A 71,744-nucleotide genomic window follows, 5' to 3' on the forward strand; every position below is an offset into this window, starting at 1 on the left:
GTAAAATAAATATTTTGTGAGAGTATACATGCAAATAGCAATTTTACGAGAGTATTCATGCACTTTCGTATATTTTGGAGAGTATACATGAAAAAAAACCCAATAATCATTTCTATCAAATTGCCACACTATGTCCATCAGTACCATCCAAATCACTACCACGAAAGCATTCTTCTCTAAAATGCTATTTCAAAAACATATTTCTTGAAGTTGAAATTTCTTTATTTGTTTAAAAAAATATATTTTAACCCTTTCAAAGTTTGAATGATTCTCACGCACTCTCTCATCTATAAAAAAAATTAAAGTAGTCTTTCAAGTTGGCCAAGTTATCCAAAATAGTCCTATCGTGCATCTCCGTTAATTGAGAGATAGCACGCGATCATCATATGATAGCATAAAATTATTATAGAACTAAATGCCCTTGAAATCTTTTTGTTTGGGGTAAAAATCTTAACTTTTTCATGGGAGCCTTGGAGAAGAAAGGATGATGGAGCTGAGGATGGGGGAGGAAAGGGAGGATGCCTAGGAATATGCAATGGTCACCATCGATGGTATTGAAATCGAAGGCGTAGAGATTGGAGGGGGGCGAGGGGAAGGCAGAGGCCGTGAGAAATAGGTAGGGGTGATAGTGAGGAGATGGGCAAAGTTGGGGATCAAGTTGCAATGAAAGGGTGAGGAGGCAGGTGGAATGGTGGCGGCGAGACAAGAGAGATTGGAAAGGGGCCTACGATGGAGGGGAGAGGAGGTGGGTCGAAGAAGATGGGGAGGGGGTTGCAGTAGAGGGGAGAGGAGACGAATGGGATGGTGATAGGGAGATAATAAAGGATAGGGAGGGAGGAAGGGAGTGTCTCTATCTCCACCATCATCAAACACAACCCAAGTTATTATTCAATAATTTTTGAGTTTTGATTTTTTATAAAACAAATTGATTTTATTTTTTATGAAAACTGAAAAATGATATTTATCCGTGCTTATTCGAAATATCAATAAATATTTTGGTCATTTGAGATGGTGGGCTAATGATGTTGGCTGGTTTGGCAAGTCGGAGACCACTCGGAAAAATTTGGATAGGGATGGCAGTCGGATAGATTTTTTCGCATAATCTACCCGTCCCAAATCCTAATAGAATTTGGTTAACAAAATTCAATAGGGTATAGGAAGAGTTTGTAATTTAAAATTAAAATCTTTAAAAATTTGGAATAAGTTTAGAATTCGACCATCGGATACTTGCTACCCGAACCCAATTATATATATATATATAGTATTATAACAATTTATAATATACAAGAGAGGGGTGAAGGGACTTGAACTCTAAACCTAAAAAACATCTAAACTATGCCATATATTATTGAATTTAGTTAAATGTATTATTAGTTATATTCTTGATTTAAACTTGATATTGTTATATTCAAGTTATTATGCAAAAGTTTTCTCTCTATCTCTCCCCTCTTCCTTTTTAATTTTTTTATTTTTTTCTTGTAACTTCTAGTTGGATATCCGATCCAGCTCGAATAATCCGATCTGGATAAAAGTTAATCAGGAGGTTCGGAGATCGACAGATTTATCATTTTTTGATGGAATGGGTTTAAAATTTTTTGGCAAATTTTTAATTGAATTTGGGATATGCTTAGGTAGTAAAATTTTAAAATGGGTTCAAAAATATGGAGGATAAATTTTACATTCCTGTCCGTCGTTTTCTCTTCCCAGTTCACACACCTGTTAAGATTGCCTTCCTCCGCTATCCTTTCGAGTAGGGCTAGCCCAATTCTTAGGCGATTGAGGCGGTCGCTTAAGGTCCCGGCTCAAAGAAAGTCCACCGTAAAAAAAACCTCAAAGATAAAATTTAAAAAAGAAAGAAAAATTATTGCATCAAAATAAAACGGCCAGTCTCTAGATACATTGGGCCGCTCCTGTTTCGAGCAGTGCAGCCACCCCCTCCCTTTCCCCCCTTCCCTCGCCTCTAGGGCTGGAAGTGAGCTCGGGCCGGCCCGAAGCCCATCGGGTCGGGCCGCCCGCGGGCCGGGCTATGGGCTAGGCCCAATGCATTTCAGGCCTGGCTCGGACTAAATAATTAAGCCCATTCCTATTTCGGGCCGGGCTCGGGTATCTCATTAGCCCGGCCCGGGCCCAGCCCAAGCCCGAGCCCACTTCCAGCCCAAATGGGTTTTATTTTTTAAACCCAGTTGTTGCCCGAGGGCCGATGCTGGTTGGGATTTGCAAAGGCGCAGAGTGGTGGAGGCATGGAGCTAGGGTTTCTCCGCTTCTCCTTGTTGGCTCATCGCCGGTCGCCAGTCGTCGTCGTCGACCGTCCAAGCTTGGCAAAGTGGTGAAGAGGAGTCCCGACCACCCTATCGTCGTGAAGCGGAGCACTCGGTGAAGTTGTGAAGAGCAGAAAAGGTTTTGAGGTACGAATGAACTTTCCCTCCTCACCTTTCTTCCCTTTTCTTGTAGGAATCTTCTTTCCACTTCTTGTCTGGTTGTTCCCGAACGAAAGAGACCATTCCATTTGGTCCATTTCTCCGATGCCCCAACGAAAGAGACCTTTCGAACCAACGACTAGAGACAACAAATCTCCGTTGATTCTAGTGAGAGAAACTAGTGAGAGAAACTCTGGGGAAGCTTTTCCCTCAGAGGTGCTTAACGGCTAGTTACGCCGGTGTTTCTTCCGGCGAGGTCGCCACCGGTCCAGTCCGACAACCCGGAGGGGGGGGAGGCTATCGTCCTCGGTCTTCCTCGCAGGCGGATCCTGCGGGCCTTCGCCTTCGGCCCTCTTCACAGGCGGATCTCGGCTCTCACCTCTGCGGTTTGTTTCCAGCTAACCCCCCCTTTTTTCTCGCAGGCGGATTTCGCAGGACGCCCTTCATGGATCGGAAGGGGAAGGGGAAGGCGCCGGCGGGGACGGAAGCGGGAGGTACGGCGAGAGGCTCAGGTAAGCCCAAAACCTCTGGTGGAGCATCCAATGGCGGTCGGGGGGAGTACTCCGGTGCCTGGTCGAGGCCGGGGCCGTGGGTGACTCAGTGGCCCACGGCCGCGGAGATTGAGCGGCTGAGCCGCCGTTTCCCGGAGGTCGTGACGCTCCGGGAGGAACCCATTGCGGCGGCTCGCTTGGAGTGGGACGGGAGGGCTGTCGTGGTACGCAGCCTGGGACGCCGTGTTCCGGCCGAGTGGGTAGCCAAGGATGTGGCTACCCGGGCCAAGCTCCAGGATGTGGTGGCCGTCCCTCTTGCGGACGGCTACCTGGTTCTGCGATTCCGATCATCGGCGGACCGAGAGCGCGCCCTTAATCTGGGACCCTGGGTAGTGGGGGGGCAACTCCTTGCTATGACTCCCTGGGTCCCTGATTTTGAGCCAGGAGAGGAGGCGGTGTCGCTGGTGGAGGTGTGGCTACGTCTTCCCCGCTTGCCACCGGAATATTGGACACCGTCGACCATCCTAGACATAGCAAGCAGGGCTGGCCGACCGATCGCCGTGGACGCTGTCACCGAGCAGCGACGGGCGATGGCGTTCGCCCGGGTGAAGGTTGCAGTCGACGCATCCACGCCCCTTAAACCTGGAATCCGGATCCAGGGGAAGACGAAGGTGCGGTGGCAGCCCTTCGTCTTCGAAAACATACCTTTCCTCTGCCCCCGGTGCGGGCGGATGGGCCATTTGGAGGCGGCCTGCCGGTTTCCGATGGCTCCTGGGTGGGTGGAGGATCCGCCACCAGTGGCGGTGGACCCTGGTGGCGGGTCAGTTTCGGCGCCCCCCGATGACGGGGAGGAGAACCCAGAGCTGGTGTTTGGCCCCTGGATTGTGGCGACGCGGCGGAGGCCTCCACCGCGGGAGTCTCGACCACCACGGCCGAAGGAGACCCAACCAGTGCCTGGATCGGCCCTGTCCCGGCCGCCTTCTCCGGTAGCTAGACCGGAGACGTCTGTGCCTGACCCGAGGCCTGAGTCGCCCTTCGCCCGCCCGCCATCGCCAGTTGCCCTACCGGTGTCCCCTGTGGACACCGATGGCTGGCAAAAGCCGACGAAAGTCGCCAGGCGACGATCGCCGGCAGGTGGGGGGGAGGGCTCACACCGGGATACTTCGATCCCGCTCTGGGTCGACTCGGTCGATGACCTCGACGAGGCCGACCGAGTGGCTGACACAGCCCTGGTTGTCTCTGGGCCCAGCGAGCCGAGTCGGGGCTACGCAAAGCGGGCCAGGGCCCCGGCGGGCCCTGGTCCGCCAAGGGGCCCAGGCAAGCAGGCCCAGTCGATTAGGCTGGGCCGCCGAGCCCGAGCCTTCAGAGCCCGGCGCGGGGCCCACGGCGCGTCCCGCGCCGATGGCGCGCCCCGCGCCGGTGGCGGGTCGTGCGACACTGGCGGGTCGCGCGCGGGCAGCAAGCCACGTCCGTTGGCTTCGCGACGGGCGGGGGGTGTGCGGGCCCAGCTGGGTGCACGGGCGGTGACAGGCCACAGAGCTCTCTCGCGGGCTCTCCGTGGGCTAGGGGGGTTTGCCGACCTGGGCCACGGCTGATAAGTGCTAAATAATGCATAAATTAATATCTTATTCATAGCACTTATTATTATTTTAATTCATATATTTAGTGAATTTAACATAAGAAAATGTGTTCCCCTTCATCATGGCATTATTAAAAATAATTCGAGTTTGCTTGATTTTATTGGTCAATTCTAATATGTGCAGATCGAGTCGAACTAATTGGGATGATGTCTGAACTAATTTGTGCAGGTCGCTGAACCCATGTCCACGCCACCCTTTTAGTGCTTAGAAATTAAGCTTCTACATCACTTTCACTCCCATGTTCAAAGAATGGAACCAAGCCATCCTTTTCTTCTAGCTTAAACTCACAGCATCCTTATCTCTTCTTCGGAATAAATCCCAGCTTCTCCCCTGTTTCAACCTCCATGTTCTTCCCAACGTCCTTGTTCCAACAACCGGTTCAAGCTTATCCTATAGAATCATCCCACGATTTGGCTTCATCCCATTCGAACCAACATCCAAACTTCCCCTTGCATCTGTGTCATCTTCCCATCGCTTCTTCATCACAGCGAACGTCCCAGCTCACCATATCTGTGATTCATCTTCATCTCGTGGCCAGTCAAATCCCAAGCTTCACAGGTTGCTTTCCCATTCGGATCAAACAACTAAATGCATAGCATCCATCGAATCTCCCAATGTCCCTCGGAGTCACATCCACGTTGATCTAACTTCATCCCGCATCTTTCTCCCAACCGTGATCTTCTCCCGTTCGGATCAGCACCCCATTTCTTCCGAACGCCCATGGATAAGCTCAGCCCCAGCTCATCTCCCCTCCTCTTCGCCCGTGGGATAAACTCAAATCCCAGCCGTATCCTTCTTCCGAACCAAGTCCAGAGCCCGTCCCAACTCCTCTGTTCACACTTCCAGCCGTTCGACCAACGCCTTCCCATTTTTTCTCCCAGCCGCATTTAGCCATCGGCAGAATCCTCAAACTCCCAAACATGGATCTCAGCCCTCCTTCTATCTCAGTTCATCCTTATCTTCCCATCACGTATCCTCCGGCATCTTCCTTCACCCGAGAACATCATCCCTTGTTCCACGACATTCAACCAATTCACCTTCATCCCCTGCTACCAGCTCATCACAAATCAAGCCAAGCCATATCCCAGCGTTCATCCTTAGAGTACATCCTCTCCCCACTCCAAGAATCAGCATCCCACGGTCAGCCATCGTTCGGATAAATCCAAACCTCCACGTCCTTCCCGAGCTTATCCTCCCAAAATCAAGTCCTCTGTTTCTCCTCATCATCTTCTCCAGACCACACCAGTGAATATCCGAATCACCCGCGAGCGAGTTCATCTTCCCAACGTCTCTCTCAAACTTCTCTTCATCGCACGAACCCAACGTCCTCCGAGATCCTCTCAACAGACCCTGCTTCGGAACAGGGGTTCAGATTTCACAGATGGATTCTTTCCTCCCAATCTCCTCCCATTCCGGATCAACTCCATCTTCATCCCACGTACATGATTCTCTTCTGCCGAATTCCTCCCACGCATCTCGGCATGCCAACGGGATAAGTTTCAATCTCAGCATCCCATGCGATCGTTCCTAGCAAATCTAAGCCGCCGCATGCACCCCAGATTCCACGGAAATCAGCTCCCAGTTCCGTTCCCAACAACCATCAACATCCTCTGTTTCCGGATCACCTTCTCCCAGCTATCTTATCTTCAGTTTCCGGATCCGCGCCCTCCTCCTAGCGGAACAGCCTTGCATCCAAGCTTGATCCGAGTTCCTCCCAGATTTCCTATCCTCTCGGAACAAATCTCATCCCAACGGCAGCACAACCAAACTCCCAGCGTCCAAGGATCAAGGAACAGAGCCGGGATCTTCTCAACCGCATCTCGCTTCATTTCATCCTTATCCCCTGTGTGATAACAGAGGCTGTGAAGGCTATAAAAGGGAATCAATGCATGCAGGCTAGAGGCATTCCTCCTCTTCCCCACGAGGGGAGGGGGCTGATCCCATTCCTTCTTCCCCCACCGGGGGGGGGAGGCTATTCCTAGCTCTCGGAGGCAAGTCCCACGGGAGAAGAAGAAATAAAAAATAGAGGGAGAGAGAAACATTTTGGGCATTTCGGGAATGAATTTCCATAGAAGTTCAAGAGGGAGAGTAAGCCGGCGAAAGGAAGAGATGGAAGCCCGCTGCTGTGCTGCTGCTGCCGTCTCCAACTCTATGCAGGGCTGATCTCCTCTCTAGGGCTGGATGCAGCCCTAACACAGGGACATGGTTTTTATATTTTATTTTATGTTCTTGGAGTTGTATGAACTTATTGTTTTTAATGGAATCTTCTTTTGAATCATATTTAATTTCTGTGATTTTAAGTATGATGTTCGTACAACTATTCTTCATGATCACTAGGTAAATATAAGATAGTCCATGCTTAGGGAAGATGCGATGTGCTACCACCTTAGATTAGGGTAGACATTTCATGCCAACCGAAGATGGATTATGCCCAAATTACTTTTGTGAATTTTTATTAAATGCTTATTAGGCTTGTAGCCAATTTGCATGTTTATCCAAGAATAAATTAAAATATAAATAACCCTTGTTCCGATGTTAGTGGTGAATTCCTTGCCCTAGGTTCTCCCAAATTGATATCATTTTAATTGCATTTTTTTATTCAATTGCTTAGTTAATAGTCTTCACAAATTCATCATTTTAAATATTTTTATTTTTAAGAAAAATAACTATACCCCAATCCCTGTGGATCGATACCCGTAATCACTATCCTACTAGATACGTGCTATTGCGTGGTCTTTAAAGTTGACTATCAACGGCCCCTGCTGCAGGGACGGGGCCCGCTAGCTCTATTAGGGGGGGACCCTAGTGGACCATCAGTGGGGGGCCTACAAGCCCAGTCAGCTGAGTGTTTGGGGCTCGGGGCTGCGCAGGACTCTCAGGACTTGCAGGTCCAGGATGATCTGACCTTGGATCTCGGGGAGCCAGCTGGCCCTTTCCAGTATAGGTCTTCAGGTCGGGGACCTGTCTCAGTGCAGGGGACCCACCTGCTTGTTGGTCAGACCCCTCCTGGGCGGGACCCTTGGGATTCACTTGAGGGCCCTGGGAGAGGGCCTGATGGTGTCTACCGGTTTGGCACCCCGACCCAAGCTTTGGGCGAGCAGCACGTGGCTAGCCCAGGGATGCCACTGGAGGTAGGTCTGGTAGAGCCTCTGACGCCACGTGATGAGGCGACAGGGGTGCCGCTCGGAGAGGCGCCACATGAGGGTCTCCCGGATGCAGATGCCAGTGGTGACTGCTCCACGGGTTTAGCTACGGCAGAGGGGGACCACCCAGCTGTCGTGCGACTCATCAGGGCGGCAGTCATGTGCGAGGTATCTGGTGAGGTTGAGCAGCTGGGGGATTTAGGCCGCCAGCCTGAGCTAGCTCCCGAAGCCCAGGGGGAGGATGTACTTGAGGCCGACCGAGCAGTTGTTGATCCATGAGGATTCTAGCCTGGAATTGTAGGGGGGCGGCCAAGCCGGCCTTCATGTCCTCCTTTAAACGGCTAGTACAGCTTCACTGTCCTGAGATTTGTTTTCTCTGCGAGACACGTTTGTCTGGTGATGGGCTTGGTCGACTAAGGCGACGCCTGGGGAGGGACTGGGAGACCTATGCAGTCGAGTCCCAGGGGCTGTCTGGTGGCCTTTTGATCCTGTGGAGGCGGGGGGTGGCGAGGATTGATGTCTTCCACAACTGTTCTCAACAGGTAGTAATGGTTGTATCGGAACCTGAGGCGGACCCTTGGGTGCTGTGCGGTGTGTATGCGAGCACGGATTACAGGGTCAGGAGAACCCTCTGGCAAGAGATTACCAACCTGCTTGCCCAGGGTATCCCAACGGTGGCGGTTGGTGATTTTAATTGCATCCAAAGTGCGGATGAAAAGAGGGGAGGTGCGCCTTTCACTGATAGGATTGATAGGAGGGAGTTTCGCGACTTTGTGCAGCTAAATGGCTTGGTGGACTTAGGCTTTTCGGGACCACGGTTCACCTGGTGCAACAATCAACCCGGCGGTGCTAGGGTTTGGGAGCGGCTAGATAGGGCCTTTGCTTCCCCAGACTGGATCCTTCGCTTCCCTACCTACCGAGTTAGCCACTTACCCCGGATTGCATCAGATCATTGCCCCTTGTTGATTTCGACCTCATCGGTATCGGGTCATCATAGTCCTTTTCGCTTCGAGAAGATTTGGCTTTTGTACCCCCAGTCTTGGGACATCGTTCGCGATGCGTGGCGTGTTCCGGTGCGGGGGGACGCGATGCGGCGAGTCTCACGCAAACTCGAGTTGACCAAACGGCGGCTTCGCCATTGGAATCACAAGGTAGTGGGCGATATTTTCCGGAGATTGGAAGGGGTGGAGGAGGAGATTACGGCACTACAGAGGAGAGAAGACCTACGGGGTGCACTCCCGGAGAATGACATGACTCATCTTCGGGAGCTTCTTGTGACGCACCACTCACTGCTACGGCAGCATGAGATTTTCTGGCGACAGAAATCTCGGGTCCAATGGGTAAACGAGGGTGATCGCAACACTAGGTTCTTTCATCGGACGACTGTTATTCGGCGCCAGCGGAGTATGATCCACTCACTGCGTGATGGGTCCGGTCGCCGAGTGGAGGGTGAGCCTGCCGTTGGACAGGTTCTACTTGACTTTTTCCGCGCCAGATGGACTGAGGATGGAGGCCCTGGTGCTGATGACCACTTTCCGAGGGTTGATGTAGGTATTGCAAATGACGAGAATACGACCCTGGTTCGGCCGGTGTCGGCGGAGGAGGTGCAGGAGGCAGTCTGGGCTCTGGCAGCGGACAAAGCTCCAGGACCAGATGGGTTCTTCCCTTTCTTTTTTCGTAGATATTGGGGTATCATTCGGGGAGCTGTGATTGAGGCTGTTCAGTGTTTCTTCACTCAGGCAGCCATGCCTGAGGATTGGAAGGCCACCTTCATTACGCTCATTCCGAAGCGCCAAGAGGCGGTAGAGCCGGGTCACTTTAGGCCCATCAGTTTGTGCACAACCTTGTACAAGGTTGTGGCGAGGATTATGGTGGGCAGGGTAAAGCCCCTACTGCCGAGCATCATCAGCCAAGAGCAGGGGGCATTCATTGCGGGAAGGAACATTTCCCACAATGTTATGCTGGCTCAGGAGATGATGTGGGATCTCCAGCGAGCATCGAAGCGGGGCAGTTTGATGGCAATCAAGCTGGATATGGAGAGGGCTTATGACAGGATCAGATGGAGCTTTCTCCGGAGCGCACTGGAGGCTTATGGCTTCCACAGGCGATGGATTGGATGGGTCCTAGGGTGTGTCCAGGGGCCAAAGTTCTCTATCTTGGTCAACGGCACACCTTCGGTGTTTTTTGAGTCTACTATGGGGCTGCGGCAGGGATGTTCCTTATCCCCTTACTTATTTATCATTTGTTCTGATATATTGTCCCGTGCCCTCTAGAGGGCGTGTGCAAGCCGGGAGCTGGAGTCCTATGTTCCAGCACCGGGGGCGGGACCTGTCTCTCACCTACTTTTTGCTGACGATTGTCTTCTCTTGTTCAGGGCGCGGGTTTCTGAGGCACATGTACTTCGCAGAGTGTTGGCAGATTACTGTGCGGCATCCGGACAGAGAATAAACTTCACAAAGTCAGCCATCCAGTTCAGCCCTAGCACAGAGAGCAGAGTCAGACAGGAGATCAGGAGTATTTTGCAGATGCCCGAGCAGGAGGGGACTCTGGTTTACCTGGGAGTTCCCATCACAGGCCGGAGGCTACGAGTGGCGGAGTGCTCGGGGTTGGTGCAGCGGGTCGAGAGTAGGCTGGAGGGATGGAGGGCATCATCTCTATCCATGATGGGGAGGCTGACACTTGTCAGATCGGTGCTTGGGTCCATGCCGGTATATCTCATGGCCAACACTGTGGTCTCTAAGACGACTCTGTCGAAGATTGAACGTCTTCTCTGGAGCTTCCTCTGGGGGTCCCATGGTGGGGGTCGTGGGGTACATTTGGTGGCCTGGGAGCGGGTATGCCGGCCCACCAGTGAGGGTGGTCTGGGAGTTCAGTCCCTTCTGGAGCGGCGTGAGACACTCATTGCACGGCATGCAGCTCGCTTTTTGTTGGAGCCACATGGGCTTTGGAGTCGGGTGATGGCAGCTAGATATGGCCGAGGGAGCCTTGAGGTGGCACGGCGTGGTCGCCGCACCTCTTTCATGTGGCGTGAGATTGGGAGGTACCTGCCGACCGTGTTAGCTCATACCAGGTGGCTGATGGGCGATGGCTGGACCATTGTTGTGACTGATGATCCGTGGGTAGATACCATTCCCTTGAGATATTGGCCGACGACGGTGGATTTCGAGGCAGCAGTGGGGCTCCGGGTGTGCGACCTCTTAGCACCAGGGAGGGCAGAGTGGGACGTGGACAGACTCCATCAGTTGTTCGGGGCACATCTAGCCGAGAGGATCCTTTCTCTTCCAGTACCAGGATGCGAGGGCCCAGATGTCAGGGTTTGGAGCACTTCATGCAGGGCCAGTGTTAGGCTGGGTGATCTGGCCCGGGTGATTCAGCGCGAGCATGAGAGTGGATGGGACGGTGCCTGGATTTGGAGGTCTAGGCTCCATCCGAGAGCAGCACTTTTTCTATGGAAGGTGATGTGTGACCGCCTTCCGACGAGAGCTGTGCTGAGCCGACGTGGTTTGGGGATCCCTGCGGAGTGTGGGGCCTGCGGTGCGGATGAGTCAGTTGACCATGTACTATTTGGATGCTTTTGGGCGAGGTTGACATGGCAGTGGACGGGTATCCCAGAGGAGGTTTGGCGGGAGAGGAGACAGTTCCTACAGATGATACGTCAGTGGCTGGCTAGTCCCCGGACATGTCAGGAGGCTATCCGAGCGACTTGCACCGCCCACCAGATCTGGTTGGCAAGGAACGCTCGCACCTTTGGCGAGCGTAGGATGTCGCCGAGGTTTGTTGCGGAGTCTGCTCGAGTACTGGCGATGGAGTCCAGACCTACCAGCCCTTCAGATACGACCTTGATAGCTCGGGACACCTGGGGTTCTTTCTCTGCTCAGGCAGTTCTTTGGACGGTGTTCTTCACCTAGGAGCCCCCACCCCCGAGTTTCCTCAAGGTCAATTTTGATGGTTCAGTACTAGACAGTGGTACACGAGGCGGTGCCGGCTTCGTCATACGAGACCCTCATTCTAGGGTAGTGGCAGCGGGCGGTTGCCGGCTATTCGACATATCAGTGCCAGAGGCGGAGTTGCGAGCTGCCTGGGCCGGCCTTTGCCATGCGCGGCGGGTACTGCGGGCTAGCTCGATCATCTTGGAGGGCGACTCATCCACTGTCATTGGGTGGATTCGGCGGGAGAGCACTGGCCATCCTTTGATCCGGGATATTAGGATGATGGTGAGGGATGGTGTAGCCTTTGAGGCTAAGCATGTATTCAGGGAGGCCAACGGGGCGGCTGACTGGGTTGCTGCATATGCAGCACACCACTCGGGATACGCCCTGTGGGCAGGAGAGTGGGAGCTGCCATCGGCACTACGCGAGATTTTGTATTTTGATGTTCTTGGGTGTATTCGGACACGCTTTGTTTGAAGAACCCGTTTTAAGCCAAAAAAAAAAAAGAAAAAAAAAGAAAAAAAAAGAGAGACCACCTTTCTGTTTGGTCCATTTCTCTGATGCCCCAATGAAAGGTACCTTTCTGTTTAGCCCATTTTTCCGATGCCCCAAAGAGACCTTTCTGTTTGAGGGCCAAAATCTTCTTAGTAGTACCCCCACAAGTCACAATCGGGATCATGTTTTTGGTTTGGGAAAACGAGAAGAATAGAGCACCGCTGCACCAAACACATGAAAACAGAGCACTGCTGCACCAAACAAAAATATGGCAGATGTTTTTTTTTTTTTTTTGACAATTTTATATGCAGGTTGTTGTGAAAAGGCTGGAACAGTGGAATCCAAAAATTGAAATTGTACCTGCAATTGCATGGGAATTCATTCCTTTGTTTTATATTTTTTACAAGTATCTTAAATGAAAATCCTCTGTAAAATGAAACTTTTGTAAGTGCTTCCATATCATCTCATAGTTATAAAAAGGTTTGGAATAACTTTCATGCTGATGCTATAGGTTAAATTTGTGATATTTATGTGGTTATTTGAGTAGATTATTTTTACTAATGTCTCATTCTAAAATGGGAGAAAATGAGATTGTTGAAGATTTACGGAATGAGGATGATAGAAATGAAGATACTGTTGAAAATGATTGTGACAAATCTTCTAGAAAAAAAATCTTGGATATGGAATCACTTTATCGATGAAAAAAATTCTGAAGGATCAATAGCTAAGTACAAATATTGTAAAAAAGTTTTAAGTGTGAGCACTAAAGGAGGAACGAGTTATTTAAAACGCCATCTTGAAAATATTTGGCTGCATCTCCCACCTCGGACCCAGACGCCCAAGAAGTATCGAAAGAATCCGACTAATCAGTTATTCTTAGTACCAAGTTCAAAAGATCCGATAAAGTCTTTCAAATTCAATCAAGAAGAGAGTAGAAAAGTTCTTACAAAATTTATCATATGTGCTGAGCTTCCATTTCGTATTGTTGAGCACACTGTTTTTCTTGATTTTATGAGATCTCTTCAGCCATTATTCAAAATTATGGGTCGTAAGACTGTAAAACATGATTGTATGGCTTTGTATCAAGAAGAGAGGAAAAAATTGCATGATGTATTCAAGAACCTAAGTTCTCGGGTTAGTTTTACTACTGATATTTGGACATCAAATTAGAAAATTGGTTACATTTCTTTCACAGCACATTATATTGATTCTGATTTTACTCTGCATAAGAAGATTATTAGTTTCAAGAAACTTCCATACCCTCACACCAGCTTTGCAATTGAAGATGCTGTAAAAAAATGTCTTGTTGAATGGGAATTGGATTGTAAAATATGTGCTATTACTTTGGATAATTGCAGCACAAATGATGCTGTAATGAGAAGGCTCCGAGATCACTTTTGTTATGCAATGTTGTTTAGTGGGGAGTACAGGCATATTAGATGTTGTGCACATATATTAAATATTATGGTTCAGGATGGAATGAAAATCATTCATGAAGTTATTGAATGTATAAGAGAAATTGTTAGATATGTCTCTGCATCCCCATCTCGAATGCAAGCATTTAATGAAATTGTATAATATATGAGACTTCCTGCTAGAAAAGGACTCACTTTGGATGTTCCTACAAGGTGGAATTCTACTTATGAAATGTTACATGATGCACTTGGTTATAAAGATGCTCTTATTAGATATGCAACTGAGCATTCATGTGTATGCCCCACCAATGATGAATGGAAAAAGGCTTCTATAATTCTTAAATTCTTAGAAGCCTTTCTTGATGCCACTAAAGTATTTTCTAGTTGTAAGTATCCCACATCCAATTTATACCTAAAAGAAGTATGGGGAATTAGGGCTTTGTTGATGGATGAAAGTATCGATACTGATGAAACAGTGAAGCAATTAACAAATGAGATGCTAAAGAAGTTTAACAAATATTAGTCTTAGTGCAATAATTTTTTGGTAATTGCTTCTATTTTGGATCTCAAATCAAAGTTGATATTTGTAGAGTTTTGTTATCAAAAGGCATTTGAGTAGGAGGAGTGCAAGAAAAAGATTGATGATATTTATGCTTGTCTTTTTAAATTGTATAATGAGTATGTAGATGCAACAAGAATGCAGCCCTCTATGAGTTCAAGTGAGCGAACATCTAATTTTGGTGGACAAGGTGACATAAGTTCAGTTTCTTCCAAAAAAAATTTGGTATGAATTTTGCTCAATTTAGAAGTCAGAGTTCTTCAAAACGCCCAAAGAGATCCGAGCTAGATAATTATTTGGATGATGATGTGCTTCCTGATTTAGAGAATAAGGAGTTTGACATCTTGTCTTGGCGGAAGAGCAATGCAGCAGTCTATCCTATACCATCAAGAATGGCTCGAGATGTTTTAGCTATTCCAGTCTCCACTGTTTCATCTGAGTCGGCATTCAGCACTGGTGGTAGAGTTGTGAATCAGTATCGAAGCTCTTTGAGCCCATCTATTGTAGAAGTCTTAGTTTGTACCCAAAATTGGCTTCGTGAACAATATGATGAAGGTATATAAATCTTTTAAATTTATCTAATATTTTTTATTTGCTTATTGTACTTATAATTTAAACATTTATGATTGATTTGTGTGTTAACAGTTACAAATTGCTCGAGTTCTGTAACGTTGAATGTAGATGACGACACCCTGGAGTGGGCAAACCAGCAAAGCAATGAATATGGAACATGGGTATTTAGTAATAATCTTTATTATTTTTTATCTATATCAAGTTACAAGTTTTCATATTTAATGTTGTTCATGTTCTAATTATTACTTTATTTAAAATATAGGTATTCACGGCAATGGATGAATGAAGATGGAAGAAACTATTTGCTGAAAATATTTTGTTTAGTTATTGCATTTCTACTAGCTTATAGTATTTCCAATGTTTGTTGTGAATAAAAATGTTATTATATTCTTGAAAAATCTATGCCATCTTAACATGGCTGCGTGCTTAATTAGGCTAAATCGATATGAAGAAGCCATCAGACAATGTAGTATTGTATGTTTATTGGTTAAGTTGATTTATATTTACTTGCTTGCTACTTATTTTCTTATATTGATCATTGCTTGATAATGTAATAGAGACCTGATAAATAGATGATTCTTATATGCACGTCAAATTGGAAGCTGCATGTCATATTTGAAGCTATTTTTTCTTTTTTTCCTTTTAGATAATATCATGTAGTTTGTCTTTCCTTTTCAAGCTATTAAAATCCACTCGCTATCTCTTTCCTAAAACAAGAGTTCTTCTCCACTCCCAGTCTCCTATGGAGCAGTGGCATAAAATAATTTTATTTTCAAGCATTTTGTACAAATTATAGAGGGTTGACAGCATGTTGGAAGCTTGTTGTAAATTGTTCTCAAAATTCAAAAAAGTATGCCATGAACCAATAGGTTGACCATATGTAAATGAGACAAAATTTATTTTTTGATGATAAACTAAATGTTTTATGGAAATCAAATGGGCTCGGGCCGGGCTCGTAATCGGGCTAGGCTCGTGATCGGGCCGGGCTAGCCCAATTGGGCTCGGGCTCGGACCAAGCTCAGGCTGAGTTTTTATAAAACTGTTCAGGCCTAGGCCGGCCTGAAGCCCGGAAAATAATTTCGGGCCAGGCTTGGGTAGGGGTGTGGCCCGGCCCGGCCCACTTCCAGCCCTACTCGTCTCCCCGAAACCGCTTCAAAACCCGAATCTTTAGAGGACTTCGCTGAATCCGGAACCATCAACGTTTCTGCGGTTTGTTGGTAGAATTCGCGCCAGAGGCACGTCGATTGGAGAGGCGGAAGCTTTGATACGGCCTCTGACGAAGCTCCAATCGGCAAGGATTCTGCGGTCAGAACTATTGTGAGTTGCCTCATTGCTCTTATTTTATTTTCATAATCATGTGAACTACTGTAGTTGCTTGTTTTAAGAAAAAAGAAACACTTTACCTGGGATCCCTCTCTAGATTTGTCAATTCTATTAACCTTTGTTGTTTCTGATTTATAACCAGGATAGTTGTCTTTTAGGTTTACTTCATCATTCACCGATATGATGGTACTCAGCTGTGGCAGGTCCAGAACATCTCTGGAACCCATGAGCTTGTGTGGGCTTCATCCTTCATTTCCTTCTTTCTCTTTCCTTCCACCTTTAATCTGTTAGAGGTTGCAGTTGTTGATAAGCCAATGCATCTATGTGAAACTGGAATACTGAGAATCACCAGTCTGTTTATCGAAGATTTGTTATATAGACATGATACAGAGAAAATCTTTCATTAGTTTGACTTGAATTAGATGGCACAAGCCTTGTTGGTTGCTTGCTGTAATATAGATACTTTCCACCAAGGATGCTAATGTAAGCCTTGTTCCTTCGCATGGTCCTTCACCCAGTCTGCGACCCCGTTGGCCTCTATAGTAGAATCCTTTTTCAGCAATGCTTGATGGATGTCAAAAGTTGCCCAAAGATTAGTACAAGGAATTTATTCGATTACCCTATTTAACAATTACAGCCTCGATGTTTGGTGCATACTTTGCACATCCACTAATGCAGTCATCCAGCTTTCAACTTCAGTGATAGCATGCCTTCTGCTGATATTATATACAGACTACATTTCTCTATTCAACAAGTATGTGATATCAAGATATCAATGATAAAAAAATTTGCAGGAGGGCGTTGTTTCACACTTCTGAGCTTCTTAAATTGTTGATAAATAAAAGAGAAGAAACAACAAAATATACAGATCCAGATGTAATTTGTGAGTCCTTGATCCAGAGAAGGCTGCTGATGGGGTCAGAGCATGATCTTGTGATGGTAGCTGAGCTGGTGATGGTGGCTGAGCTGGTGATGGTGCCTGTTCAAAGCCATTTTCATCCTCATCATATGGAGAATCATGATTGCGGAGCCATACTTCTGAAGCTGTATTAATTATCAGGTCAGCACCCAAATAGAGAAGAAAAGGTAAGGAATCTCTTCTTGGTAGGAATTAAATTAATACTCACCTTGTTTGGATACTGTATAATTTGAATCATCAAAACTGATTGGCCAGAGGAAATAGCCAAGCAACCTTTTCTGCAGAGCAAACTCTATCTTCACCTCCACCACTTCTATACTGTCAAAGCTGACCCACAGATCTCCAGAATGGAAATATGCAGATACTGTCTGATTGTCATATACAAAGACAATGTTGGGATCCTTCAAGGTCTCTTTGATCTCGGAGTAGGCCATCAGCCCGGTCTGGTTGCTCACCTTTTGCCTAGGTCCCATGGCCACGACTGGTGCACCTAGCTCGTTCTTCATTTTGTTCTTGAGAATCCAAGATCTTCCATATAAAGGGACACCCATTACCAGCTTGCATGCAGGGATTCCTGCAACCAGCCATGAAGTAATGCCATAACTTGTAGAGAAGTGGGAGGCCTTGTCATAGAGTGGAGCATCAAGAGCTGTGAGATCACTGTTCTTGTGGTAACCAAAGCAGAGAACATTGGCCCAATCGAGATTGTCTGAGATGGAATCTATCGGGTAGTCAAGGTTGTCCACAGGCCCATCGAACAGGTGGTTTGAGAAGTACGCTGTGGCCGTCAGCAGGAGAGTGGAAGATGAATTCTTTGCTTCCTCATTTATGCGGGCTCTCCATTCAGCAAGCAATATCCCAAGGCTGGTCATGTCAGAAGATGAGGATGGAAACTGCCATGCCAAGTCCAACCCATCAAATGCATGGTTCCTGGCTAATTCTATGGCGGAATTGATGAACGACATTCGGAGAGTTTGATTTCCTACCATGGAGGAGAAAGCAGCACTGGAGACATTGGTTTGGTGGCGATCGTCTGTGGAAATGGACAAAATCGTCTTGAGGGATGGGTTTTGAGCCTTAAGGGTGGCGGAGAAAGTGGCTAAGAGGGGAAGTTGGTCATTGGGTGGGAGTGCAACCTGAGAATGGACGTCATCAAGAGAAAGGGAGTAGTAGTAGAGGTGAGTGTAGAAGGAGGTGTTAATGTTGTAAACCGGTGAGTAGCGGTTGGTGTGGGAGAACCAGTAGCCAGCTCTGACCTGGTGAGGAACTGTGTTAAGGTTTGAGCATTCTTGATGTGCTGTTGTATGATAGACGGGAAGTGTTACAAGCAGGGAGATGAGGATCAAGGAGAAAGGTATTTGGCCCATTTTTCGGAAGCTTGGGGGTGAGAGAGAGGATGGTGGGCATACTGTGAGTTGAAAGATGAGGAGGAAACACAGAGGTGGAGAGAATCTCAAAAGAATGCAAGGGTGGCTGTGACTTTGAACACTGAGGCCATGTAGAAAGGGGAAGGTGTTTGGTTATGATCTGCCAGTGGTGGCCTCCTAAAAGGTAATTGTCAAATGAATTCACCTTCGAGGAAAATCTTCCCATTAGCTGGCCCTGCAGGTCTCTGGATCTGAAAATATTATAGGAAGCCTGGATTAGGTATTCTGATACTGAGATTTTCTTCTGAGTCTTTCTAAATAAATTCCTGGCTGTCTACAAATGGTGCATGTTCTGACTAACTGTCTGCAAGTATGTCTAAAAACCATTATGATATGTCTGCTTGACATGTCAGTGAGTGGTTGTGAAAGAGCTCAGCCTGAACTGTTAAAGAACTAATATGTGGTTTCAGGCCCTGTTATATTAGATTTAGAAGGCCATTTCTTACTGGTGGTATCAGTGACTTTGATCATTTCACTGATGTGGGTGGCGACTTGTTTGATACTGTTTATAATTAAATAACAATTACTGCCTCCTTATGGTTTCTTTTGACTGCGAGTGACCCACATCCCATGTGTCCTAGCTATAACTTGATGGCAAAATTTAAATGGATAGGTGTCTTTTGTGGAGAGAACTGTTTGGTAAAACACCTCTGATACCAGACAATGAAGCTGTAAAGATGCTGAGTGAAAGATGCATTGCTTTTGATATCTTTCATGGCTTTTTCCCTATGATTTGCATGCATTTGTTAGTTTCTTCAGCTGGAGGGAAAGCTCCTATTGCTGGACTTGGTGAAGTTTAGATGTCCTATGACTGTGAACTTTAAGCTACTCATGTCATTGGCAGGAGATGTGGAAAGAGGAAGAATGTTAGGATGTTTCTATGTGAATAAAGATGTCAGTCAGATGAATGAGGTAACAGAGAATAGGTAATCACTGTCTAGGCTAGAAATTCAAAAAATTAAAAAGAAATCAAGCCTAAGGCTGAGAATTTGTTTTTGATGAAAATCCAACCCTTCGCCTTGATATAAGTGCACATTCCCTAGAACACTTTCAGATCCTTGAACCAATTAATCTCCTAATCTTTCCAAATGGTATGGCTTCTCTCCTTCACATGTTGGAATGAGTCCTTTTGTTAAGATCCTTTCTAGAAAAACTTGGGCATTTAGATGGATAGCTTAAGAATTTATAAGCACTACAAGAGTCTCTAATACTTTCTGATCTTTATTAGGTAGATAAATGGTATAGAATGTTGTGACCCTCAACTCTTAGCTGAAGATTTTGATTCTCAGGACTAGTTTAATAAATACACCAACCAGTGAAAGGTGTAATCCTTTTTATTTATACTGAGGAAGGAACTTGACCAAACAAAAAATATATACTATAGGCAGCAATTGTTGCAGCACTGCAGTGGGGAATATCACTGTAGATAATTGACTGAAAACTCATAAATGGACAGCAACTTGAAAAATCGGGTTTAATATTAGAATATATATAGGCATCGTATGTTTCCAGCTAACTGATATTATCCGGTTAGCATCAGATGTTTCTCAGTAATATTATTTAGCTATTATTTTATGATAACAACTGTCACATAATGTCAAAAAAAAAATCTTGGAAGTTGATCAGTTTCTTGGAAATCTAAGTTTCTTGGTATTCTAAGTTAACAGATGGCCAACTTCAATCGATCAGTTTCTTGGAGAAATAATCTGGGTCAAGCTGGAGCCGACAGCGACAAAAATGTCAAACTTTCCTTTGAGCAATCATTTATCAACCTCTAATTCATAGAACACAAAAGTATGGTGTAATTCTGACAGCTATATGACACAAAGATTTCTATACTTTTATAATTTTTTTCAAATCTAGCATATCATTTTAATTTTTATAATTAAAAGTAAATATTTTATTAATTATTATAATATTAGTCTGCTGTCGAATGGTATCCAATGCCTCGCATCCAGGGGCACCGCTCGAACTCGCCGTGGAGAGATCCCGTCCGCTTCGGCGGCTCCGGGGAGAAGTCCCGGGCGTCGAAGAAGCTCCTCCGCTGGAGTGGCGGAAGGGGAGTTCTCGGCGGCGCGTCGAGCTTCGCCTCTCGAGGCCAAAACTCCTTGAAATCCGGCCGGAAGAACTCCTTGCCGGAGATCGCGGAGTCCGGTGGCCCTCTTGGGAGATCGCCCCAACTCCGACACCCCGCCGCCGCCTCCGGCGTCCGGAAGCACCTCTAGCCCCATTAGTCGGGCGACGATTCTCGGGGAACGGCACTGCCTCTCGTCGGATCTCTCCGAAGGCGACGTTGATCAGGTAACCTTTCTTCATTCACCAATGCACATATTACTCTTTTCCTCTCCGTTTTTATTCCTTCTATCTCCTCCCCTACTGAACTTAGAATGAGATAACATTCCTGACAAAAATTAAAACTTCAAATTATAAGAAGGAAAAGGAAGGATGGAGACCATGAAGCTGGGCTCCATGGCTGAAATCTTCTTCCATATCCAGCCCTTAATAGAATTTCTGATTCATGCAATAGAGTTGCAACATTCTTCTCTGCTTAGTATTAGGAATGTACGTTTTACTCCTTGAATACAATACTCTTTTTTTTTTTTTTTGGAGAAAGGAATTAGGGCAAGCGTAACCCAGTTCTTGAATACAGTCCTTCATTTGTGCATTTCTTTTACAGCAAGATACTTGCAATTCTAAGGATTTTTTGATGATGGTCACATCTCTAAATGAATGCATTACTACATTATGAGGTTAGAAGGGCATTCTCCTAGCAGCATTTTTGCCACAGGGAAAATTTAGGGTGTTTTTGAACTAATGTTTAAGGTCATCTGACAGAAGGCTAGAGAATTAGGGGAATGGAGAGTCCGCTATAAATTTCCAAGGAGGATTAGAGGATAAACAGAGATAGAGCAAATATTCTTGCACAGTTTTGACAAACATTCAATTGGATCAGTCTCAAGTTAAAGGACAAGCATTCAATTGGGTCTTCTTAAATAAATTCACGGGAATTGAGGTTGCACTTTAATTCGGGAATTATTCTAGGTATATAATCGTACTCAAAATAAGACTTGACAATAAGAAAATATGTTGGAGTTATTCTGCTACAGACGTGGAAATCTAGCTAATATTCAATATTGTCCGCAATGAAAAATTCATAAAAAAAGTCTATTCTGTTTGCTCATATGATCCACTCATAGAATAGAAATAAATCAAATATTTGCTTATTGAGGTTTTTGCCTATGAATCCACTGGTTCGTGTGATGCTTGATATAATCTAGTTGGTCATGGTACCTATTGGCTATACCCTAATATTGTGCCAGTTTTAGTGACGACATAATATATCGTCATTAAAGACAAACTTTTAATGATCACTCAATAAACTCGTTATTACTGGTATATATCCATCATAACAATTTTAAAATGTCGCCACTAAAGATATACTTTCAAGTGGTGAATCATAAAATCATCATTAGTGTACTAGCCAACATCAATTTTGGTGCAAAAAATTATGACAATATACTATATTGTTGCTAAAGATAGATTTTAATGACTACTTTATCAGCTCGTCATTAAGAGTTATATACCTATGGTGATCATTTTAAAATATTATCACTAAAAACATAATTTTTTTAAAAATAAAGCATAAAATCATCGATAGTACGTTGACCAACATTGATTTGGAACCAAAATTGTGAAAATATAATGTATCGTTACTAGAGACAGATTTTTAATAACCACTTTATAAGTTTTCCATTAAAAGATAGAGACCATTTTAAAATATCATTACTAAAAATATAAGTTTTAATGATGAAGTATAAAATCATTGTTAGTGAGTTGACTAAAATCATTTTAGCGCCAAGATTATAATTCCATCTAGTGACAATTTCTTTGTAACAAATTGGAAAATAGTCACAAATGATCAACATTTTGTGACGATATCTCATTTCATCATTAACGATATTGACCAAAATGATTTAGTAGACTACTCATTTTCATTGCTAAATATGAAGCTTCTAGTGATCAGACTTACATTTCGTCACTAAAAGTTTGCCACTAAAAATCTGAATTTCTATAATATGTTTATAAGTGAGGTAATCTAACACAACACATTGCCAACTCAATTTTATATACTGGTGTATATGGGCCAGGTCGGACCGAGCTATGAGTGACACCGACCCAATTCGGTTCCTTATTCAGGTTCTAATGTTGGACTTAAACCCAACCAAATAAAAGATCGGGTCGAATTGGGTCTGGTTCACGACTAAAATTTCTAACCTAGCGGATCGTTCGGGTCAGGTCGGGTCTATGTATAACCTGATCCTAACCCAAAAATTTTAAATCTAGGTCGAGTCCGGGTTAGGTCTGGGTTTGGGTCGGATCCCTGTATTTATCATTCCCTATCCTTAGTTTTTTTTGAAAGTCAGTGAACCACAGAAAACAGGTTATGCAAGGCCATACAAATGAAAGTACCTAAGCATCAAGGATTGATGCCATTAAAAACTAACCTAAAAATGATAAGCCCAACCTTATTAGCTACAAAAAAAAATTCTGTTCATGTATGCAATACTTTGTTTTTGAGTAGAAAAGAATTGCATCTATACTAATCCTTTTTACTTAGCAGTGATATCTCCTAAATTTGTTGGAATATATTTACTAGTATTTTTTCTAAATATACTATTAGAAAAGCATGCATGGGCCAAGATGAGGAATATAGTTTTAATGATGATACATGACAAGGTTTAATAGCTACAAAGGACTCATCATGAACCCATCTTCTTCTACATGAAAAATTTATACTTTATTTTGCCTTTATTAGTCTAAACTTTCTTCTTAGAGAAACATTGTTCTTATTTAATATAACCAACCTAAATCTTAATATAAAATCTATGCCATTCGGCAGCAGTCTCTTCCATTCCTCTCATCCTCAAACACAAAAAAAGATTAGAGGAATAGAGAGTTAGAATCCTTAAGCACCCCTGCAGGCCCTAATTGTGTATCGGGTTTGGGTCGGGTTGTAGGGTAGATAATTCAAAATTGCTCAAAAAATCAAATGGGTCGGGTCGGGTCGGGTCGGGTCAGAATTTAGTAATTCCAGATCCGATCCGAAAAATGGAATGGATTTAATTTTAGAATCCAACCCGGCCCTGTGGGTCTTTTAAATCAGGTCGGATTGGGTCTAAAGAGTTAGGTCGGAATGCGTAACGGATCAATTAGACCCATTTGCAATCTTAATTTTATAGTTTGTTGAAAAGTATAATTTTTGTCAAGTTGGAGATTGATGGGTCCACTAAAAATGTTGGCCTTTGATTGAATAACTGTTGGTCAATCTCTAATTTCAGAATGGAAAAGCAAGATATATATAGAAGAAAGTAAAGTTATGCCTCAACGTTTCTTTATTTTTATGTGTAACAGCATCTCCACCTAAGATATATATAAAAGAAAGTTATGCCCAACTTTTTTTTTTTTAGATGTGTAACGGCATCTCTCCGCCTTTACGATTCCCAACAGTCGCCATTATTGATTAGTTATGCTTGAAGCCCCTTCTATGGAAGGAGAATCAGCCTTGGTGTCCGGCAAACCTGCCACCGCCGGAGAAGTATCACCCTACCCCGTTCCCCGAGTTCTCTCGGAGACAAACTCCACCTCCCCTCCTCTGGGCTTCGAAGGCTACCACCTTGCCGTCGCCCTGAGCCTCGCCGCTGCCCACCGGTGGACTCCTTGCGACTCCTTCATGTCTGTTCGTCAGGACTAGAGTTGATCATGGATTTTGCTTCGGGCCTAGACTCTATTCATTTTTAATCGGGCTGCGGGCTGGGCTTATATAAAATTTGATATTTTCTATACCCAAGCCCGATCCATGATCAGCTATGTTTGGGACCTTATGCATTTCAACTTCCTAAGAGTCCATGTTGCGCTCGTTCGCATGGCAATCGCTGAGCTCTCTGACTCGACATCATGTGCCCTTCGTCACCTGCCACCGGTTCCTGAACGACGGGATCTATGTCTGCATCGACCAGGTGGTGGTGAGCTTTCTGGTGCTAAGATTGAGCGAGGCACTGGTGATGCATTGGAAAAATGGGAAGGAATAGTAAGATGCCATTCGAGATACAATGAATGTGGCCATGAGAGACGATGTCACCTCGCCGCCGGTGATGTGTGATCGGAACATTTTCAAGTCAGTGTTCCAGTTGCAGGATAGGGTGAGTGAATGGAGAAGGTCTTGGAGTTGTTCTGCTAAGTGGAGGATTCCTCTATGCCTTCTTTTTTTTCCATTTTCTTTGCTGGTGATATATTGTATTTTCGGTAGTCGTGTTGCAGCTTTTGCTCGTCTTGGGTAATGGAGAATCTTACATCAAACTTTTCCTTTTTCACATATCTGAGTATGATATCAGCAATTCGTTGCTAATAATTCAGCAATAACAGAACAAGATCTAGGTAAAAATAATCACCTCCAAACAAAAAACGCAAATAAAATTCTATGCTAACATAAAAAGAAATTTCGTATATACAAAATCTAGTTTCGCACAATCTTTTACATTCTCACTCGGTTGCACTTACCTCTAAAGCAAATGATCCGGAACTAATGTTGGCAAATATTTACCAACTTATCGGTGATCTTATATAGCTTGCTTATAGTTTCAAATTTTGGCTAGGTGTTGACCAAAAGAATTTTTAATAGTTCGGACTGCTGCAACTTTTTTGGTGTGGCTTCCATGTTATCTCGGTTAATGGATTCCAAAGGCTCTATGATATTTATTTCGACCGTTATCTCATGATAAGCCGAAATTTCCAACTTGGGTTCATAGACCCAAGCGCCTCCATGCGCGGGTTGATAAACCTATTTGTCCATCACAAAGATGAGTTTGATCATCTTCGCTACAGGACTTGCTGGAACGTATTGTGGCTTGACACGTCGGCTCTCGATCACGGAGACAAGTTTATTTGCCTATTCCAGCATTGAAGTCAGGGTAGCTGTAATTGCTCCAATTGTAGTCTTAACACAACGACTATTTTTCTGCAGCTGTTTTCTTGATTTTTTTTCAAATGATCTGATGGTGGCTATGTGGTTATCCCATTGCTTCCATCGGAAGCAATGCAACGATGATTACACCATATCCCACAAGACGTGCTACAAAAGACATGTTGGCACTTTTTCATTCCGTTCGGATGAGTACCAGGAATCTTGAGATCCCAAAAAACTCGGTTGGCTGGCAGAGAACGGGACCAAGTCTTCAACAGCAATGAGGTTGGTGTGCAGGGATGTGCCATCGATGTCTGATCAGCCTAAAAGATAATAACAGGGATTGAAGGAAGGATAAAAAGTAGTGTGGGCCTAAGTGTCTTAAACTTCAAGAAGATTTTTCACCATCACATGATCAGTCAAAGGTAGACAAAAAGTGTAGCCCTGAGATAAAGTAGAAAGATATAACGCCGAACTATGACAAGGGTACAGCTAAGATTCGTCGTCTCGGTACCGGGCCGTATACCGGTGCCACACTAGCACTGCATTGGTACAATACAATATGGAATCTTTTCGGCATACTGAATGTCAGTATGCCTCCCATATTGGGTATGGTACTAAACCGGTATGGTACCATACGTTCCATACCATCTGATTCGGGTCGGTACGACAAACCATAGGTATACTGGGCTATAATAAGGGTGGAGCACTGCGCTATGGTAGAAAGCTAAGTTGCATCTAGTCATAGGATAGAAAGTAGAGTCAAACTAAGATAAGATACATGTTCATTCAATCGATTGTCGAAGAATTTTTTGCAAGGTACAATTTTTACTTATTTATACTACTAGATAATAATTATATACTTTAACGGTTGCTCCTATGTTTGGCCTCCACTTTTGATGGTTTTGGTAACCGCCGCTTGTGCTCTACTGTATGGTTTGTGAGTATGGTTGCTTTGCAACAATTAAGTCGATAATCATATCTTTTCAGCTTAAGAGACTTCAGTCACCTTAGTTATTTTCACGTATTGTAGTTGATCATGGCTAAATCTATGCTTCTGGCCTGCCTATGACTAGGCTCTCCTCCTTCGATCTACACCTCCACTTAGTAGAATTTGTTATGGTTGAATTTTTTCTAGTTGTTGACCCAAAGGTTTGATTTTGATAAATACAAAGGATTTGAGTACAAGCCTATTAATCGTGTGCTTTTGGAATACTTAAAGATATGTGCACAAGGCAAAAACAATCCCTAAATAACTTTGTCAGTTGAAGAAGCAATTAACTTAATTTGCCCAAGTTGGAGAGGATTTCACAAGTTTTATTGAAATTATGGAGTAGAGGAGTTGACCCTAAGATAGGTGGAATCGACTCCTGAATGACCATAGGTTTGCACAAAAAACCATATTTTTGAAAGATTTCAGGAGTCAACCCTAACACCACTTGAGTCAACCTCGACACACTGGAGAAGACTGGCATGTTTCCATGAGCCAATCCCGTAACTCAAGGGTCGATCCTAAAGCAGTCTTAGATTGAAGCAAAAAGCAGTTAAAAATAATCATTTCTCAAGTTGACCCAAGCAACACAAGAGCCGACTCTTGTCGATTAGGAGTCGAACCCAAGATCAGCCGAGTCGACCCTAAAATAGTCTCAGGTGAAAAACAAAATACAGTAAAAATGATCATTTCTTGAGTCGATCCTAGTAGTAGAAGAGTTGACCTGAGTGTTTCATGATGATGCGATCAGATAGAATTTGATCCGTATCCCAAGATTCTTGACTCTTCTTGATTTCTGGAAGGGTGGTTCCGACCTGATTGTAGACACGATTTTTGAAGATCCGTCCATCAGATCGATCTCAATTTTGGATATGTTGTAGGTCTCCGCGTTAGCTTTCCAGCGGTAGATCGTGGGTCTAGAGAGGACATCGGGATCTTGAGATATCAGCTTCCGACTGATGATTGCGCAGGGAAGGACGGGCTGATAATCCGACAGGATGGAGTTGTTTGTAGAGGCTGGAAGGGATCAAGGAGGAGAGGAAGAAGAGGGAGAAGGTGGCTGGCCTCTCGGGACAGAGGTGGTGCAGCCGGATGAAGGAGGGGGCAGCGGCCTTGGACGGCGGCCTAGGGAGAGGGGGAAGGCGTCGCAAGAAGAGAAGAGAGAAGGAAAGAGAGCTAGGGCAAAAGCCTTTCAATTAATTTTTGCATGCTGAAATAGGTGCTCACCACATCTATTTATGGTGGCTACCTGACCCCTTAACTTGACTTGATCTAATTGAATTCAAGAAACAACTAAACCCAAAGCGACTCTAATAAAGGCTAAGTCGGCTAGCTCGAGCAAGGCTATGCTAAAATAAAATTAACATCAAGGACTCAAAAGCAAAAATAACTAAATGATTCAGTCTGAGGCGGTCTAGTGGATCCAACCGCATCACTCCACCACGCTTCCCTTAACCTTGTCCTCAAGGTCGGAAGTCAGGAAAACGATCAAGTATCTCAATCTCAAACTCCCATGTGGTCTGGTCTGCTGCTCTCCCCAGCCACTCCACTAGTATCTGGGTTTCCAGTCGTCCTTCTACTCGTATTCTGCGTTTCGCCAGCACTCGAACTGGCTCCACTACCTCGTCCTCCGGTGGCTCATGTATGATTGGGCCGACAGATGTCTTGGGTCCAAGCCGGGCCCTCAGAAGCGATACGTGGAATACCGGATGAACTCTCGATGTAGTCGGCAAGTTCAAGCGATACACCACGGGTCCAATGTGCTCCAATATCTGAAAGGGCCCGTAGAAGCGATGAGAGAGCTTCTGGTTCGCCATAGGCCGCAGTGTCAACTGTCGATAAGGCTGCACCTTGACATATACCCAGTCGCCCACCTCGTATACTGGACTTTGTGCTTCCGATCATGTAGCTGCTTCATCCTGTTCTGCGCAGTCGTTATGTGGAACTTTAACCGCCGTAAGGTAGCATCGCGGTCTAAGAGCTCAAAATCTGCCTCTGTCCGGTCCGCATGTGACAGTGGATCATAGACTCGCAGCGTCGGTGGTACTCGTCCATACACCGCCTCAAAGGGTGTCATCCCTATGGCTGAGTGGAAAGCGGTGTTGTACGAATATTCGGCCCAAGGTAAATAAGAAAGCCACTCTCGGGGCCGATCACCAATCATACAGCGCAAGTACTGCTCGATGCAGCGGTTTACCACCTCCGTCTGCCCATCGGTCTGAGGGTGGTAAGCCGAGCTCATGGCAAGCTTCGTCCCTTGCTGTTTGAAGTAAGCCTGCCAGAATGCGCTAACAAAAATGCGGTCACAATCAGAAACCATAGTCCGAGGCATACCATGTAATCGAGCAATGTCCCGTATGTAGACCTCTGCCACCCGTCGAGCAGAAAATGGATGTGCGAGCACCGAAAAGTGGGCATACTTGCTGAGGCGGTCCACAACGACCATGATCACTGAGTACCCTCAAACTAATGGCAACCCCTCAATGAAGTCCATCGACACATCCTTCCAAACCTGATCAAAAATCGGTAAAGGCTGAAGTAGACTCGCAGGTCGCATTGAATCCGCCTTCGCCCTTTGGCACACATCGCATTGCTGTACATAAGCTCTGACCGCTACCTTCATGCCTACCCACGTACGGCTCTGGCTCAGCCTCTTGTAAGTCCTGAAAAATCCCTTGTGTCCAGCAAAAGGAGTATCATGGAAGTGCTGGATCAATACCTGCCGCAAGGCTGAATCGGTGGGCACACAGATCAACCCATGGTCCAGAATCAACCCATCTCGGTCCTCCATCTCGGGATGACTGCTCGGGTCTGCTGCCAACTCCCTCTGGATCTGTACTAGGTCCGGATCCCGGCATGTGGCGGTCCTCAAGTCTGAAATAAAAGAAAAAACCGGTGTAGTCAAAGCCGCCAATTCGCCGAACTCGGGTTGACGCGATAGTGCATCCGCCACTCGATTTTCTGCGCCCTTTTTGTACACCATCTCATAGTCGTAGCCGAGAAGCTTCAACACCCACCTCTGCTGGGCTGGAGTATGTATGCGCTGCTCAAGAAAAAATGGAAGGCTCTGCTGATCAGTTCGAACGATGAATCGGCGGCCAATAAGGTACGGCCTCCACTTTGTGACTGCATGGATGACTGCCATCATTTCCCTCTCATATGTGGACAGCGAGCGGGTCCTAGGGGACAACGCCTTGCTTATGAAAGCAATTGGCCGTCCCTCCTGCATCAAAACAGCACCAATGCCGTCACCGGAAGCATCGCACTCGACTACAAACAGTTTGGCGAAATCGGGTAGCGCCAAAATCGGGGCCGTCGTCATGGCTTCCTTGAGCTTCTCGAATGCTTCCGTCGCTACCTCGGTCCATCTAAACTCGCCCTTTCGCAGCAGCAGGATTAGTGGCGCGGCGATCTTTCCATATCCCTCCACAAACCGGCGGTAATAACCGGTTAGGCCCAAAAATCCTCACAGCTCCTTTGGTTCTTGGGTAGCGGCCACTCAGTCATGCAATGTATCTTTGCTTGGTCCAGCTCCACACCTGCAGCAGAGATGACATGGCCTAGGTACTCGACCTTCGGCTCGGCCCATAGGCACTTGGATCGCTTTACCTTCAATTGATTTCTACGCAGAATTTTCAGCACTTCCTCCAAGTGCTCTAGGTGCTCCTGCCATGAACGACTGTAAACCAGTATGTCATCGAAAAATACAAGGACATACCGTCGTAGTAATGGTTTGAATATGTCATTCATGACCCCCTGAAACGTCGCTGGTGCATTCGTGAGGCCGAATGGCATCACCCGGAACTCATAATGACCATCGTGTGTCCGAAACGCCGTCTTGTGCACATCTTCGGGCCTGACACGGATCTGGTGGTATCCGGCATGGAGATCAAGTTTGCTGAAGTAGTCCGCACCAGCAAGCTCATCCAACAGCTCCTCTATGACTGGAATCGGATACCGGTCCTTAACGGTGATCGCGTTAAGTGCCCGGTAGTCAACACAGAATCGCCACGTCCCGCCCTTCTTGTGTACCAGCAACACCGGCGATGAATATGAGCTTCTACTGGGCTGAATGATGCCGCTCTCCAAACATCTCTCGTACCATCTTTGAGATCCCCTCCTTCTGAACGTGCGGGTAGCGGTAAGGCCTCACATTCGCCGGTTCCGCTCCCGGTACAATCTCTATGTGATGATCGTGCTCCCTCTCGGGTGGAAGACCATGAGGCTCCTCAAATAAATCTGCGAACCCCTATAAGAGAGCAGCCAAATCAGTAGGTATACTTGCCTCCGTCGTGGTCTCCGTCGACAGAGGTAAGAGCTGCATCAAGTAGCTGCGCGCGCCGGGTCCGGGCAAGCCGACTAGGGGCTGAAATGTAGCCCTTGGGCTAGGCCGAATGCCATCCAATCTAACTCGCCATCCGCTCCGTCTGAAAGTCACCCACATCTCGGCGAAGTCGAATGTAACTGGGCCAAGACTCTGCAGCCACTACGTACCAAGGACAAATCAGCTCCTCGTAATGCCAACGGGTAGAGATCGAGCTTGAATTGGCTGCCCTGGATCGTCAAAGTGATGCCTCGGCATATGCCCTCCGCCCTCAATGTGGCTCCGTCACCCAATGCCACGTCGAAGCCCAATGTCGGCTCTGCTATGAGACCGATCTGTTTGACGAGCCTCTCGTCCAAAAAATTGTGGGTGCTGCCCGTATCTATGAGAATACGCACCACACGTCTTTTAATCATGCCGTCCACGCGTACCATTTTCGGTGTCGCCGATCTGGAGTAGGCATGCAATGAAATCTGAGGTGGCACGTCCTCTTCCTCGACCTCTAAATCTTGGGGCTCGTCCTCAGCAACTTCATCACCATCTTCAGCCACGGCCTCGTCCTCCAATCCGTCGATCAACATCACCGCTCCGACGGGCCGCGCATACCGGTGTCCCGGTGTAAATTTCTTGTCGCAGCGAAAACATAGGCCTTTTGCTCGACGTTCCTCCACTTGTCCTGGTGTCAAGGTCCTCCCGGGTGGACGCTCAACCCTCTTGACATCACCTGACAAGCGAAGAGGGGTCCTCGGCTCTGTGTTGGCTGCTGCAGTCGTTGGCGCCCTCGGCTGGCCGATGGAGCCCCCTGCGATTTGGCCGGCCCGGGGGTTGGTCCAGCTGCCTCGTGCCGCTGATCGAGTGGTCTTGATCTTCTCTTCCACCATCAGGGCCAAGGCAAAGGCATCCTCCAGAGATTGTGGCCGCAAAGTCCTCACCTCGGCTTGAATGTCGACACGAAGTCCTCCGAGGTATACGCTTTTCAGCGCGGAGTCGCTCCACCCCACCACTCGGATGCTGATCCTATCAAACTCCTCTTGAAAGGCTCTAACGGTAGTCTTTTGGATGACCCTTGATAGCATAGACTGGAAGTCATTGTACTCGGTAGGACCGAAACGCCGACAAATTGCTGCAGAAAAATCCTCCCAACCGTTGAAAGGTCGGGCTCGGTCGGCGGTTTGAAACCATCGCAGGGCAGTCTCTTCTAGGTGAAAAGATGAGATCAATACCTTTTGGTCCTCCGCTGTGCCATGGTAGTGAAAGAACCGCTCAGCTCGATACACCCAATCGAGAGGATCGTCGTCTTTAAACTTGGAAAATTTCAGCCTAAGAGTCAGTCCGCGATTTTCTCCCTCTCGATCTCCATTACGGTCCCGATCTCGTTCATATCCTCGGTGTGGGTACTCCCCCACATGCTGGTTCCTCATCTGAAAATTCTGGATGGGATCATCCTCCATATCCGACCCGTCGTCGATGCCAATCGGGCTCATCCCCCGAGCCCTAGCGCGTGCGCCAATCGGTATGAGCTCGGGTCGAGGTCTAGGTCGATCTTCTCCTTGGTCCAGCCGCATCTGCTCTGGTGGGTTGGGAAGGAGAGGCTCGCGAGGAGGGGGTCCCCTCCGTCCTGGTCGTCCACGGGTAGGGGCCGGAGATTCCACCCGGGTCCGACGCAGAGCTCCCCTCGGTGGAGTTTCTTGCCGCAGATTTAGCAATAGTTGCAACATCATCTCGATATGGCGTTGCATAGTATCCATCTTCTCCATCAATTGTTGTTGGCTCTGCTGCATAGTTGTTTGATTCCCACGCAAGAACTCCAAGAGACGGTCGGTGGAATCAAGATCGGGTCTCAAGCCGCCGAGGCCGCGGGTGATCGCGAGCCTTCTTGATGTGGGTCGACGCCCCTTGAAGATGCCGCTTCTTGCTGCTTCGAGGTTGTAGAGCGGGTGTTCACCATCTTCCAAGGCCAAGGATTGAACTGCTCTGATACCAAATTGATGCGATCCGATAGAATTTGATCCGTATCCCAAGATTCTTGACTCTTCTTGATTTCTGGAAGGATGGTTCCGACCTGATTGCAGATACGATTTCTGAAGATCCGTCCGTCAGATCGATCTCAATTTTGGATATGTTGTAGATCTCCATGTTAGCTTTCCAGCGGTAGTCGTGGTCTAGAGAGGACGTCGGGATCTTGAGATATCAGCCTCCGACTGATGACTGCGCAGGAAAGGACGGGCTGATAATCCGACAGGATGGAGTTGTTTGTAGAGGCTGGAAGGGATCAAGGAGGAGAGGAAGAAGAGGGAGAAGGTGGCTGGCCTCTCGGGACAGAGGTGGTGCAGCCGGATGAAGGAGGGGGCGGCGGCCTTGGACGGCGGCCTAGGGAGAGGGGGAAGGCGTCGCAAGAAGAGAAGAGAGAAGGGAAGAGAGCTAGGGCAAAAGCCTTTCAATTAATTTTTGTATGCTGAAATAGGTGCTCACCACATCTATTTATAGGTGGCTACCTGACCCCTTAACTTGACTTGATCTAATTGAATTCAAGAAACAACTAAACCCAAAGCGACTCTAATAAAGGCCAAGTCGGCTAGCCCGAGCAAGGCTATGCTGAAATAAAATTAACATCAAGGACTCAAAAGCAAAAATAACCAAATGATTCAGTCCGAGGTGGTCTAGTGGATCCAACCGCATCACATGAGTCAACCCCTAAAGATCACGAGTCGACCCCTCTGCATCTAATAGTTTAAACGGTTAGTTTTTTGCAAGCTCAAAACAGAAATTCACTCCTTCAAGGGTTATTTTCATCCCTCTAATAACTAAGAATGATTTTCCAACCACTTCTGAAGGTATAAATGCTTTCAAGACAAATTAGAATGCACAACAAAGAGTATATCAAGTGCCATTAAGTGATATTCAAGAGAACTTCAAGCACACATCTACATACTCTTGAGAGCAATTAAGTGAGAATTCAGGTCAAGTAGCGAAGCACTAAAGAAGAGCTTTCACTGCTTCCAACATGTGCTTTAATGGCTTTTAATTTTGCTCAATAAGAAGCGGCATATTTTATTAATTATAAATCTTTATTTTTGTTTGTAACAAGTTTCAAGAGACTCGGAACTTGGAAAGAAAAAATTATTCAAACCTTTAATTGGATTCTAAGTGTAATAAAACCTAGGGAAGACTGTGAGTGGGTTGGTTTTCGTTGATTTTTAAAGAAAATCAATTAGATTTGATTGTGAGCCCCCAAAAAATAATCAAGTTGTAATCTTAGAATAGATTATAATAAAATTTTCAAGAAAGATGTCCTGGGGAGTTGATATATGTGCTAAATTTAGCACCAAATCTTCTCATTTATTGAACTTATTCTTTTAAATTTATTGTGGTACATACTTATCTTAGTTCACTTCACAAGCACTTTAAAAGTTGTTCTTTCCATTGCATGTTATTGTAAAAAATTTTAAAACCCAATTCACCTTCTCTCTCGAGTTGCATTACTGTGCAACATCATTTTAGCAAGAGTCATATGGTTTTTACATGCTCTAATTTCGTCAAACCTGATTTATATAGTGCTTGTTCTTGGCTACCAGCTAGATTATTAAGATAAAACATAAATAAATATAAATGAGTCATGAGAGATAGTATAAATAATTATAGTATCCAAATTTGATTAAATAATTATTTTACGTAAGGCACACGTTAAGTAGCATAGATGCCTGTAATCCTCCTGTGTTGACCTAAGGTTTTTATTCTCAAAACTAATTCAATAAATACACCAACCAATGAATGGTGGATATTATTAATTTTCATCTCATTTTTATTATTTTTCATGTCATTTGCTAAATTTTTATGCCATTCTTATGGAGGCACTTTAATAGCAAAAGTGCAAAAGCAGTTATGCCTTACTCTCCTAAACGAAAAAGGCAAAAGAAAAAGAAAAAGAAAAAGTTATGCCTTTTTTTTTTTTGTAATGAGGAACAGCCTCTTCACCTTTACCATTCCCAACCGTCATCATTGTTAATTAGTTCTTTAGCTTGAGGCCCTTGGTATATATTTTCCTCAGCAACCCAGAGAGGAATTCAATCCGCCCTTACGTACGCTTGCCTGGGCTCATTTTATCATCCACCTATGGAAGGAGGAATATCCGACTTGGGTTCGGGCGACTTCGCCGTCCCCCCGGCCGGACCGCCCGTCCCCGCCCCCGCCGCCGCCGCCGCCGCCGCCGCTCCCGGGGAAGTGTCACCCTACCCCGTTCCCCGAATTCTCCGGGAGGCGAACCTCGGCCGCCCTCCTCCGGGCTCACGAGGCTACCACCCTGCCGTCGCCCTAAGCCTCGCCGCCGCGCACCGGTGGGCTCCCTACGACTCCTTCATGTCTGCCCTACGGGACCTCATGCTGGCCGACTTCCAAGAGTCCATCTCGCGCTCCAACGCGCGGGAATCGTTGAGCTCCCTGACTCACCATCACGTGCCCTTCGCCGCCTGCCGCCGGTTCCCGGACGACAAGATCTACGTCTGCATCGATCGGGCGCCGATCAGCTTTCTCGTGCTGAGGCTGAACCGGGCGCTGGCGATGGATCGGAAAGAAGGGAAGGAATACTACGATGCTGTTCAAGATGCGATGAATGTGGTGATGAGCGACGATGTCAGCTCGCCGCCGGTGATCTATAATCGGAACATTTTCGAGTCAGTGTTCCAGTTGCAATGGATAGAATGAGTGATCGGAGAAGCTCTTCGGGTTGTTTTGCTGAGTTCGTCGCTGTCTTCCTTTTCTTTTATTTCCTGGTGATATCTTGTATTTTCGGCAGTTCTATTGCCGCTTTTGCTTGCCTCCTCTACTTTTCCCTTTTGTGGGCTTTCGTGTCATCTACCCTCCATGTACTAGGTGTGGCTTGGAATAAAATATCAAGTTTTCATTAACCTTGCAAGTTTAGTGAAGAAGTGGACAAAAGTATATGAGAACTTGGTTAATAGTACATGATCAACTTTAATTGGATTGGATTATAGATTCTTCGCAATGCAAGGTGAAGAGTTTTGTTGCAACTTAGGTGCATGACATATTTTAATAAGCAAACAAAAAAAATTATATGTTATTATTTCTATTTAAAACCAATCATATATATGTAATTAATTATATGAGGCCCATTATGCAATGCTGAAAAAATTTCCTACCATTGAGATTGGAGAGTATTGGCTACTGTGGCTAAGCTACGAGATGTAATATTAATATTGATTATTACATATGATAGCTTGGTAGTATGCAGGTCTTTAGACTTTTTTTATTGGATCTTAATCATATTTTAGTCTTGTCATTATTATTGTTCCTAGTATATATTGTTGGCCTATTATCTATCAGTTTAAGTTTTTGGAATCGATTAGTCATTCAATCTGGTATCAGAGCTCATGTTTGAGGTTGGGAGTTCAAATATTCTATCCATGCTAATTACTTAGAAAGTTCAAATTCCCTCTATGCTGATTATTTATTTAATTATTCAGGGTATAGTTTTGACTTATTTTAGTATCGTTGTCATTGTTGTCCCCCCATTTGCATGATCTGGAGCACTGGGAGGGAAGTGGGTTTTGGGAATTGTTAAGCTAGATATATATTGGCGACTCGTTTCCTATCAACTTAAGCTTTTGGGGTCAATTAGTTACTCAATATATATACAAACATATTTATTGGCTATGTTTTGGATGCTTCCATTCGGCTCAGGTGGCAGAGGCACTGTCCGCCCTCATCATGAGAGGGGGCGTGGCTCTGAGCCGAATGGCGCACAGCTAAGGCTGGTCGGTGGTGTGTGATGCTGTCCGTTCTCGAGAACAGTAAGGTATTGACAGTTGTAGCAGGGTATGGCCGGAGTAGTTATGGTGTTGTCCTTTGACTGTCGAGGGGCAGCTATCGAAGCGTGGCGTGGGGGCGTTGTAATGTACCGCCATGTAGGAGAGCATGGGCGCACACATGGGTGCGGTTGTTGGCGAGGCCGAACCCGTTGAGAGGTCGCATCATGCGTTTGGCGAGGTTGGCTAGACGGGTGCTTAGGGTAGCTCGGCTCTCCGGATTCGGAAGTGTGCTCGGTGGAGCGCCCCGAGCTCAAGTGTCGGAGCGTACTACTAAAGTGAGCGCCCCGAGCTCGGTCGGGGCCGGTCGGCGAATATTGGAGACGCCTCGAACTTGGTCGGGCGAGTCGGCAAATATTCGAGGCCGATGGAGCTTTTGTTGGGATTTGTATCCTAAATGTCAATCGTCAGCATATTGATGATTGAATTTTGTAAATGAATTGACAAATTAATAAAGTGTTATTTGGCATTATTCATCATTTCATCTTCAAATGAACTCTTATATGATGAAGTCCTTAGGACTTATGTTATGATAAAGGAGGATTTATCTTTGAGTCCTTAAACTTGTTCGCGACCAAATGATATGTTGTTACTAGGACGACAGCATTATCGAGATTAGGTCGTTATGTGACATATACGTTGGTTGTCCTCTTAACCAATGAGTGTGGAGACACTGGTATGCCACACAGGTGAAGTGTAGGAGTACATTTCACTGAACGTGACCAATTCCGGAATGCTCTACTGTCGAGAGATGTTCCGAGTGGATATGGGTATAAGTTTGGCCCTCTGACCTGAGACCGCAACCTGTGACTAGAAGCAACTCACTGTACTTTGGTACCGGACTACCTGAATTTCTAATTCAGTGACGGAAGGTCACTGGGTGCAGTCAAGTACTTGCGTAGTCAGTTGTGAGTCAAGATGGAATTGACCCCTCCTGAAAACAGGAGATAATGTCTTGTGATTAATTTAGCAAAACCTTGGCCAGGGTAATCCCAGTGAGGAGTCACGGGATATCTAAAGTTAATCACATAATGGATGTACTAATTATAGGGTTGACAGTGAGCTCTAAGTCATCCTGGCATTAGGAGTCAAAGGGATTGAATTATACAGTAACCATAGTTCAGAGTTCCAGAATATTTGCTTCGCATATATTCGGCCTATCCGGACGTTGGGTACCATTGCTAGATGGTCACATCAATTAGTGTAGGAAATTGTTCCTATACTACCGGCTTAGGTTCGAACCTATGAGGTCACACGCATAGAAGATTCCTGATTGATCAAGAAAGCTGATGAATGATTAAGAATCATTCAGGGATAATTTGGTCAATTTGATTGGCAAATTATCTTATAAAATAATTAAAGTAATTATTGAAGGATTAATTAGTAATTAAATTACTAATAAACTCAATTTGATTGAGTAATTGTGCTAAGGATGAGCCAAATTGAATTGGATTCAAGTTTGGGCTCAATCAGGATTTTGACCTGATTGGATTAGGTTAGAACCAAAAAGGACTTAAGCTGATCAAATTAATTTTAAATTAATTTGTTCTTAATTGGAGATTGACCTAATTGGATTAGGTCCAACACAAAGTAATTAATTCAATTTGATTGAGTTTGCATGAGCCAAAATTGAATTGGATTCAATTTGAGCTCAATCAGGGTCTGACCTGATTAGATTGGGTTCAACCAAATTGCTTTGTTTTAATTTGGGTTTGACCAAATTTGATTAGGTGCAACCCAAGAGGATTAGGCTCAGATGATGTGGCAATTATTGGTGACATGGAATTGGATTTCATGAATTTTAAATAAACCAAAATTATTGCATGGCACATGGACCCATTGCTTGACACATGGCGACATTGTTTGTTATTTGAATTTAAATTCAAACATTAAGCAATGTGTTAAATGATTTTAATCACTCAAACCATCAGCCAAGGTGGCGTATGAGTTTTTGAATGGATTAAATTCGAATTTCAAGAGGTGATTTCGAAATTATGAAGTGTTTTACCTTGCCGCATGGATTTCAAATTCCTTCCCTCTTGCACATGTGTTTAAAATTTGAATTTAAATCAGATTTGGTTGAGATCTGATTTGGGTTGTTCCTATTGCTTTGCATGTGCCAACTAAAAGAGGTTTTCTGAAAATAAATTTCGAATTTTGAATGAAAATTTGGAGGCCATTAAAAGGGGTCAAACATGGGCACCAAAAACACATCCATTGCAGCCTTCTTCCTCACCCGCCTCCTCTTCCTCTTCTTCTCCATTTTAGATAGGGTTTTCAGGGTGAATATCTAGAAGATTCAAGATCAGATCTGAGTCCTCTACTTCCCTTACAAACCTCATCTCCATCTGCTTCAAGACGATTGATCAAGAGTTGATTGAATCCCGACGGGCAGATTTCAGCTTTCAAGAAATTCTGCGCAAGCTAGCACTTCCGCAGGATTGGATCTCTTCAGGAACTTCGCGTGGACTTCTTGTAGAGGCCATTCGTGTGCGTGGCTGCGAAGTCGAGGATCAGATCCACAAGTTTCATCCATCATAAAAGGTATTAATCCTACATTAATCTTTTATTATGGTGTCAAGATCTAGGTCTGATTCCCCGAGGTTTTACCCTCTTTTGGGGCTCCTCACGGAGATATCTCCAGAATCCATTCAATGGATATTCGGAGATTAATCGGAATAGAGTTCTTAAGTTTCAGATCTGATAGTTAATCATGCATAAAAGTTTTAGCATAATTGTTTAAACGATTCCGGCATAATCCTATGTGTTCTTAAGGTGCTGATTTCTAGATTTGATCTTGTAAGCATGCATAAATTAAATTGTTTGATTCGATTTTTCCGCTGCGTTTTAAAACTTAAAAAGAACTACGTATGGCTTGATCCCCCTTATGAAGGGGTACGTAGGCAACCCGATCAGGTTCAGCCATGGTTTTTTTTAAAAAAAAAAATCAGCATGCTTAACACCGAAGAACCTAGGATTCACTTTCAGCTTTTGGTGGAGTCCAAGGCCGAGCTGATTTTGAGCCGGACCGAAGATTCAACCGGTCGGTGTTGGCATTTATTGGGCCAAACTGGGCGGCCTTTTTGTTGTGGGCCAGACGATCCATTTCGCCCTCCATCATTTGCCCTCCACTTTCGAGGTCGAATTGCCCTTCAGCTCGGGCGAAGGAAGTAGTCGGACTATTGATCGTCCAGCACTTCAGTCAAGTGCTCAAGAAGAGGTGCATACCGAGCCGGACATACCTTGGTGCATTTCATAGCTGGGAGCTCTGAGTCGGGTTCAAGTGGCCTGAGCTGCCATGTTTCCTTGAGCAAAGTCCGCCGTGGGGGCTTTTCAGTGTTCCACACACGCATTCTTTTTCAAGGGATCGTCGGAAAGGAATGAAAAGGGGGCAATTATTAATGCCCCGTCCCTTGAAGCATCCCGCCTGACGGAATGCGAGAAGTCGGCCATTAATGCTTCCTTCTCCGAAGCGTCTCGCTTGATGGAATGGGAAAGGCCAGCTATCAATATTTCGATCTCCGGAGCACCCTCCATAATAACCAGCATTTAGTGCCACGATTCGAAAAGATTTGCTGAGGCTGTTTTGAGGCTCGCCACGTGGCGGACCCCGGCTCGTCTGATCGCTCAGGCTATCCAATCAGAGCCGCTATAGTGGGCTATATAAGGCCTGAAGGTGGCCCTAGGATCGTTACTTGATCCTCTCCCACTCCTGGTCCTTTTCTTTCAGCCACCATTGCCGTAGTGTTCAAGCTTTTCTTCGGGCGCTCTGGGAGCTTTTCGTCAACCTTTGCATCGGACACTACTTTCACCCCCCGGCGGTCATTCTCCTTCTTTTTCTGATCATCTTCTTTGACGATCTTTCAGGTAGGCATTTTATTCCTTCTCTCGATCGCTCGGAGAGTCTTTTATCTTCTCCCACTTTGTAATCCTGTGACTAAGGCAATGGATTCGCCGACGAGGGCCTCGATGTTCGGTGTAGGTCCCTCCCAAGCTCAGGCCTCTTCCGATGCAGGGAAGGCCGAGCTCGAGGTGGGCCCGAGCCCGTATGGGACCGGTTCGCTCATGAGTGATGAGGATCTGGGCTCGGTCCGAGCCTAAGTCTTCATTCCTCCGAAGTTCGTCCTTGAGCTCCCAGACCTCGGAGAACGAGTCACCAACCCGCCTGATGGTTGGGTCGGAGTGTACGTAGAGACGCTCCGAGCAGGGTTGAGGTTCCCTCTGCACAGATTTGTGGAAGAGCTTTCGATGGCCTATAGTTTGGTGTCTGCACAGCTCGCTCCAAATTCGTGGAGAATAATTATCAGCTTCCTCGCCCTTTGCCTTGCACATGGTCTGTCCCCCTCGGTAAACGTCTTTAGGAGTTGCTTCATATTAAAAGGCAACCCCGTGGACAAAGGGTGGTAGCACTTCTCCCCACGAGGAGGCCACAAGCTTTTTGGGGGCATGCCTACTTCCATCCACGGATGGAAGGATAACTTTTTCTTTGTTTTCTTCGAGCGATCGTGGAGATTTAATCCGACCTAAAGCTTTCCGCTGGCTTCAGTGAATAACAGGCTCCCGCAGTTGTCGCAGTCCAAGCAGGAGGTCTTAGATAGTTTGCTCGGACTGAAAGAAACTCCTCGGCTCTCTGACCTGCTCAGCGAGGAGGCTTTAGTGAATCTTGGTCTGAGCCTAGCTCGTTCCAAGGGTAAGAGTAGCTTAGCCTCTTCTTCTCCCTTCTCATGCTAGATTCTGATAAGACCTTCTGTCACTAGACATTGCAGGGATGATCTTCAACACCAAGACGCTGATGGCCACATACAGGAAGAAGAGGGCCGCCCCCAAAGGGGTCCGACCTGAGGGGAGGCCAAAGAAAGCAAGAGTTGCCCCGAGCCTCGAGACTGAGCAGGGAGAGCTTGCCCCGATTGAGGTTGCCACCCCTATTCAGGCCGGGTTTAGTCAGGGCCCTGCAGTGGAGGTCGAGGTGCCCCAGTTGGCAGTTGGAAGGGATCCTTCTGACCAAGTAGCGGTCGCACCCGCCGATCAAGTTCCAGAGGTCGAAGCAGTCACCCAGCTATTTGGATCGAATCCCGAGCTGGGGAGCAGGCCCGGGACTTCAATTCCCTCTACGATTCCGACGTGTGCTGAGGCTACGACTTTCTCCAAGGTTCTAGCCTTAGCAGGAGTCGAGCCCATATTTTCTGAGTCTAGTGGGGAGCGACTGCGGCATCAGCATCGTGCGTCTGAGGACGACTCAGCCCTCGAGTCCGAGGATGTTGCTCGCGAGCTCGTGCGCAGCATCATGCTCCCGCATGACCATGCACTGATGGAAGAGAACTTCGGCGACCTCGTCCATCACGTCTACTCGGCGAGCGTGCGGGTGAGTAATGCGGCCCTTCCGTTTCTTATTTATTTTCTTTGCGAATGCTCGACCTTTGTTGACACTTTATCTTTCTGTGCCAGTCCCTTCATGTGGTCGACATGCTAATATCCAGCATGCTCGCCGATCGGGAGGAGCTGAGGGTGCTCAGGTTGAGGATAGAGTGTGCTGAGCTACAAAGCAGGAGGTCAAGGCCTAGGCGGCAACTGCTGCGCAGCAGCAGCAAGAGGCTGAGAAACGGGCGGCAGCCATTGAGCAATAGCGGCGCAAGGCCAAGGAGAAGGCTACAGCCACCACACAGCGACTTCAAAAGGCCAAAAAGAAAGTACAGGCTACCGAAGTTCTGATAAAGGACAGGCTCGCCTAGATCCAAGATATGGAGGCCGAGCATTCCCAGGCTTGCTCATCTGCTGCAAGCCGCATCTCCGAGCTTGAAGCCGCCTTGATTAGACTACAGGGCGAAGCCGAGGAATCGGCACTTTCGAATGATTGTGTTTAACACCCTAACGATTCTGTGAAAGGGGATGAATATTACTGTTGAGCTGACTAAACTCAGTTGTCGGTTAGCGGGTGCAGGTCAAGCGAGGAAACAAGAGTTCCGGTACAACCAGACGAAATGATCACTGAGCCGGATCAGCCAGACGAAGCAAGAAGAGTGCCGGATCATCCGGGCACAGAAACTCAACCAACTGTAGATGCAATCTTAGATGCATTCTGGGATGAAGGAATAACCGATCTTCCCCAAGGATCTGGATAGGGCGGCGAAACGGGCTTGGCCGTTTGAAGGTTGGTTCCTTTACTGGAGCTCTATCTTTATACTACCCCTGTTCAGCTCATTCTTTCTGCCTAAGACCGTCTATCCTTGCGAGGTTGCAAGTGATGAGGATCGGTCTCTGCGTGTCCTCCCTGTGAAGGTTGTAGAGTGACCTTCGGATTCAATAAATAATGAACGGCAAAGTCATTTCAAAAGCAGTTGGTGCTGCTAGTTCAGATGGTGCAGCTAGCGCTAGAGTTAGGAAGGCAAGAAGGCAAGGAGTTAGTTCACAGCGTCGAAGTTTGAAAGCGGAAGGGGGAAATCCAATCCTATAGGAACCTATCTCGATTTTGCTTTTGCTAGGCCCAAATCTATAAAACCGACTTTCTTACGATTACGAGGTTCATTCGAATATGAAATCCAATCCCGGAAATACAGCATCCCACTTTTTTTGACTACTCAAGGCTTCGAGACATTTCGAAATCGAGAAATCTCTATAGGAGCAGGTGCATTCTCTGTTTTGAGGCATAGTGCCCATTATGCATTTCACGCTCTCTCGCTTCAGTGGACGGGAGTGCCTTTCGGTTCAAGGTGAGGAAGCGCTCTAGGCAGCTTGATCCTCTATCATCAAGTAGCCCCCACCCGATCAGATCCCTGATCAAGCCTTTTCTCTTCCTTCGACTTTAAGACGAGAAGACTCCTCTTTCTTCACGAAAGCTGCCAATCAAGTCCGAATCCAGATCTTGATCCTGAGGGAGTACTGACAACACAGGCTATGGCAGATTCAGTAGAAAAGGCCTATCCTAATCCAATTAGATTAGGGTTTGAGAATTTTTCCCTCGTGGAAGGGTGCTTCTTCTCTCAGGGATTCCCTCTTTTTGCTCAGGCTTTCCTATGGAGATCTGGGGTTTCCCATCAGTGATTCCTCACCTATCCTGTCAGGGGCCAAGTTGAACGCTCGAGTATAGATTCCCTATGCTCATGTGAACGGCCGGCCCGTAGATCTAAAAGGATCCATCCATAGGCCTGACCGGAAAGTTTGTCCACGAAAAAAAAAGTCGTTCATGAGACCTCGAATTCCCACGTTCCAGAAAGCATCTACTAAGCTAACCATCTAATCTAAGCAGTAGTATCTCAACTCAAGGAATAGCTTTCCCGCAAGAGGAAAGAGCATCTATCTACACAGTTAGCTGCCCCTACTTTGGGATATTGCCTTAGCTAGGTTGGCTCCTAGGCTAAAGCAACTGTACAACAGGCGATGTTATCAGCGATGCCTCGCAGCATGGAATGTTATTTCTTCTTCCTCTGGGCTCTGGAATGGAAGAATTGGTTCAGCATCAACCCCGGGATTCTTTCCCCGACTACAAGAAAAGAAAGCCTTGCTTGCTTCTAATTTGGTTTGGCATTCTAAGGAGCAACTTCCCCGTAGGCTCGATTCGGTTCCATCCTATACCTTCTATCCTACGTCTTATCACTCGGAATCGCATTCTATCACACTGGTCACACTGGTGGTACTTCTTGTTGAATTAAAAGATTGGATTAGTCTTTCTGTACCCACCCGCCACCCCTGTTTGAGAGTGATTAAATATCAATAGGGGAACCTCCTAATAAGGAAGTTGCTCCTTGGAAAATTTCGCTGCCAAGCCTTTTTCTTATTTTTTGAATTTCACTCGCTATACTTTTTTCTTATTTTATTAACTCAGAATTGCAGTTTGCTTCTTCTAATTATATCAACGCTTTACTCCTACAATCATTGGTTGGGTGAACATCCATCTCTCTATCCCTTTCCTGTGTTAAGGTCTAGTTGTCATTCTTCTCCCTCGAAAAAAACCAACTTCTTCGAGTCGTCTGTATTCCCTCCTTATGGTGTTCAGTGGCTCGACCGGACCCACGTCCTTTCGAAATCGGGCAAGAACGGGAAAACATTTTTGTCCAAACACTAATTGGTCGTGTATTAGCAGACAATATATATATGGGTCTACGATGCATTGCCGCTCGAAATCAAGATATTGGGATTGGACTTGTCAATCGATTCATAACCTTTCGGGCACAACCAATATATATTCGAACCCCTTTACTTGCAAGAGTGCATCTTGGATCTGTCAATTATGTTATGGTCGGAGTCCCACTCACGGTGACCTGGTCGAATTGGGAGAAGCCGTAGGTATTATTGCGGGTCAATCAATTGGGGCTGAGTCCTTAAACAGGTACATGATCGAAAGGAAGAGGTAATCCAGTATGCCTCCAGCGCGTGGAGTGACGTCAAGAAAAACTATTCGACAATCCAGAAGAAAGTTCTAGCAGCCTTGAAGTCCATTCTAAAGTTCCAAATCTACATCCTTAACCAGAGGTTCCTGTTGAGAGAAGCTGAAGATTGGGTGGCTCGAGAATCTAGTGGAGTCATCCATCCGAGAGGCTGTCGAAAGATTTCGCCAGTCGGAGGAGTACCTCAATGAGCTAGCGGAAGGGGCTACTGCTGCCATGGTCTAGGGCTTCGATAATTGTTGCCTCCAAGTCCCGCAGTTCTGCCTTGGAGTTTACCTTAGCAGCCTTGAGCCAAACCTGGACGAAGCTGCTAAAGTGGATGGGGATGCTGCGGAGGCCAGTGCCAAAGTCAGGCCAAAGATCGCCTCCGAAGCCGCCGCCGGGATGGAATCAGTAGCCATTCTCGATACCGACGTAGAAGCTGAGGCCGCCTCCGAGGTTAGTTGGGCTGGTGCTTCCAAGGTTGCGACTAGGATGGAGGCCGCACCTGACTTCAATGTAGAGTCGTCCATGTCGATTAACTTTCATTTTTATTTTCGTAAAATCGGCCATCTGGGCCTTTTATAGTTAACCCGACCTCAAGGTCGGGCACCCTTGTATTTGGCCTTCGGCCTTTGTCATCAATAGAGTCTACATTTCTTTCAGCACGTTGTGCCTTTAATCAAGTATTTGAGCTCGTTTCGCTTCGTGCTCGGATATCGAGATCCGAACTGTGTAACTTAGGTCCGAACCTATCTCGCATAGCAAGAGCCGCGTTTGGCATTTGCTGGAGTCTTCAGGCTTGGCATATACCTCCAATTCGGAGATAAACCTCCCATAGGATGAGCTTGTAACTCTTTGTATAATAGTGCACCACTTTCAACCCTACCCCGGAGGGCGAGATTAGAGGAGGAAGAAGCTGACTGGAGATTAGCTTGAGAATAGAAGCCCGCCTAAGGGACAATACCAACTCGGAAATAAAGACGAGCTTGGGGATAAGCATCAATCTGAGAGTAGAAATCCGCTCAAGGGCTAATGCCAACTCGAGATTAGAAGTTTGCCCGAGGGTCGACGCCAACTCGAGAATAAAGACGAGCTCAGGAATAAGCATATACTCGAGAGTAAAAATCCACTCGAGGGCTAATGCCGACTCGAGATTAGAAGTCCGCCCGAGGGTCGACACCGACTCGAGATTAAAGATGAGCTCGGGGATAAGCATCTATCCGAGAGTAGAAATCCGCTCGAGGGCTAATGCCGGCTCGAGATTAGAAGTCTGCCTGAAGGTTGACGCCAACTAGGGAATAAAGATAAGCTCGGGGATAAGCAACTACCTGAGAATAGAAATCCGCTCGAGAGCTAATGCCGGCTTGAGATTAGAAGTCCGTCCGAGGGTCGACGCCAACTCGGGATTAAAGATGAACTCGGGGCTAAGCATCTACCCAAGAGTAGAAATCCGCTCGAGGGTTAATGCCGGCTCAAGATTAGAAGTCCGCCCGAGCGTTGACACCTACTCGGGAATAAAGATGAGCTCGGGGATAAGCATCTACCCGAAAGTAGAAATCCGCTCGAGGACTAATGTCGGCTCGAGATTAGAAGTCCGCCCAAGGGTCGACGCCAACTCGGAAATAAAGATGAGCTCGGGGACAAGCATCTACCCCAGAGTAAAAATCTGCTCGAGGGCTCATGCCTACTCGAGATTAGAAGTCCACCTGAGGGTCGACGCCAACTCGGGAATAAAGATGAGCTCAGGGATAAGAGTAGAAATCTGCTCGAGGGCTTACGCCGGCTCGAGATTAGAAAACCGCGATCGCCGGGCTTTCCAAAATAGGCTCGCGCGACTTGCTCTTTACCACAGTAGTAATCGGGGGAGATGCCTTCTGTGTGCGTTCGATATAATGTCGGACGTCCCGAATTTAACTCAAGGGATGTCGTAGTAGATTCCTGCGATTGCGGGAGCACTAGGACTCGCTATCGACACAACGCAGGGCGTTCTGAGCCGAGCTCAAGGAGCGACTTTGTAGATGGTCTCCACTCAGATCGGGGGCATATTTGTAGAGTCCTGCGAATGGGGGTGCTCTTCCTTGGCTCTCCATTGACGCCGTAGGGCATCCCAAGCCGAGCTCGAGGGATGACTTTATAGATGCCCCCCACTCAGATCGGGGGCGTATTTGTAGAGTCCTGCAGACGGAGGTGCTCTTTCTTGGCTCCCCGTTGACGCCGCAGGGCATCCCGAGCCGAGCTCGAAGGATGACTTTGTAGATGCCCCTCACTCAGATCAAGGGCATACTTGTAGAGTCCTGCGGATGGGAGTGCTCTTTTTTGGCTCCCCGTTAACGCTACAGGGCATTCCGAGCCGAGCTCGAGGGTCGACTTTGTAAATGCCCCCCACTCATATCAGGGGCATACTTGTAGAGTGCTGCAGATGGGGGTGCTCTTCCTTGGCTCTCCGTTAACGCTGCAGGGCATCCCAAGTCGAGCTCGAGGAATGACTTTGTAGATGCCCCCCACTCAGATCAGAGGCGTACTTGTAGAGTCCTGCAGACGGGGTTGCTCTTCCTTGGCTCTCCGTTGATGTCACAGGGCATCCCGAGCCAAGCTCGAGGGATGACTTTGTAAATGTCCCCCACTCAGATCAGGGGTGTACTTGTAGTCCTGCGGACGGGGGTGCTCTTCCTTGGCTCCCCATTGACGCCGCAGAGCATCCCGGGCCGAGCTCGAGGGATGACTTTGTAGACGAAATCTGCAACCCCGAGGCGAGCTCAAGGGGCGGCTTTATAGATCGAACCTGCAGCTGCGAGGCCCTCGGGCTCTTGCTAAGTCCTGTAGGACACCCCGAGGTGAGCTCAAGGGGCGGCTTTATAGATCGAATCTACAGCTGGAGGCCCTCGGGCTCTTGCTAAGTCCTGTAAGGCACCCTGAGATGAGCTCAAGGGGTGCCTTTATAGATAGAACCTGCAGTCCTCGGGCTCTTGCTAAGTTTTGCAGTGTGCTCCGAGGCGAGCTCAAGGGGCGACTTTATAGATAGAACCTACAGTTGCGGGGCCCTGGAGCCCTTGCTAAGTCCTGCAGGGCGCCCCGAGGCGAGCTCAAGGGGCGACTTTATATATAGAGTCTGTAGTTGCGAGGCTTTCGAGCTCTTGCTAAGTCCTGCAGGGCGCCCTGAGGTGAGCTCAAGGGGCGACTTTATAGATAGAACCTGCAGCTGCGAGGCCCTCAGGCTCTCGCTAAGTCCTGCAGGGCGCCCCGAGGTGAGCTCAAGGGATGAATTTATAGATTTATCAGTATATAACTCATGCCGCCAGGGCATCCAGAGCGCGTCGAGCTCACTAGAGTGTTTCAGAGATGCCTTGAAAAAGTCTTAGAGGGCAACTTCATTAATTAACATAGTCTGGAAAAAGATAGCCCTGACCTAGAGGGGCTAAGGTCCTTTCCAGGGGAAATAATTTACATCTCGAGTCGTCAGTCCCGGGCCGATAAGAGTGCAGCCTCTTCCCGACCCCTTGGAGCTAGGGCGGCGTTAACGCATAGGATGCGCAGATGGGGCATTGATGGTGCCCATGCTGGGGCGACTGTCGTCGGGCCCGTCAGACGGCCGCAAAGTCTGTCCGTCGAGCTCCGCCTTGTCGGCCGGTCCACCGACGAACCGGCTCAGCAGGCCTTGGCGGACGATCATTTCAATCTTATCACGGAGCTGGTAACAATCCTCCGTGTCATGACCCTGATCCCTATGGAAGCGACAATATTTATCCAAACGTTTTCGTGCCTTGGACAGTCGCATCTTCGGCGGGGATCAGAGGTAGCCGCAATCCTTAATTTCTGTGAGGATCTCGGTCCAGGAGGACATGAGAGGAGTGTACTCCTCGAAACTTCGAAGGGAGACATGCCTTCCGGACCTCCGAGGGGACCTGCTCCTCAATCGATAGCGCTCCTCGCGGAGTTCCGCGGTCCGATCCCAAAGCATTTGGATTTGCTGCCCCGCTTCCTCGACTTTCCTGTCGAGTTCGACGATTGATGAAGCTCCGACCGAATGGAGGGTTTGAATAACCACGGCAAGAGCTTGGACTTACTGGGCGAGCAGATAAAACTGCTCTTGCTGGACCTGAGAAATTTGGTACGCCGGTGCATGCGGTGCAGGGGTGGACTTTGGAGCTAATTCCCGGCTGCTCGATGCATTTGGGGATCCCTGGCTCATTATCCTCGTGATCACATCTCAGGCCCTTCCTCTAGTGCCAGAAATGTTGTGGTTCAAATTTGGCCAGAGGGTAACCATACCGGAGGAGTCGAGGGAGCCGCTGGACGTTGGAGGAAGAAGACGGGGGCCACCTCCTGCGCGTCGGCGACGGCGGAGGACCTGCACAAAGCCTCACCAGTGTCTCCGGTGAGAGCCCTCCGACAATCAAGTTAGAGTGGGATAAATTTGGTCCAGCCTCCAAAAGTCCCTTAGAAGTTATCTGACCAGGCTATTTATAGTCTTAGTGGAGAGGATCAAATGGCAGAGGCATTGTCCGCCCTCATCATGAGAGGGGGCGTGGCTCTGAGCCGAATGGAGTGCGGCTAAGGCTGGCCAGTGGCGTGTGGTACTGTCCGTTCTCGAAAACGGGTGCTGAGGGTAGCTCGGCTCCCCGAATTCCGAAGTGTGCTTAGTGGAGCGCCCCGAGCTCGAGGATCGGGACGTACTACTGAAGTGGGCACCCCGAGCTCGGTTGGGGCGGGTCGGCGAATATTGGAGATGCCCCGAACTTGGTCGGGCGAGTCGGCGAATATCCGAGGCCGATGGAGCTTTTGGTGGAGTCCGAGGCCGAGCTGATTCTGGACCCGACCGAGAATTCAACCGGTCGGTGTTGGCATATATTAGGCCAAAACTGGGCGGCCTTTTTGTTGTGGGCTGGACGATCCATTTTGCCCCCCATCAAATATTAAGAAAAAAAAAAGAAAGATCTAGATCAGAGCTTTTACTTGGGCTAGGTTACATTAAACCTGACCTTATCCCAATCCAATGTCAGGTAAAGTTCAGTTTGAAGACTCAAGCAGCTCAACTCAACCCGGACCCAACTTAAAACTAGTGCACTCTTAGGTCAACCAAATCTAATCTAAATAACCTCAATCTTTATTCCAATTGGACCCAATCCTTTCCCAAATAAAAATGAGGTAGCCCAACCTAACATGATCCAACTGAAGAAATCTTGATCTTTCTTAACCTAATCTAAATAACCTCAATCTTTATTCCAATTGGACCCAATCCTTTCCTAAATAAAAATGAGGTAGCCCGACCTAACATGATCCAACTGAAGTAATCTTGATCTTTCTTAACCTTATAGCTTTGTTTCGATTAGAAATTATGAGATCAGAATCTGGTTTGAATTAACATTTATTAAGATATAAGTCAAGCTTGGTTAGGATTAGGTACTACACAAACTAGCTATCTATGGGATAGCCCTACGTAGCCTACCCAAGTCGATCATCTGAACATATAAGTCTTCAGCTAAAAAACAGACCAACTCAACCTTCAACTAAGTCGGTGAAATTTAGATTTATATTATTAATCTGAAGGTGATTTTGATAAGCAGGACCTAAATACTAATTAACTAAGAAAAAATATAGCACAATCCAAACTAATAATTTCAAAAATAGAAACAAAAAAAATTTAATATCAGCATGTTGCTGCCCTTTCCATCCTAGAGAACTTGGTAAATCAAGGTAGAGGGCATGCCACCAAACTTATCTGGGCAAAGTTTGGATGCGTGCACGGGTATGCTATTGACGTTGGGTTAGTTGGAAAGATGTCGAAGAAAGAATAGAGAGTAGAGTGGATCCAGGTGCCTTGATCTTCAAGGACTTTTGCCACTGTTATATCATTATTCGAAGAAGATGGAACTAAATAGAAGTATAGCATTATGCTAGGATAGAAAGGTGTGACATAAGGCTATGGTGAGAATGTAGTACTGGCCTATAATAGATAATCTAAATTATACCTACTTATAGAATAAATGATTAAGGTAAAAATGAAGATAAATATAAATTGATTGCAACAATTATTGAAGAATTTTCTATATGAAGTACAATTCCAATATTTATACAGATACATAATAACTGTCCACTCTGACAATTGTTATCTATATTCTCTACTCCTAACAGTTTTATAAATGATGCCAGTTGCATCCCACTACTGTATGATCATTATGATGGCCACTCTATACTACCTATTAGACCGATACTATTACTTTATCGGCCTTGGCTTATCATTCATCTTCCTTCAGCCTATCCCAATATGCTTTGTGTTGGCCGTTTCTAATCATCCTGCAACATAATCATTACGTCTTGGAATAACCTTAAGATTGATTCATCCATTTTGCATTGTGTCGATCATAACTATTTTCGTCTTTTAGCCTGCTTATCAACATCATAGTCGAATCCTCCTTCGACCTATCCTTCCATAATTTGTGGAATTTATCATGGTCGAATTCCACCAAGTCTAGCAAGGATAATATAACCTTCGTCCAACTTGGTTCATGTGGCGCCTACTAAATGTTGCTTTCTAGGTTATCGAGATATGATGCAAACAAAATATGATGAAGATGCCTCTCCCATCAAAGTTTCTTGATTGCCCATTCCAACTTATGCCTCCCATGGGTAAGTAACTAGTGAAAACTGCAAAATACCTAAACTAGGATGGAGAAACTTACGAAGATATGTCATCTACTGCTCTTTGGCCTTGGTTTTGGATATCCAAGCTACCACCAAAGTACAGTATCATGCCACTTTTGTCATGTTCTTTGGCCTTGGTTAGGCTCTACTTTTGGAGCCAATGAGAATTTAAAAGATTGGCCTTGCTAAATACAACGGGGCTTGCCATGGTTGAGGAAAATAGAAGAATCGAGGAGAATTCTACTTGGGCTAGTTGGGTTGGGGAATGGTGCATCAAGACTTCACTACTGCCCGATGCTTTCAACTTGGCGTCTCCCTTGCAGCTTTAGTTCCATTACTCCGGTCGATACCTTTGGCTCTACGATTCCCTAAGTTGGCACTGAGAGAGTGGATCTCGATAAGTTGCTTGTCTGTGTTAGCCCACCACCACAAACAAAGGATGAAGGATCTCCTTGCATTGATGTTCCACCTCTCGTTGTTTTGGTCTATCGGTAAGAGCATCTTGTGCACACTCTTTGTCGTCGTCGCAGCCTCCTTCTGCTGCCTTAGTAGCGAGGAGCCTCGCTCGAGGGCCTTGGTCAATAGTCTCCAAGGCTATCGCCTCTTCCTTACTAATCTGATCAATGATGACCACATCCACCATACCACCCAGCCCATTTAAGCATATTGGGGAGCTAGATCTGGTCCACTTGGCTAGCCTAGATAGAGGAATCAACCCAAAATCAAAAGAAATAAAAAACAAAATTTTGAAAAAAAAGAGGGTGCGAGTGCACTGCATGTACAGTGAGGAAAGTAGGTTCCCGATGGGAGTTTTCTTTTCGATTTCACTGGAGAGAATCTGTCGTCGAGATGGTTTCTAGTGCTTCCCCCTATTTTATTTGAAGCTCCAACCACCTCCCCATTGATCCCCCATTGAAAATCCTAGCCTCTTCCTCCCGAATGTCGATGTTTGCCTGAGCTCCATTCCAAACGAGTTCCACCACCATCGTGGACTAACACTATCGGAAGCTAGGTAAGATCCCTAATCTTTTGATTAAACCCACTACCACATCTTCCATAGCCCTTAGATTAAGGATTCCAATTGACCATTGCCAGAATTTTGTCAAAAAAAAAGATGCTCTATTTTTCTTGTTTTTGGATTTTTTTTTAATTTTATTCTTTCTTTTATGGCCATCTTCATTGTGGGCGCCAATCGTTGGAGCTGTCGTCAGATCTTCCGCGTTGGTTTGAGGCCATGGCCGGAGTCCCAGCCATTGGAAACCATGTATCTACTAGTTTGGGATCTTCGGGCGCACCCTTTTTCGATTGATTCGTCATTGCTGGTTGTCTGTTGCTGTCGGCGGCCATCCATAGTGGTTGACCATCAATCCTCTAACCGCCAGTCCCCCCAGCAGCCACCCATAGCTCTCCCTTCCTCTATTGGAGAAAGACTTTGTTTTCTCTCCTCTCTTTTCTCTCTCTCACTCACTCTCTCACATATTTCTTTCTACATTATTTCTCTCTCTACATTATTTCTCTCTTTACTATCTTTCTCTAGAATTTGTTGGACCCTAGAAGAAGAACCCTCCTCAATTACCTTGATCAACCCTCGTGAAAAGGTCTTGACCCATAGTAACTGGGCAGTGCACTGACCTCCATCTTAGCCCTTATTGTACACTACTAGATTTGGTTATTCTCGATTTCTGTTATGCCACTTGTATCCTAGTCTGACCTTCATTAGATGAAATTTCTTTGATTGGACCGGCCGGAATGTCGGGCACTACTGCTTGGCCAGGTTTATGAGGGTGTTAAAGACTTCGAATTTTAACACTTGAAATTATAATCATAGCTAAACTTTTGAGAAACATATAATTTTTGAATATTAAGCTCTTAGAGAAATTTTTGAAGTTAATTGGATTTGTCCATTGATTTTACTTGCAAGGTAAGTAATGATCTACTTTTTTTTATTTTTTTATTAATATAACATTTTTGGACATCAAATAAATTGTTAATTGATTTATATATGATTTATAAATTTTATAAAATTATATATTTGAATGGACAATAGATATATAATTTTGAAGTAATATTTTTTTGGATTATTTTTATGTTGTTCACTGATCTCATATATCGTATGTGCATATGTTAATTGAATTATAGTATATATGTTATTCTAAAAAAAAGAGTTTCGATACATATTAGATTTGGATTCTCAACCTGACTATATTCTGGAATTCTACCAATTTGGGGGTTATGCATTGGCACTCTAATTATTACTGAGCTTATTATTCTATTTTTGACCCTACTATAGAGTATAAATATATTCTGGCCCACACTGTAGGATATATGTGTGGCATTCCAACCCACTCGGCAGGATATAAGTTGATGACCCAAAGATTGCTTTAAAGATTGATTTTGATGATCACAAAACCTTGAAGTATAAATACTAATATGTGTGTTGCAAGAAGAAAGATAATTTGTATTGCAAGGAACATAGCAAGTTGGATAAACACAAGAAGGCCTCAAAAGCTCTCAAGAAGAGTTGGAAGAAAGCTACACTTCATTGGCCCAAGTTTCAAGTTCAAAGGATTCAAATTGGAGGAGCAAATTCAAAGAAAGATTCAAAAGAATAGTCCTCGAGTCGACTCCTGGAAGTTCAGAGTCGACTCTGGCACTCTGGAGTTTCAAGGAACAGTGCTCGAGTCGACTCCGGGACTCTGCGAGTCGACTCCGACTGAGAACAGACAAAAACACAGAAAGTTGATTTTCAGCGCTACAGTGCTCGAGTCGACTCCAACTTCAGCGCTACAGTGCTCGAGTCGACTCCAACTTCAGCGCTACAGTGCGGAGTCGACTCCCAGCTACAGTGCCGACAGACTACTATTCACAAGTGACTCCTGTTTCAGCCGAGTTGACTCCTACTTCAGCCGAGTCGACTCCAGCACGCTAGGAGGCATAACGGCTAGTTTTTTCTTGATTCCAACGGCTCTATTTTTGTCTCTAACGGCTAGATTTTTGTTTCCACTCCCTCTAAAGCTATAAAATCAAGAGGAGAGCTAGGGAAGAAAGGATGGAAGTGGGAGAGAACATTTAGGGAAGAGATTTCAAAGAGATTACAAGAAAAATCTCCCAAAAGCACAAAAGGGCCATTCAAAGTAAAAGAGAGAGAAGAAGAGCATCCAAGTGAATCCCAAAGCTTCCTCTTCAACTGTGTGCTGCCTCAGTGATCTTCTACCTCGTGCTAAATCAGAAGAGGGTCAAGTAAAGAAGAAGCCGAGTTCCTTCATCTACAAATTTGTTTGAGGGCTTCTTCTCTTTACTCTACTTGTTTACATTGCTATATTTGCTTGTTTAAGAAGCTTGTATTTGTTTTAAATTCTTGTTCTAATATCTTGTAACTTGATTCAATCAAGGGATTGAATCAAGGGGTTAAGGTTTGTTGGTGAGCCAAAGGAAAAACCAACGTTGTAAGGTTGTGGTTGGTGAGCCTTTGGGAAAACCAACTGGGTTGATTGTGAACCCGGAAAACAATCGTTGTAAGGTTGTGGTTGGTGAGCCTTTGGGAAAACCAACTAGGTTGGATTGTGAGCCCGTGAAAACAATCGGTTGGTTCTAGTCGGTGAGCCTGTGAAAACCGACCGAGTTCGTTGTGATCTCGCAAAACAACAAGTTGGGTTGTGAGCTTGTAAAACAACCGACTGTAATCTGAAGGATTATAGTGAAATACCCAAGAAGTCTTGGGGAGTGGATGTAGGTGCTGGGGTGCACCGAACCACTATACATCTTTGTGTTTGTGATGCCTTATCTCTTGTATTTCATGCCTTACATTCATGCTTGATTGTGTAATATCTCTAGCTTTGTTTTCTATAGAGTTACAAGTGATTGTTTAGAATTTGCTTAGCTTCCACTCCATTCTTACCATACACATAGATTAAAATTGATCATACAACTATAAGTTAATTTTAGATCACTTGCACCCTAAAGCCATAGTATAATTGCTCTAGCTTAATTTTCCACTGCTTTACTTGTAATTGCCTAGAGCTTAAGTAAATAACATCTTATCATTCCGCTGCATTCTATTCAAAGTAAAAATTAGGGAACATAATTTTTAGAAAACCCAATTCACCCCCCCTCTTGGGTTGTCACCTTGGGCAACAAGTGGTATCAGAGCAGGTGCTCTTCTATTAATTATAGTCTTAACCGACTAGAGCTAAAGATTATGACAACCCCACATAACATATTATTTGCCGAGGAACTTTCCATAAACAGACCTCCACTGTTTGATGGAACTTACTATATTCAATGGAAAGCTAGAATGAAAATTTTTGTTCAATCACAAAACTATAAAATATGGAATATCATTATAAATGGACCTCACACACTCTCTCAAAATGTCAATGAAAAAGACTTAGCACAATTGAATGCTAATGCTATGAACTTTCTATATTGTGCTATCCATGAATCTATATTTCATAAGATTTCTGCATGCTTATCTGCTAAAGAAATCTGGGATACTTTAAGAAATATTTATGATAAATCTCAGATTAGCTCACATGTGCTTCAATTGCATACTAACAATGAGACTGCAGAATCTTCCACATTAGCCGAGTCGACTCCCAGTTTGTCCGAGTCGACTCCTAGAGAAAAACAGTCTGAAAGGCAGAGACTCAGTCTTGGAGATCCTGTAAACGAGTCGACTCCAAGTATTTCAGAGTCGACTCCTAAGTTAGCCGAGTCGACTCCAACAAGACCCGAGTCAACTCCGAGGCAGAACAGTTCAAAAGACAGAGAATCATCTTTTAGGCCTTTGAGAACGAGACGTCTCCCGAAGATCTCGAGTCGACTCTCAAGTCAGTCGAGTCGACTCCAAGTAAATCCGAGTCGACTCGAGGAAGAAAGAACAACAAAAAAATTCAAAAGCTTCCTAAAGACAAAGAAGAAGAGGAAGCAAGAAGAAAAAAAGAAAGAGATAAAAAGGAAGAAAGCCTTGACCAAGGAAGAGTCAAGCAAGAAAATGAAAGCTAGGAGCAACAATGATGATATTAGCTCCAAAGAACTACAAGAGGTAACTAACTTTTGCTTTATGGCACAAGAAGATAAGGTAAAATCTGAATCTACTTTTACATCAAATGATTTTCAAGAAGAATTTTCTTATGATGAACTTTTAAATGCTTTTTATGATTTGTATGGTGAATGTAGAAAATTAGCTATAAAAAATAAAAATCTTAAAAAGCTAAATTTGGAAATTTCAAAAGAAAGAAATTCTATTGCTGAAATACAAGACAAACTAAATTCTGAAAATAAAAACTTAAGGTTAATTTCAGAAGAATTGTTTCAGAAAAATCATAGCTTAATCAAAACAAACCAAAACTTGAGTGAAGAAGTTGACCAACTGAAATCTCTTATTAACAAGTTCACTGTAAGTTCAGAAAGATTAAAAATGATGTTTGAAAATCAACATGTTGTTTTTGATAAATCCAAACTTGGGTTAACTCCTTTGGTTAACAATAAATCTCTAGAGAAAAAGGTTATCAATGCATCAAGCAAACCATTAAATAAGATAACTTATTTCAAACATGAAAAGAATGGGCATAACAACTTTACCTATCGTTCTAACACAATTAAATCAAATGGTAAAGTTATTACTATTAAACAGATTTGGGTTCCAAAAGGAACCATATGTCCTAACTCTCAAGGACCCAAGCAAACTTGGGTACCCAAAATAAAAATATGAGGATGTAGATGTAGGTGTGCCAAGATACCCATGGAACAAATAGAACTTTCATACAAATGGGTGTTCTAGACACACGTCAAAAAAATGAAACTTAAAATATACTTATGAAAAGTAATTAAAAAATAATAATAATTAGTAACCCTTACATCTCATCATTATTTTTGCTTTAGTATTTGATTAAAATATGAATTACAAGTATTGATCAATTTTGTGATATAGAAAATACTTTTGGAAATATAATCAAATCACTTCATTTTATAGTATGCTTTACTCACTATTGGATAAGTTGCTAAATGATTAATCAATTTATTAAGAATAACTCTATGAATTCTCTATATGCTTGATTGAGAGTTTTGTTAGATGTATGCCCTAGAAGCCAATCTGGCTGACACATTGTTAATTCTAGGGACATAATTTTGTACTTGACTATTTATTATTGAATAAATAAAAGGCATCTTTTCATTCATATTATTTATGTGTCTATGAATCGTCCAAGAAATTAATAAGATGATGATGCATATTCTCAAGAGTTGAGAATTTGAGCCATGTATCATTGGTGATTAATTTCTAAATGCTCCTGATCAATGGATCATCACGAGGATGGTGATCGATCCGATCAGTGCACAGATCACTTTCCTTCTGGATGGACGAGACTTGAGTCCACAGTGTAGGGACACTGAAGTGATAGTGCACGTGCTTGTTAGAGAACAAGGGTACTGAGCGTGACCAAGACAAGAAGTCACTTGGATGTCTATCCACTCGTCAGTGACTTGCTTGATGTTGTAGTAGTATGACTAGTCCTTTGACCTGCGGTGCTTCAGCTACTCTGTGGAGTGATTGATTATAACCCTATTTGATTTTGATGAGCTCAAAGCATTTGAGTATATCTTTTGTTTACTAATGAATTCAATCTAGTGTTTCAGTGAAAATCTTGTAAATTTATGGTTAAGTATCTCGAGTTTTGGTTCAAGACATTTTGGATAAGTTAAGAAGTCAATTTGAACCAAAGTCTGAGACTCGAGTCGACTCCGGGATTTTACGAGTCGACTCCAAGCGTATCAGAAGCACTGGCACAGGCTCAAGTCGACTCCGGAACATTATGAGTCGACTCCGACTGAGAACAGACAGACGAACAGAAAGACCCAACTCAAAACCTGTTAGCGAGTCGACTCCTGAAGAGCGCGAGTCGACTCCTATGCTTGCCGAGTCGACTCCGGAGTAGTATGAGTCGACTCCAGGGAGTTACAGACAGAAAGACAGAGAAGTCATTTTGGACCCTGAGAGCCGAGTCGACTCCTGAGGAGCGCGAGTCGACTCCGATGGTTGGCAGGTCGACTCCAAAGAAAGCGAGAGTCGACTCTCAGTGTTATACAAGGCAAAAGTCAGAGAGCAACTTTCGGACACTGAGAGCCGAGTCGACTCCCGCAAAGCCCGAGTCGACTCCGAGACAGCGCGACCCCAAAAAGACAGAAGACAATATTTTTGTCTCTGAGAGGCGAGTCGACTCCAAGACAGCCCGAGTCGACTCCAAGGCAGCGCTACCCCAAAAAGACAGAAGACTGTTTTTCGGATACTGAGAGCCGAGTCGACTCCAAATCAGTCCGAGTCGACTCCAAGACTGCACGAGCCAAAAGACAGAAGATCGGGAGTTCGGGCTCTGAGCGCCGAGTCGACTCCCAGAATTTCCGAGTCGACTCGAGTGAGCGAAGATGAAGAATACCTCTATGGATTCCTTGGAATGAGTCGACTCCAAAAGTGCCAGGTCAGCTCCAGACTTTGGGGAGTCGACTCCGGGTTAAGTCGAGTCGACTCCCAGTCGAGAAGCGCACTTTAATTCAAATCCGGAACAGTTGCCGAGTCGACTCCAGAAAAGTATGAGTCGACTCCTGCTGCAACCGAGTCGACTCCAGATCGCGCGAGTCGACTCCGATCCCAACGGAAACATTGTCAGGATGTGCAGAATGTGCAGAACGGCTAGTAGATTGTGTCTAACGGCTAGTTTCCGTGGAGAATGGCTTAAATAGCCACAGAGAACTGTAGCACGTCAGAGAAGCAACATTCCTTTCAAAGAAAACACAAAAACTTCATCTGCCAAAGGGATTTCAACGGAAAAGAAGGAAGTGGGACATTAACTCCATTCAACCAACTCTTCCCAGCATTAAAGAAGTCTCCTTCAGCCTTCAAGTCTTCAAGACATTCAAGAGGAGACCCAGAGTTCGAGAAGCCCTCCTCTACATCGTCATAAACTTGTTTGAGGGCTCTTAACTTCTCTATTATTTAGATTGCTGAATATCTGCTTATTTAGAAGCTGTATTTTTTCCTGTTTGTTTTTCTATCCATTTGGTCTTTACTTGATTCAATCAGGGGATTGAATCAAGGGTGTAAAGGTTTGTTGGTGAGCCTAGGTTGAAACCAACGTGTAAGGGTTTGATTGTGATCCCGAAAAAACAATCGGGTGGTTCTAGTCGGTGAGCCTGGAAAAACCGACCGAGTTCGTTGTGATCTCGTAAAACAACAAGTTAGGTTGTGAGCTTGTAAAACAACCGGCTGTAATCCGAGGGGTTATAGTGAATTCCCAAGTGAGGCTTGGGAAGTGGATGTAGGAGCAAGGGATAGCTCCGAACCACTATAAAATCATTGTGTTTGTGATTGCATTTGTGTCTCCTACTTTCATTTCATTCACTGCACATAGCATCTAATTAATCTACTTGCAAAAAGTATTAATTAGTATCTCACAAACCATTTAATTGTAATAATTATTTTAAAACCCAATTCACCCCTCCCCCCCTCTTGGGTTGTCTATCTGGGCAACAAGTAGTATCAGAGCCGGAACTCTTTTACTCAAAGAGTAAAAGATCAAAATGACAACCCCATTTGGATCTTCTCATATTGAGGGACAGTCCACCCAAAGACCTCCATTTTTTAATGGATCCGACTACTCATATTGGAAGGCTAGGATGAGAATATTTATCCAAGCCCAAGACTATGAGATGTGGACCATCATACTAAATGGACCATACATCCCTTCCATTTATGTAGAGGGTGTCACTGTACCCAAACTTGAAAAAGATTGGGATGACAATGATATTAGGAAGGCACAACTAAATGCCAAAGCAATGAATGTGCTTTATTGTGCTTTAGATAGAAATAAATTCAATAGAGTCTCTACTTGCAATTCTGCAAAAGAGATTTGGGATAGACTTGAAGTGACCCACGAGGGCACAAATCAAGTGAAAGAATCCAAAATAAATATATTAGTTCATAAGTATGAATTATTTAAAATGGACTCTAATGAAACAATCACTTGCATGTTCACTAGATTTACTGATATTGTCAATGGCCTAAAAAGCCTTGGCAAAAATTATACTAACAGTGAGCTTGTCAGGAAGATTCTTCGGTGTTTAGCAACGTCATGGGAAGCCAAGGTGACGGCAATCCAAGAGGCTAAGGATTTAAACAAGCTGCCACTCGAGGAGCTACTTGGATCCCTCATGACGCATGAGCTAACAATGAAACAACACCATGAAGAAGAATCTTCTCACAAGAAAAAGGTAATAGCACTAAAATCGGTTTCCACTAACAAAGATGTGTCTTGCAGCAGTAGCAGTGAAGAAGAAGACAATGAGGGAGATGATGATGAGGCACTCCTTGTAAGAAAATTCCGAAGATTCATTAACCGGAAGAAGTCCTCTCATCAAAGGAGAGGCCCCTCAAATTCCTATCACAAGGATAAAGGTAAGGAAAGAGAAAATGAGGGGATTGGATGTTATGAGTGTAAGAAGCCGGGGCACTTCAGAGCTGAGTGTCCTTTGCTGAAGAAGGGGAGCAAGTACAAAAAAAAGAAAGTCCTTGTCTCCACCCTATCGGACTCCGACACATCATCATCATCATCGGATGAGGAACAAGAAGAAAAGGCCAACCTATGTTTTATGGCTAACGACAATGAGGTAACATCCGAAACACATTTAGATTTTACTTTCGATGAATTATATGATGCCTTCAATGAATTAATGGACGAGTATAAGACAATAAACCTTAAAAACAAAGAATTAAAACTAACTAACCAAACTCACCTCCGTAAGTATGATACATTAGTTAAGGATAAAGATGTTGTTATTAAAAAAAATTCAGAACTTAAGACAAGCAACCAAATCCTAATTCAAAAGACTAATACCTTAACTAAAGATAACGAAAGGCTGAACAAAGAAATATTAGAACTTAAAAACAATAAACAAATCTTAAAAGAGAGTCTCACAAAAGACCTAAATGGACTAAAAACAGAAAAACAAAAATTAACACTAGAACTTGAAAAGTACAAGCCTTTTGTAGAAAAATTTACATATAGCTCAGAAAAATTAGAAATGATACTTAATAGTCAACGAGCTGTGTTCAATAGAGCTGGTTTAGGGTATAAACCTAAAAATAAGCAAAAACTCCTTAGTAATTTCTTTGTTAAAGCAGGAGAAAGTAAAACTAAGAAAATAACATGTTTTTGCTGTGGATCATTAGGACATAAAGCAAATGTGTGTGACTATAGAAAAGGAAAAACTAAAAGAAAAATTAAAAGGGTTTGGGTTCCAAAAGGAACCAACATTACTAACCATGAAGGACCCAAGAAAACTTGGGTACCTAAAATTGTATGATTTGCTTGTGTAGGAGTGTCTTGCAGCCAAGGTCGACAAAAATTGTTGGTACTTGGATAGTGGCTGCTCAAGACACATGACGGGTGACAAGGGCCAATTCTTCACCCTTGAACCTAAGAAGGGAGGTGCTGTGACATTTGGAGACAATAACCAAGGTCACATCATTGGTATAGGTAAAGTACAAATCACCCCTTCAACCTTTATTGATAATGTTCGATATGTTGATGGTCTTAAGCATAATCTACTTAGCATTAGTCAATTGTGTGATAAAGGTTTTGATGTCTTGTTCAAACCATCCCTATGCATCATAACCAACTCAAATGACAATAATTTAGTTTTTAAAGGAATAAGACGTGGGAATGTGTATATAGTAGACCTTGAGGATCTTGCCAAACATAACCCATGTTTAGTTGTTAATGAAACTAAGGATAATGATGCTAGTTGGTTATGGCACCGTAAGTTAGGTCATGCAAGCATGGACACAATATCAAAACTAGTTAAAAGAGATTCCGTGATAGGTTTGCCAAAACTAAAGTTTGAAAAGAATAAAATATGTGAAGCTTGTCAATATGGCAAACAATCGAGGAACTCCTTTAAATCCATAAATTGTGTCTCTACCTCTAGACCTGTAGAACTACTACACATGGATCTATTCGGACCAACTAGAACCACAAGTCTAAGTGGAAATAAATATGGTCTAGTTATTGTAGATGATTTTTCTAGATACACTTGGGTCATGTTCTTAGCTCATAAAGATCAAGCATTTTCAGTTTTTAAGAAATTTCATAAGGAAGTAACAAATGCTAGAGATACTTCAGTCATAGCTATTAGGAGTGACCATGGAACCGAATTTGAAAATCATTTATTTGATAAGTTTTGTAGTAAAAAGGGGATAACTCATAATTTTTCTGCACCTAGGACACCACAACAAAATGGAGTTGTAGAAAGGAAAAATAGAACTCTAGAGGAAATGGCTAGAACCATGTTATGTGAAAGTAACCTCCCTAAGTATTTTTGGGGAGAAGCCATTAATACCTCGTGTCATATATTAAATAGAGTTTTATTGAGACCCATTATAAAGAAAACACCTTATGAACTTTGGAAAAACAGAAAACCAAAAGTAAACTATTTTCATGTCTTTGGATGTAGGTGTTTTGTTCATAATAATGGGAAAGATAATCTAGAAAAATTTGACTCTAAATCTGATGAGGGTATATTTTTGGGGTACTCTACAACTAGTAAAGCCTATAGAGTTTTTAATAAAAGAACCCTAGTTATAGAAGAATCTATACATGTTGTTTTTGATGATTCTAGTGATATCTCTTCTAGCAAGAGAGTTAATCTTGATGATGATGCTGAAATTCTTGAAGAAAAGATTGATGAGATGACACTACAAGATGATGAACAAAAATTAATTGGAAATGCATCATCAAGCCAAGAGGCTATTGTGGATCATGGGCTGACTAAGGCTTGGAGGTATGCTCACGGGCATCCTAAGAAATTAATTTTAGATGATCCATCTCAACCTGTTAGGACTAGAGCATCTCTTAAGAACTTAAATAATCATCTAGCTTTTGTCTCACATTTTGAATCCAAACACGTAGAAGAAGCTGAAAAAGATGTAAATTGGATAAATGCAATGCAAGAGGAATTAAACCAATTTACTAGAAACAAGGTATGGAACCTAGTTGAACGACCCTCTGAATATTCAATTATAGGTACCAAATGGATATATAAAAATAAACTTGATGAAAATAGAATTGTAATTAGGAATAAGGCTAGACTAGTAGCAAAGGGCTATAATCAAGAAGAAAGTATAGATTTTGATGAAACCTTTGCTCCTGTAGCCAGACTTGAGGCAATTAGATTATTACTAGCATTTGCATGCTCTAAGGATTTCAAATTATTTCAAATGGATGTAAAAAGTGCATTTTTAAATGGGTATATTAATGAGGAGGTGTATGTAGAACAACCTCCTGGTTTTGAAAATCATCAATACCCTAATCATGTGTATAAATTGAACAAAGCACTTTATGGTTTGAAACAAGCACCTAGAGCATGGTATGAAAGACTTAGCAAATTTTTACTAGAACATGAGTTCACTAGGAGAAATGTAGATACAACACTATTTTTAAAGAAGAAAAATAAAGATATGTTAGTAGTGCAGATTTATGTTGATGATATTATTTTCGGTGCTACTAACAATCGCCTCTGCGAAGAATTTGCTGACTTGATGCAGAGTGAGTTTGAAATGAGCATGATGGGAGAGCTGAACTATTTCCTCGGGCTTCAAATCAAACAATCTGAAGAAGGGATCTTCATCAATCAAGCTAAATACATCAAGGAGATGCTTAAGAAGTTTGATATGGAGGGAAACAAGTCAATCAGCACACCCATGAGCTCATCATGCAAATTAGACCAAGATGAATCAGGTAAATCTGTAGATCAAAAGATGTATAGAGGTATGATAGGATCTTTATTATATCTCACTGCAAGTAGACCTGATATCATGTTTAGTGTATGCATGTGTGCTAGATATCAGTCTAATCCTAAGGAATCTCATCTAATTGTAGTGAAGAGAATCTTTAAATACCTAATAGGAACAAAAAATATAGGATTATGGTATTCTAAAGAATCTAGCCTGAACTTAATAGGATACACAGATTCAGACTTTGCTGGTTGTAAACTTGATAGAAAAAGCACCAGCGGGTCATGTCAATTCTTAGGAGAAAATTTAATCTCATGGTTCAGCAAGAAATAAAACTCGGTTGCATTATCTACTGCTGAAGCAGAATATGTTGCTGCCGGGAGTTGTTGTGCTCAAATCATGTGGATCAAACAACAATTGGAAGATTATGAAATTAAACAAGATAAAATTTCCATTAATTGTGATAACACAAGTGCTATTAACTTAACTAAGAATCCAATTCAGCACTCAAGAACCAAACACATTGAAATAAGACATCACTTCATAAGAGATCATGTATTGAATGGTGATGTTACACTTCAATTCATTTGCACAGATGATCAACTAGCTGACATCTTCACAAAACCCTTGAGTGAAGAGCGATTTAGTGTTCTTAGGAGAGGATTAGGAGTGATTGATCCATCCTAGTGATGTTCTCTTCTAGTTCATTGATTTTGATGATTAGATTGTGTTAAATATAGAGTTTCTCATCTATGATCATCAAATCAGATCATAACTTAGTGATTGTCCCTTGTTTGGTACGAAAATAGCATGATTTTTAGGTACGTGCCAGAGTTCGAGTCGACTCGGATACGTTTCAGAGTCGGCTCATGACGGGGAGTCGACTCGCACATAGACGGGAGTCGACTCGAGGTCGATGGCAGCATAAGGGGAGTCGACTCGCACATAGACGGGAGTCGACTCGAGGTCGATGGCAGCATAAGGGGAGTCGACTCGCACATAGACGGAAGTCGACTCGAGGTCGATGACAGCATTAGGGGAGTCGACTCGCGCATATTTTGGAGTCGACTCGAGGTCGAGTCGACTCGCGACTTACTGGAGTCGACTCGCGGTCGGGAGCCGAGGTTTTAACCCTAATCCAAGCGTTTAATCAACACTTCTATTCACCGCCTCCACTGTTCACAAACCCTAGAGCCGTCTCCGACATCGTCTCCGACCTCCATTAGGGTTTTTCCGTCGACCTTCTTCCGTCCATTAGGTTTTTACCCCATCCTTAGGTCAAGCATGCCTCGTAAGACCGTTGTCCCAAGCCGGAAGAGGCCCCAACCCGCGAGCGGTGCCGAGCGACGGTCCAAGGCTTGGAACGATCCCGTGAGGCCACAACCTCCGGTTCGTTCCCCGCCGAGGCCGGTTCCCTCGCGACCGTGCGCCGGGAAGGCGGTCTCCACCGGTAGATATGTCAACTTCGACTATCTCTCCCGGGAAGGCTTCACCATAGGAGATAGGTTGAGGGCCCAAGGCCTAGAGTTCTTTTGTTCACTAGATCTCCCCACATACCCAGGGCTAGTTAGGGAGTTCTATGGGACAGTGTCCAGGGGCAATGGTGGGATACAGGGAACCGTAGCAGGTGTCCCTTTATTCATTTCTGAGGATTTAATAGCACAAATCCTACATCTTCCCCAAGTTGGGGTATTTCCTACACACCCAGACGATAGGACTGAGGCCCTTACGGCCATATTAGGGAGTCCACCCCAGTCCCCACTAGATGAGGTGTCTGCTGGTTCACTTTCTGTTGAGATGCGGCTCCTCCTGAGTATTATATCTAGGACCCTATTTCCTAAGACCGGCCGGTTTGACTTTGTGTCCGAGAGGGACCTAGCCCTAATGTATTACATTCTCCAAGACACCCCTATTAACTTTCCCAAGATGATCTACAGATACCTATGTGAGCCACTAGACAAACCTAGGCTCACCCTTCCATATGGGATGCTATACACCTTGATTTTTAGGAAATCTGAGATCCCCATTCCTGAGGGGGAACCCCCTCGCGCACTGCGATACACAGATCGCATGGGTGAGGGAACCCTTCACAGGATGGGTTTTGATAAGGTAGAGGGAGTCTGGGTCAGGAAATCCTCTTCCACACCTACTACTAGACGCTCCCTCAGTCCTGATCCTGATTCTGACTTTCCCACCTATCCCTCCACCTCAGCACCATCCACCTCAGCCGGACCCTCCTCTTCAGCTCCACCCACTCAGTCGATAGAGGTCCGGATCTCTCCTGAGCAGCTCCGGGAGTTGCGGCAGGAGATTGTACGAGATCTTCGGGACGACCTACTGGGGGAGCTCCGAGGTCCAGCCACTGCCCCCTCTTCTGCATTAGTTCCCTCCTTATCAGCCGTGACCGAGATGACGGCTCATCTGAGGGAGGAGATCTTCAATGTCAGAAGCCTTATACAAGCCCAATTCTCCAACATGAGCGATGTCACAAGCAACACACGGAAGATGCGAGATGACATCCGACATGACATGGGCACTCAGAGTCAGGGGGCCGAGCGACTGGCGAATGTGTTGATCGCCAAGTTGGACAAACTCCAGGAGACTCTGACTGAGCTTTCCACAATGCACAGTAGGGCCACCTCGGCCATCATCACACAGCTAGGGAACGTCACTGATGGGGTCAGTCTACTCATGGAACAATCAAGACTGATCAAGGGAGCCACATCCTCCTCGAGGAAGCCCTAGCTTATTTTTATATTTTGACATGTATTTACTGCTTTACTCTTTGTATTCTCAAGTGTACTTACATATACATCAATATAATGAGTAGACAATTTTCTTCAATATTGTGCAAATTTCATCTCTAATTGCTTGTGTGATGTGATTTCTTCCTTTTTGATACGATGACAAAAAGGGAGAGAAATATATTTAATAGATATGTAAAAGGAATCAATGAAAATCAATAAAAAGAAAACCTTTAACAAAAACACACAATAATTTGTTCTTAGTGGATTCGATACCTCGAGGCTCATTATCTCTCTGTTGGGGCTCCTAATGGAGTAATCTCCAGAATCTATTCAAGCGATATTCGGAGATTAGTTGAATCATACTCAAGAACAAATTGGCAGATTTTCTCTCTAAAAACCAAAAATTTAAGTTCAAAAGCTTCAATGCACTAAAAGACAATTCAGAGAATCAAAACAAAGTTGAATGCATGTGTTGAGGGGGAGAATCTGAATTTTTAAGAAAGTAAAATCATTAAATATATATAAGCCAAACAATTGATTGCATGACATGAACGCTTATATAATTCCAAATGAAAGGGAGAGCTTTAACTCCAAAATTTATTGTTTCACACCTTTCAAGTTTGGCTAAATTAAATAACCAGACACTTGAATTCAGTTTAAAATTTTACTATAAATCTTCTAGTTTGTTGAGCAATTCACTTTACATATACTCAATGTTTTGTCATCATCAAAAAGGGAGAGATTGTGGAGTGATTGATTATAACCCTATTTGATTTTGATGAGCTCAAAGCATTTGAGCATATCTTTTGTTTACTAATGAATTCAATCTAGTGTTTCAGTGAAAATCTTGTAAATTTATGGTTAAGTATCTCGAGTTTTGGTTCAAGACATTTTGGATAAGTTAAGAAGTCAATTTGAACCAAAGTCTGAGACTCGAGTCGACTCCGGGATTTTACGAGTCGACTCCAAGCGTATCAGAAGCACTGGCACAGGCTCGAGTCGACTCCGGAACATTATGAGTCGACTCCGACTGAGAACAGACAGACGAATAGAAAGACCCAACTCAAAACCTGTCAGCGAGTCGACTCCTGAAGAGCGCGAGTCGACTCCTATGCTTGCCGAGTCGACTCCGGAGTAGTATGAGTCGACTCCAGGAAGTTACAGACAGAAAGACAGAGAAGTCATTTTGGACCCTGAGAGCCGAGTCGACTCCTGAGGAATGCGAGTCGACTCCTGAGGAATGCGAGTCGACTCCGATGGTTGGCAGGTCGACTCCAAAGAAAGCGAGAGTCGACTCTCAGTGTTATACAAGGCAAAAGTCAGAGAGCAACTTTCGGACACTGAGAGCCGAGTCGACTCCCGCAAAGCCCGAGTCGACTCCGAGACAGCGCGACCCCAAAAAGACAGAAGACAGTATTTTTGTCTCTGAGAGGCGAGTCGACTCCAAGACAGCCCGCGTCGACTCCAAGGTAGCGCTACCCCAAAAAGACAGAAGACTGTTTTTCGGATACTGAGAGCCGAGTCGACTCCAAATCAGTCCGAGTCGACTCCAAGACTGCACGAGCCAAAAGACAGAAGATCGGGAGTTCGGGCTCTGAGCGCCAAGTCGACTCCCAGAATTTCCGAGTCGACTCGAGTGAGCGAAGATGAAGAATACCTCTATGGATTTCTTGGAATGAGTCGACTCCAAAAGTGCCAGGTCAGCTCCAGACTTTGGGGAGTCGACTCCGGGTTAAGTCGAGTCGACTCCCAGTCGAGAAGCGCACTTTAATTCAAATCCGGAACAGTTGCCGAGTCGACTCCAGAAAAGTATGAGTCGACTCCTGCTGCAACCGAGTCGATTCCAGATCGCGCGAGTCGACTCCGATCCCAACGGAAACATTGTCAGGATGTGCAGAATGTGCAGAACGGCTAGTAGATTGTGTCTAATAGCTAGTTTCCGTGGGGAATGGCTTAAATAGCCACAGAGAACTGTAGCACGTCAGAGAAGCAACATTCCTTTCAAAGAAAACACAAAAACTTCATCTGCCAAAGGGATTTCAACGGAAAAGAAGGAAGAGGGACATTAACTCCATTCAACCAACTCTTCCCAGCATTAAAGAAGTCTCCTTCAGCCTTCAAGTCTTCAAGACATTCAAGAGGAGACCCAGAGTTTGAGAAGCCCTCCTCTACATCGTCATAAACTTGTTTGAGGGCTCTTAACTTCTCTATTATTTAGATTGCTGAATATCTGCTTATTTAGAAGCTGTATTTTTTTCTGTTTGTTTTTCTATCCATTTGGTCTTTACTTGATTCAATCAGGGGATTGAATCAAGGGTGTAAAGGTTTGTTGGTGAGCCTAGGTTGAAACCAACGTGTAAGGGTTTGATTGTGATCCCGGAAAAACAATCGGGTGGTTCTAGTCGGTGAGCCTGGAAAAACCGACCGAGTTCGTTGTGATCTCGTAAAACAACAAGTTAGGTTGTGAGCTTGTAAAACAACCGGCTGTAATCCGAGGGGTTATAGTGAATTCCCAAGTGAGGCTTGGGGAGTGGACGTAGGAGCAAGGATTAGCTCCGAACCACTATAAAATTATTGTGTTTGTGATTGCATTTGTCTCCTACTTTCATTTCATTCACTGCACATAGCATCTAATTAATCTACTTGCAAAAAGTATTAATTAGTATCTCACAAACCATTTAATTGTAATAATTATTTTAAAACCCAATTCACCCCCCCCCCCCCTCTTGGGTTGTCTATCTGGGCAACATACTCACAGTGAGGTTATTATAGTTTGACTACACGTATACATGGTCTCTAGTCATATGGGTCCTTGTAGTGTAGATTGGCTGCAGTAAGTTCACTGTAGGAGTAGGGTATGCACTTACATGGAATCTATCGACCTTGATAGAAGAGGAGTGATCCTATGTGATTTGTTAGACTGAGTTCTAAGACCTTGGCCAGGGCAGTAATATAAAGTGGAGAAAGAGTTTTCCACTAACGAACTCGAGTCGAATAAATCTTGACATATGACAGACGAAGGGGTTTGACGAGTTATCCATGACCTCCGTCCTGTAGGGATCCACGATAGTAGGACTGTATCACATGATAACTGCACCTAGAGGTTCATCATTCTACTCTACTGGGTAGCCACTACATGCTGCTAGGTGTCACTGGTGGATGGTAGGACTCACAGGGATTATCTCGATGATCGATAAACCCTAATGAGTAGAGTTGGAATCGTTCCAATCAATTGAAAGGAGTTTTCAATGATATTGTGATAGAGATCATAATATATCTCACTACCAGTCAGAGTAGAACCTATGGGGTCACACACACTAGAAGTATTGACCGATCCGATGGTTGAATCGTGATCACAAGTAATCAATTCGATTGATATTCAGTTGAAGAAGGAACAAAGGGAATTAATTAATTGGACTTAAACACAAATCCTACTTCGAGTAGAATTCCTAGAGTCCTAATTGGATTAGGACTGGGAATCCTAGTTGGAGTAGGACTGGAAATTCTAGTTGGAATAGGATTCCTACAATCCTTATTAGATTAGGAGTTTTGAATTAAAATTGGATTCCTACTTGGAGTAGGATTCCTAGAGTCCTAATCGGATTAGGACTTCGGATTCAAATTAGAGTCCTAATTGGATTAGGACTAAAATTAAATAAGTCCTAATTGGATTAGGGTTTCTTAAGTCCTAATTAATTATTAATCTAATGAATCAACATGACTCCTAATTGGGTTAGGATTGAAGAGTTCAATTGAGTCATGGTTCATTCAAGTTCTAATTGGATTAGGACTAGTATAGATTGAACCCGATTGATTCATGACTTGGTTAAACCCTAATTGGATTAGGGCTAGACCAAATTAGGGCCACCCAATCCTCATTAGATGAGGATTAGGGCATCATAAGAAGGAGGGGATCATGCCCCTCCTCCTTATCTTCTTGGTGCGGCATGAAGAGAGGGTGGCGCCCCTCTTAGGCAAGACATCAAGAGCTCCTAAATGTTAGGAGCTCCACATGTCTTTAAAAGAGGGTGTGGGCAGCAGCTAGGGCAAAAAATTAAAGCCCTCTCCTCTCTTGTGCCGTGGCCCTCTCCCTCCCCTTTGCCTTCAGCCGCAAGCAAGGAGGAAAGCCAAAGGTGGTTGGCGGATCCTCCTTCCTCCTCCCTTCCTTCTTCCAACGCAGGAAAGGAAAAGGCTGAAATCAGGGCTTTGGTTCTTCATCAAGTCTTCATCCTTCTTCTTCCTCCTCTCAAGCACATTCAAGAGTTGAAAGAAAGAGAGGAGATCAGCCATCAAAGCATATCTCTGCAAGGGAGCTAGCACCCCGGGGAGATTAGAGCAATTGGATCGATTTCTACTTCGTGTGGATACCCGTAGAGGCCGGGCACTTGAACGGCTTCAAGCGAACCTTCATTCTAAACCACGAACTTCAGTTTGCGGTGATCATCTACCCGCACAAGGTGAAGATCTGATCTTCTAAAGGTTCTAAAAGTTTTTAATCCTTATCTATCTACGAACAGTTTTTGAACAACGTTCATGCGATGAATGGTTGATCCCGCGCATGCCTCTTCCGCTGCATCTGAATTTTTAAAAATTTCAGCGACATGGGCGGGGCTTTCTAACAGTGGTATCAGAGCCTAGGCTTCGTAGATTAAGGTAAGGATTAATTATTAATAGGCTTATTAGATCTGAAAATTGAAAGATTATGCATGCTGAAAATTTTCTGCATGCAGATTTTTCTAGGGTGCTGATTTTTGCATGCTGATTTTTATGTGATAAAAA

General features: G+C 44.7%; 3 protein-coding genes across 4 annotated transcripts; 2 read left to right on the top strand and 1 right to left on the bottom strand.

Annotated features, from left to right (window-relative positions):
* The first annotated feature begins 7,966 nt into the window (after positions 1-7,966).
* LOC103699679 lies at positions 7,967-11,599 on the top strand. The gene is made up of 2 exons (XM_039117240.1): positions 7,967-9,819; positions 10,066-11,599. Exons 1-2 carry the CDS (start codon positions 7,967-7,969, stop codon positions 11,597-11,599), a joined length of 3,387 nt encoding a protein of 1,128 aa, XP_038973168.1.
* Positions 11,600-16,756: 5,157 nt separating this feature from the next.
* Positions 16,757-18,846, bottom strand: LOC103697692 (class V chitinase-like). The gene is made up of 2 exons (XM_039117253.1): positions 17,113-18,846; positions 16,757-17,029 (listed from the first exon to the last, which is right to left on the bottom strand). Exons 1-2 carry the CDS (start codon positions 18,269-18,271, stop codon positions 16,809-16,811), a joined length of 1,380 nt encoding a protein of 459 aa, XP_038973181.1. The 5' UTR covers positions 18,272-18,846; the 3' UTR covers positions 16,757-16,808.
* A 1,426-nt stretch (positions 18,847-20,272) lies between these two features.
* Positions 20,273-35,511, top strand: LOC120105112. Of its 2 annotated transcripts, none has more exons than XR_005507505.1 (2): positions 20,273-20,632; positions 23,800-24,702. XR_005507505.1 is itself a non-coding variant. In XM_039117254.1 (2 exons), the coding sequence occupies exon 2, from the start codon at positions 34,721-34,723 to the stop codon at positions 35,306-35,308; it is 588 nt and encodes a 195-aa protein (XP_038973182.1). In that variant the 5' UTR covers positions 20,273-20,632; positions 34,656-34,720; the 3' UTR covers positions 35,309-35,511. The 2 variants fall into 2 exon arrangements, 1 of the variants encoding a protein (XP_038973182.1); XM_039117254.1 differs by lacking the exon at positions 23,800-24,702 and adding an exon at positions 34,656-35,511.
* Positions 35,512-71,744: the final 36,233 nt, after the last annotated feature.

The sequence above is a fragment of the Phoenix dactylifera genome, unplaced genomic scaffold, assembly GCF_009389715.1.
Source record: "Phoenix dactylifera cultivar Barhee BC4 unplaced genomic scaffold, palm_55x_up_171113_PBpolish2nd_filt_p 000194F, whole genome shotgun sequence".
In the NCBI taxonomy this organism is placed as follows: Eukaryota; Viridiplantae; Streptophyta; class Magnoliopsida; order Arecales; family Arecaceae; genus Phoenix; species Phoenix dactylifera.

Coding starts and splice junctions, on each gene's coding strand:
- LOC103699679 (XM_039117240.1), top strand. CDS start 7,967: ATGAGGATTCTAGCCTGGAATTGTAGGGGGGCGGCCAAGCCGGCCTTC. Junction 9,820..10,065: donor TGGATTGGATGGGTCCTAGG/GTGTGTCCAGGG, acceptor TCTCTTGTTCAG/GGCGCGGGTTTCTGAGGCAC.
- LOC103697692 (XM_039117253.1), bottom strand. CDS start 18,271: ATGGGCCAAATACCTTTCTCCTTGATCCTCATCTCCCTGCTTGTAACA. Junction 17,030..17,112: donor TTATACAGTATCCAAACAAG/GTGAGTATTAAT, acceptor TAATTAATACAG/CTTCAGAAGTATGGCTCCGC.
- LOC120105112 (XM_039117254.1), top strand. CDS start 34,721: ATGGAAGGAGGAATATCCGACTTGGGTTCGGGCGACTTCGCCGTCCCC.